The 70,586-nt window shown below is 52.2% G+C and overlaps 3 protein-coding genes, 1 long non-coding RNA gene and 1 pseudogene across 8 annotated transcripts in view; 1 reads left to right on the top strand and 4 right to left on the bottom strand.

The window, feature by feature from the left end:
- Positions 1–3,976, bottom strand: part of LOC116937978 (uncharacterized) — a 5,093-nt gene extending 1,117 nt beyond the window's left edge. The window contains exons 1-3 of the long non-coding RNA XR_012937256.1: positions 3,558–3,976; positions 2,490–2,733; positions 1,494–1,837 (exon numbers count right to left, since the gene is read on the bottom strand). This is a non-coding gene — a long non-coding RNA (uncharacterized LOC116937978). The remainder of the gene's footprint in view (positions 1–1,493; positions 1,838–2,489; positions 2,734–3,557) is intronic.
- A 568-nt stretch (positions 3,977–4,544) lies between these two features.
- Positions 4,545–16,815, top strand: LOC142917878 (uncharacterized). 2 transcript variants are annotated; one of them, XM_076062218.1, is made up of 5 exons: positions 4,545–4,662; positions 5,345–5,486; positions 9,645–9,820; positions 10,732–11,000; positions 12,443–16,815. In XM_076062218.1, exons 1-5 carry the CDS (start codon positions 4,569–4,571, stop codon positions 12,698–12,700), a joined length of 939 nt encoding a protein of 312 aa, XP_075918333.1. In that variant the 5' UTR covers positions 4,545–4,568; the 3' UTR covers positions 12,701–16,815. The 2 variants fall into 2 exon arrangements, with proteins under 2 accessions (XP_075918333.1, XP_075918332.1); XM_076062217.1 differs by having other exon boundaries at positions 5,294–5,486.
- A 7,121-nt stretch (positions 16,816–23,936) lies between these two features.
- Positions 23,937–33,781, bottom strand: LOC142917897 (lysophosphatidic acid receptor 1-A pseudogene; annotated as a pseudogene).
- A 6,611-nt stretch (positions 33,782–40,392) lies between these two features.
- LOC142917877 (uncharacterized) lies at positions 40,393–49,568 on the bottom strand. Of its 4 annotated transcripts, none has more exons than XM_076062214.1 (6): positions 49,388–49,568; positions 46,585–46,844; positions 45,584–45,734; positions 44,520–44,686; positions 43,389–43,634; positions 40,400–41,244 (listed from the first exon to the last, which is right to left on the bottom strand). In XM_076062214.1, exons 2-6 carry the CDS (start codon positions 46,673–46,675, stop codon positions 41,063–41,065), a joined length of 837 nt encoding a protein of 278 aa, XP_075918329.1. In that variant the 5' UTR covers positions 46,676–46,844; positions 49,388–49,568; the 3' UTR covers positions 40,400–41,062. The 4 variants fall into 4 exon arrangements, with proteins under 4 accessions (XP_075918331.1, XP_075918329.1, XP_075918327.1 ...); XM_076062212.1 differs by having other exon boundaries at positions 46,585–46,724; XM_076062215.1 differs by lacking the exon at positions 46,585–46,844.
- Positions 49,569–65,570: 16,002 nt separating this feature from the next.
- Positions 65,571–70,586, bottom strand: part of LOC142917876 (induced myeloid leukemia cell differentiation protein Mcl-1 homolog) — a 7,606-nt gene continuing 2,590 nt past the window's right edge. Inside the window, exon 2 of the mRNA XM_076062211.1 lies at positions 65,571–67,863. Coding sequence (XP_075918326.1) covers positions 67,726–67,863 — 138 coding nt within the window. The 3' untranslated portion in view covers positions 65,571–67,725. The remainder of the gene's footprint in view (positions 67,864–70,586) is intronic.

Genomic DNA, 70,586 nt, shown 5'->3' with positions numbered 1-70,586 from the left:
CGTTTGTGAATGCAGAAATAAACATCAGAATCTGGTGGTTTCATTCTGACCTCCGATCCTGGTCAGCAATTGAACGTCGGGAAACCCTCGCGCCGAGGGGCCCCACTAGTGGGCGTGGCCGTGCCCCACCAGTGGGCGTGGCCGTGCCCCACCAGTGGGCGTGGCCGTGCCCCACCAGTGGGCGTGGCAGTGCCCCCACCAGTGGGCGTGGCCGTGCCCCCATCACGTGGCGTGTGTAGTGACGGCAGCTACGCTCGGAGTGGCTGGATAATAAAGCTTGAAACGCACAGCAAACCACGTGGCCTCGGTGACACGCGATGCGAGGAGGACAGGCAGCCTATACAAAGACAAAGGCACCCCCAGTAGCCTCAGCACACTTTTGTGGCAAGTTCTGTTGGGAGTAGCAATTAAGGGCAGCACTGTAGGGCACTCCGGGGTGGGGAGATAGGGGGGTGGACAGCACCACAGGCCATCAGCCAGCTGCAGAAACATTCCCCTCCTCCACTCATCTCACTCACCCAGTCACCCCTCCACTCACCCCACCACTCATCTCACTCACCCCTCCATTCATCTCACTCACCCAGTCACCCCATTCACCCCCCCACTCACCCCTCCACTCACCCCTCCACTCACCGCTCCACTCATCTCACTCACCCCTCCACTCATCTCACTCACCCCTCCACTCACCCCTCCACTCACTCCTCCACTCATCTCACTCACCCATCCACTCACCCCTCCACTCACCCCTCCACTCATCTCACTCACCCAGTTACCCACTCACCCCTCCACTCACCCCTCCGCTCACCCCTCCGCTCACCCCTCCACTCATCTCACTCACCCCTCCACTCACCACTCCGCTCACCCCTCCGCTCACCCATCCACTCACCCCACTCACCCCTCCACTCATCTCACTCACCCAGTCACCCACTCACCCCTCCGCTCACCCTCCGCTCACCCCTCCACTCATCTCACTCACCCCTCCACTCACCCCTCCACTGATCTCACTCACCCCTCCACTTACCCCTCCGCTCACCCCTCCGCTCACCCCTCCACTCATCTCACTCACACCTCAACTCACCCCACTCACCCCTGCGCTCATCTCACTCACCCCTCCACTCACCCCACTCACCCCTCCACTCATCTCACTCACCCAGTCACCCACTCACCCCTCCACTTATCCCACTCAACCCCTCCACTCATCTCACTCACCCACTCACCCCTCCACTCACCCCACCACTCACCCCTCCACTTATCTCACTCACTCACCCCTCCACTCACCCCACTCACCCCTCCATTCATCTCACTCACCCAGTCACCCACTCACCCCTCCACTCACCCCACTCACCCCTCCACTCATCTCACTCACCCACTCACCCCTCCGCTCACCCCTCCGCTCACCCCTCCACTCATCTCACTCACCCCTCCGCTCACCCCTCCGCTCACCCCTCCACTCACCCCTCCGCTCACCCCACCACTCATCTCACTCCGCTCACCGCCCAGCCCCCCAGTAGCCCGAGCTGCTGCTGCTGCTGGGGGGCGTTGTCCCCCAGCGCCGCGTTGGCCCTCAGCAGGAACCTCGTGCGGTGACGCCGCCTCTCCCCCCCCCCTCCCTCCCCTGCCAGCAGCGCCCTCCTGCACCACCACCTCGTCCGCCTCCTCCTCCTCCGCATAGGCCGCTGCCAGCAGCAGCTCCGCAATGCCTCCCACCGTGTCGCCGTCCCTCAGGGCCCTCCCCGGGGGGGTCGCCCCCCCCCCACCGCCCCCCCCGCCGCGTGGATCCGCGCCGAGCGGCGCACCGGCGTCACGAGCCGCGGCCGCGAGGGGGGGGCTGCCGGCGCTGCGGTGGAAGGGGGGGCCGTGATGTTAGGGGGGGCAGCCAGGGTGGTGGTGGTGGTGCAGGAGATGTTGGCGGCTGGGGTGGTGGTGGTGCAGGAGATGTGGGCGACTGGGGTGGTGGTGCAGGAGATGTGGGCGGCTGGGGTGGTGGTGGTGCAGGAGGTGTGGGCGGCTGGGGTGGTGGTGGTGGTGCAGGAGATGTTGGCGGCTGGGGTGGTGGTGCAGGAGGTGTGGGCGGCTGGGGTGGTGGTGGTGCAGGAGATGTGGGCGGCTGGGGTGGTGGTGGTGCAGGAGGTGTGGGCAGCTGGGGTGGTGGTGGTGCAGGAGATGTGGGCGGCTGGGGTGGTGGTGCAGGAGATGTGGGCGGCTGGGGTGGTGGTGGTGGTGCAGGTGTGGGCAGCTGGGGTGGTGGTGCAGGAGGTGTGGGCGGCTGGGGTGGTGGTGGTGGTGCAGGAGGTGTGGGCGGCTGGGGTGGTGGTGGTGGTGGTGCAGGAGGTGTGGGCGGCTGCAGTCACGAAAGCTTTAAATAAAAAATGTTCGACTTTAAATTAAAAAAAAATTTCGACTAAATTAAATTAAAAACTTAAAACATTTTTCGACTTAAATAAATTAAAACAAATTTAAAAAAAATTCGCCCTCAAAATCACTCGAACCTTGGGCAGCTGAGGCGCGCGAGTTCACTTCGTCCATCGTAGACATCGCCGGAGAAGTTGTTGTTGTGCTGTTGTTTAGTCGTCGTTGTATAGCTGTTGTATAGTCGTTGTTTATTTGTAGTTTAATGTTTAAAGTTGTAAAGTTAAATGGTTAAAGTCGCAGCCTAAGTGGAGGCCTTCGAGGCGGCCATCGACAAATTCTGAAATTTCGCGACCCTTGCCCCCTGAACTTGCCTCCGATTGGCTGCAGGAGAGGACACACACACGAGTGTACACCATCACACCATCACACACACAGTGCACACCACCACACTATCACACATACAGAGTGCACACCACCACACTATCACACACACAGAGTGTACATCACCACACCATCACACACACCTCACGCTTTCTCTCTGTTTAAACGTGAAAACTCTTAAACTCTTAAAACACCAACCCTTAAACACTAACCCTTAAAAGCCAACTCTTAAACACCAACCCTTAAACGCCAACCCTTAAACACCAACCCTTAAACACCAACCCTTAAACACCAACCCTTAAACACCAACCCTTAAACACAAACCCTTAAACACCAACCCTTAAAGACCAAGCCTTAAACGCCAACCCTTAAACACCAACCCTTAAACACCAACCCTTAAACATCAACCCTTAATCACCTCCCGTTAAACACCAATCCTTAAACACCAACCTTTAAACACTACCCTTAAACACCAACCCTTAAACACCAACCCTTAAACACCAACCCTTAAACACAAACCCTTAAACACCAACCCTTAAACACCAACCCTTAAACACCAACCCTTAAACACCAATCCTTAAACGCCAAGCCTTAAACACCAAGCCTTAAACACAAACCCTTAAACGCAAACCCGTAAAAGCCAACCCATAAACGCCAACCCTTAAAAACAAACCCTTAAAACCAACCTTTAAACACCAACCCTTAAACACCAACCTTTAAACGCCATCCCTTAAACACCAAACCTTGAACAGCAGCCTTTAAACACCAACCCTTAAAGGCCAAACTTACACGCCACAACCTGGACGGTAGAGGGCATTCTTTACCTCACGCTTTCTCTCAAAAGTGGCGACCTCACACTCCTAGTGGGTCGTCGTCCTCCTCCTCCTCGTCGTTAATTGAGCAACAAAAATAAATTTTCCGGCGTCTGCACCCCCCTCACGGATTAAAAAAATGGCGGTGGGTGAGGTGGAGGAGCCAAAACAAATTGGCGGGAAAACAAAAAAAACTTCGCGTCACGTGGGAAGGGAGACGCCAAATCCGATTGGCTCCGAGGCGGGAGCGACTTTGAGGAAAACTTTTTTACAGTAAGAAATTACAAAACTCAACATCGACAATAAAACTCGCGTTGGCATTCGCGCGTTGTAAATAAATGTAAAAAAATAAAAGTTTTATTGTTGACGTACCATATTTAAATTAAATGTTTTTTACTCAAACGCGATTCCGTTGTTTCGTTTCCTTCTCGTCCTGAATCGTGTCGAGCTATGATTACGAAACGCGAATCGTGGTCGGCGTTGCTGAGCCAATAGGAACGCAACGCTGCTGAAGACAGCGTCCAATAGGAGAAGGCGATGGTGGGAGGTGGCTGGGTGCCGCTTGGACCAATCAGTGAGCAGGGTGTTCAATGTTTCCCGCTCTTTCCGGGTTTTTTTAAAATCACAAAAACAATATTTAAACCCCGGGGTAAAAGTTATCGAGAGCATTGTTTTAATAAGTGTGTAGTCGGAAAAGTTTACACGTAAATTATATTGAAACAGAGGAGCAATAACAATAATATAACTCCACCAATATCTTCTACAATGGATTCCAATGTTATCCCAACGGTAATCGATTCCAACAGCTATAATCACTACCACCAACTCGATTCCCACTTTATCCCCATTGAAAATCGATTCCATGAGCATCATTCACCAACAATCGATTCCCATGCTATCACAACGGGAATCGACTACATACCTTCAAAATTCTTCAACAATCGATTCCCATGTTATCCGCAAAGGAATCGACGCGAGTATTTTAATCGAACCGAGAATCGATTTTCCCTCCACGTGAGGTTCATGGAGATGGGGCAGTTCTACGGACCTGGTCGACTCCTCCACCTCCTCCTGCCTCTCCTCCTCCTCCTCCTCCACCTCGTCACTTGCAGCCACGGTGAGCCGAGCGGGACAGAGGTCGATACATCTGGTACCAAGCTGTGGTGTACGTGGGGAGCGGTGGTGCAGTGGTTAGCGCACTGTGTGAGTGTGTGGGGAGTGGTGGTGCAGTGGTTAGCGCACTGTGTGTGTGTGTGGGGAGTGGTGTTGCAGTGGTTAGCGCACTGTGTAATTGTGGGGAGCGGTGGTGCAGTGGTTAGCGCACTGTGTGTTTGTGGGCAGTGGTGGTGCAGTGGTTAGCGCACTGTGTGTGTGTGTGGGCAGTGGTGGTGCAGTGGTTAGCGCACTGTGTGTGTGTGTGGGGAGTGGTGGTGCAGTGGTTATCACATTGTGTGTGTGTGTGTGGGGAGTGGTGGTGCAGTGGTTAGCGCACTGTGTGAGTGGGGAGTGGTGGTGCAGTGGTTAGCGCACTGTGTGTGTGGGGAGTGGTGGTGCAGTGGTTAGCGCACTGTGTGTGTGTGGGGAGTGGTGGTGCAGTGGTTAGCGCACTGTGTGAGTGGGGAGTGGTGGTGCAGTGGTTAGCGCACTGTGTGTGTGTGGGGATCGGTGGTGCAGTGGTTAGCGCACTGTGTGAGTGGGGAGTGGTGGTGCAGTGGTTTGCTCACTGTGTTTTTCACTCATCTCCCCAGCTCCGCCTTCCCCACTGAATGTCCGTTTGGAATCTCGAGACCTCCTTACAGACCTCTGCTGGGACCCCGGTGAAGTTGACCCCAAAGGGGATAGACCCCCAATTGTTGAGCCTTCAACCATCGACTCCACCACCACCACCACCACGGCCAACTCAACTTTTCTGGACGTTACCTACACAGTTCAGAGCAAACTGTGAGATGCTCCCTCACTCGCCCACCCGCTTGATCACTTACCAACTCACTCACCCACTCACCAACCCACTCACTCAACCACCCACTCACTCAACTACCCACACACTTATCCACTCACTAACTCACTCACCCACTCACCTATTCACCCACTCACTCACCCACCCAGTCACTCACCCACCCACTCACCCACCTAATCACCCACCCACAAACCCACTCAACCTCCCATCCATTCACGGCTGAATTCACTCACCCACTCATTCACTCACCCACCCATCCGTCACTCACTCAACTCACTCACCCTTAAACCCACTCACCTAATCACTCACCAACCCACTCACCCATTAATTCACTCACCAACCCACTCACTCACTCAACAACAACCGCGATTTGCCACTAATTGGCTGTGACATCATCATGGCACTTGTGCCAGACTATATGCACGTTGAGGCCACGTCAAGTGTCGAACGCCCGCTGGCAGGAGCATGCTGGAGTAGCCCACCGATGGGACTTTGTCCAGATCTTTCAGGAATTTGTGAGCTCCTCACACAATCCTTCCTGGTTAAACCCAGGATGGATTAAATTTCGATTTAAAGCTTTCGTGACTGCAAGGATTCATCTTCTTTGGTTCTTTCGGTAAAGTCACGTAGAATGAGAATAAAATAATAAATTGATAAAATAAAATAACACAATAATCTCACGACGTTTCGGCCACAACACAAGCGCCCTTCATCAGGTGAAGGGACGAGACTGTCTGGAGGACAGCGCTGTGTTATTTTATTTTATCAATTTATTATTTTATTCTCATTCTACGTGACTTTACCGAAAGAACCAGGATAGATTGTAGGCAGGCCCGCCTAAATGTTTCGAACTGGCAAAGATGTTCCATTAGGGGGCTCCACGTTTTTCAAGCGTAGAGAAGGAAGGGAATGATTGTGGCCAAGAAGACTTGAAGCTTCGTGCAGAGCGACAGACCAGGTAGCTTCCACACAACGTTACCGATGAAAAGATATTGCCACGCGACTAATTCAGAGTGAGACCTCTACTGTCAAACCTTAGCCGGTCATGAGCACACTGCTCAGGTATGGGAAACTCTCAACTCTCTCCACAAATGCCCCATCACCAATTGGGAGTTGTGGGGGTGGAGTGTCTGATGGTACAAAATACCCAGGCAGGTGCTTAGTTTTGGTGGGGCTGATGGTAAGGCCCCACCTCTTGGTGGCAAGCTCCAGGTTCAGCAGCAGCACCTCCAACTCCTCCTCTGAGTGAGCAGCACTTACCAGACCATCAGCATATGTAACATGGTTGACCAATAGGGAGCCATCCCTTGACTGCACCTGGGCATCAATCATCCTCCCATTGTATCTGTACCAGACGTAAATTCCACCGGTACAGCCATCAAAGGCTTCACAAACTACTTGGTCGAAATAGGTGTTAAATAATGTGGGACCCAAGGTGAACAGGTAATGGCTCCAACTCCCAGTCACGTAGTTTTATCCGGGCCCGCTCACCATCATGAAGGTCCTTAATTATTGTAAGCAGAGGGTCAGGGACTCTGAAAGCATGAAGAGTAACCCAGAGCCCAGGCCTACTGATGGTATCATAGGCCTTGACCAGGTTAATAAAGCAGAGATGTAGGTCTTGTTGGAATTCCCTACACCTCTGCTGTAGCAGATGGACGGAAAATATGGCATCTGTGCAGGACCGCCCTATCCTGAAACTTGCATTGTGGCTCCGCAAAGCCTCTCCTCAGCATGCCTGGCAGGGCGATGTTGAATAATCCTTGCCAGGACGTTTCCCGGCACACTGAGGAGTGAGATGCCCCTGTTGTTGTTACAATCTGTGCGGTCTCCCTTCTTAAAGAGGGGGGACCACCAGGGCATCCTTCCAATCCTGCGGAACCCGTCCAGTGGACCAGACTATTGTTATGATGTCATGTGCACACCTCTGCTGTAGCAGATGGACGGAAAATATGGCATCTGTGCAGGACCGCCCTTTCCTGAAACTTGCATTGTGGCTCCGCAATGCCTCTCCTCAGCATGCCTGGCAGGGCGATGTTGAATAATCCTTGCCAGGACGTTTCCCGGCACACTGAGGAGTGAGATGCCCCTGTTGTTGTTACAATCTGTGCGGTCTCCCTTCTTAAAGAGGGGGGACCACCAGGGCATCCTTCCAATCCTGCGGAACCCGTCCAGTGGTCCAGACTATTGTTATGATGTCATGTGCACAAACGCCACCCTCCCTCAGCATTTTGCTCGGGGCCTTTCCTGGTCTCAGACTCTGGATTGCCTTCAGTACTCAACAGATAGCACCTCACCCAGCCACTTACAGGGGGTGACTTCCAATATTTGAGGCACCGCAGCCTCAGCAGGGTCATCCCCACTTTGTCCCACAATGTTTTCCAGGCTGAGGGATTTTCCCTCCCGCAGGACCTCACAGAAATGCTCAGCAAATCTGCAAACCTGTTCCTGGGGGTCGGAAATTGAATCACCGTTCTTTCCGATAAATATGGAAATAGGTGTGGTGCTGCAAGTTACTTTTTTGACGGAGTTAAAGAGTGATTTGTGATCGCGGGCCATTGAGGCAGATTCCATCTGCTCAGCAACCCGCGACCACCACCAATCCTTGGAACACCTCACGGCTCTCCGAACCTCCGAGCGAAGGCTGCAGTAAGCCTCCTCATTCTCTGACGTGGGATGCTGTAGACGATTAGAGTGGGCCTGTCACTTTTCTCAGCCAGCCTGAACACCTCTTCTGTCAGTGAGGGTCTCTGGCGAGGTCTGGACCGTATTCCCAAGCAGCCATTAAAGCTGCATGAGTCACAGTCCAAAACCTCGCCCATTTCCCCTCGACATCAGGAGTGGGGGACAATGCCAACCCCAGCTGCAAGCGATGATGAAATTCTCACTTGCAACTTTCATCAGCTGAGACCAGGCCACTATGGGTTTGAATGGGGTCCTGGGTATACACCCACCATTGGAGTAGAAGAATGGCAGGCGCATCTTCCAGATGGCAAGTCGATGGTCAGTGAGCAAATCAGCTCCATGGTAGGTCCTTGTGTCAAGGACATGGGCCAGCATCTGCTGTTCCATCACTATGTAGTCCAGCAGATGTTCTTTGCTTGGACCTGGCATGCATCCATGATGTTGCGTGGATGCGCCGATGCCAGAACAGCCTGTTGGTAATTACAAGCCTATGGGCTGCACAAAAATCGTGCAGCCTTCTACCGTTGTTATTGAGCTGATCTGGCCCATGCCTTCCAATCACTCCAGACCAGGTGCCAGCATCATGACCAACTCGGGCATTAAAGTTGACCGACAATGTGACTCTATCCCGAGGGGCCACTTTAGCTAGCACTTGTGACAGGAGGTCATAGAAGGCATCTGACTCATCGGCCTTGCCTGCGTCCCTCCACGGATGTTCGTCTTCGGTGGGGGCATAAGTAACGATGACCACCGCTCCTCACCTCTGGTTGATGGGAAGGCGAGCCCAAAGTAGCCTGGGGCTTACAGCTTCCCACACCTCACCGCCACACTCCCACGACCCCTTCATTATTTTGTTCATAAGAAGAGCCACTCCCTGTTGTTTGGCAGGCTCCTGCCCCGAGTAGAGGACTGTCCACCCCTCATGGTGGCAGGAGCCAGAGCTGGTCCACCGGACCTCCTGAATACCGCAGAGATCCAGGCGGTACCGGTCCAGCTCCCGACAGAGGAGTGGCAGCCTCTCCTTCGCAGTGAGCGTTCGAACATTCCACGTGGCCACCCACAGTGGTTTTTTGCTGTTTCCAAATGGGGTTTTGTAAGGAGACGTCATCGATGCCTGTCCCGCCGGGGCACTAAACAAAGCGCATAATTAGATATTTTTCGTGTTGTTTAGTGGTAATTAATTGAAGGTGGAGCGGTTAACAGCCCCTTGCACACGTCCAGAGCTCCCTTTGACCATTGTGGTGGCTACAAATGCCCACTCACTCACCAACCCACTCACCCACCCACTCACCCACCCACTCACTCAGCCACGCACTCGACAACCCACTCACCCACTCACTCACCAACCCACTCGCCCATTAGTTCACTCACTCATATACACACGTCTCTCTCAGTCACCTGCTCACTCGCTCCTCACCACTCCTCACCATTTCCTTTCCATGTTTCTGTCTGTGCAGCTTTGGACAAGTCCACTGGCAGATCGTCTGCTCTGCCACAACAGAGACGCGGTGCAATGTCTCCTCAGCGCTGGAAGACCTCACCGACCGCTACCACCTCCGCGTCAGATCCACCGCCTCATCATCACCACTGTCCTCACCCTGGGTCGTGGTTGAGGTCGTGCACTTGAAGACAAGTGAGTGGCGTAAGATCGGCCATGTGCCGCTGTCTCTGTCTCTGTGTGTGTCTGTGTGCTAAATGGCGGTTGTTGATGTTGTGTGCTCGCCAACAGCACTTACCCCAACGGTCTGTGCAAGCTATATGAGAGATCTTCTTTGGTTCTTTCGGTAAAGTCACGTAGAATGAGAATAAAATAATAAATTGATAAAATAAAATAACACAATAAAATATTTTTGTGTTATATTGATTTTTGATAAAATAAAATATTATTGTGTTATTTTATTTGATCAATTTATCTATTTTATCAATTTATTATTTTATTCTCATTCTACGTGACTTTACCGAAAGAACCAAAGAAGATGAATCATTGCAGTCACGAAAGCTTTAAATCGAAATATATGAGAGATCTTGTTTTTATGTGTCTGTGTGTGTTTCTGTCTCTCTATGTGTGTCTCTTTGTGTAACTGTTTGTGTCTCTGTGTGTGTGAGTGTCTGTGTTTAGGTCTCTGTGTGTGTGAGTGTCTGTGTTTGTGTCTCTGTGTGTGAGTGTGTTTGTGTCTGTCCATGTGTCTGTGTGCCTCTGTTTGTGTGAGTGTCTGTGTGTGTCTGTGTGTGTGTGAGTGTCTGTGTTTGTGTCTCTGTGTGTGTGAGTGTCTGTGTTTGTGTCTGTCCATGTGTCTGTGTGTCTCTGTGTGTCTCTGTCTGTGTCTGTTTGTGCCTCTTTCTGTCTGTGTCTGTCTGTAACTCTCCCACTCACTCTCACTCACTCTGTAGAACAGGGGGAGATCACACAAACTCCAAATATACAACAGCAGGCATCGTCAGGGTCTTGATTCGAACCAACGGCCTCCGGCTCACTAGGCGAGGGAGATAACACCTCACCCCCCCCCCCCCCACGCGTGACTCCCCCCCCCCCCGGTGTCTCAGCTGTCCTCAGTGCTCCGATATTCACCCTGAAGCTCACCAAGAAAAGGACGGTAGAGGAGGGTGATGGCGACGGCTGTGACGACAGCGGTGACGACGGCGATCGTGGGGTGGCTGGGAAGGTAGACGCGGTGGTTGACGCAGAGCCGGAGGTCTGGGAGCTGTCAATGTCGGCCTACGTTGAGCGTTTGTTGCTGAGAAGGATGGTGGGGCACCGACTGGATTTCTTTTTTCAAGCGGAGTACTCGGCAAAAGGGGGCGCTCCGAATGCGGTGAGCGGTTGCGGGGGTTGTGACGGGGGTTGGAAGGTTGTGGGGGGGACGTGAGTGGTGATTGAGAAGCCTTGGGTATCGGAGGGAGTAGCCAAACCTTGTGAGTGGGTGAGTTAGTGAAAGAGTTAATGAGTGGGTGAGTGAGTGATGCTACTCTACTACTGATGATACCTCTGTAGTGTACCACTTCTGAGACACTAATCGTAGGAGGCAACACGTCTATTCTACACATTTAACAATTGTTCACACACGGGATAACTACAGACTAGTCAGAGCAGCCGGCATGCTGCCTGACCCACGGCAACGGAGATGAAGACGTAGCACATTGGGTTCCACTCCACTGACAGACAGCCTTTATCCAGCCTCCGGACTTCCCTTTTATGCCTCCCCGGCGTGGCCTGGCTCCGCCCTTGGCCACGCCCCCTTCTGGAACCCACCAGAAGGCTCTGGGCCATACCTCACGTGTCCCCTCGGGCACCCTTGCCACACATCCCTTACCCCGGCTTATCACGTGCTCCACCAGCCGGCCGGTTTGCCACGTCCTCATATGCCCCCTACTGCCAGCAGCGCGCGTCACGCACCCGAGTAACCCACTCCGTGGCATTGCAATCTCTGCTGCCAGAACGGCAGCTGCACCCTGCTCTGCTGGCAGGTATGGCTGTGACGCCCACATCTCCTCTCTCTGTCGGTAACCAGCACCACGTGCCGTAGTGACCCATTCTGTGTCACTTCACTACGACTTTAGTGAGTCCAACTGAGTCGCAGACGTTATTCTTTAGAGGCAACACATTTGTTGTAACACGTGACATACAAAGGGGTAACTGCCCCTTTACCAGATATAGCCTAGGGGTGGTGACCACCCAGCTAACTAATCTATACGTCGGAGTTACAGCTACGAAGGGTCGGACCCTCACTCGGGTCCCCGGCCACATGTTGATGCCTTGTAGGACGTAGAGCTTCCAGCTTGTAGACGTAGAGCTTACAGCTTGTAGACGTGGAGCTTCCAGCTTGTAGACGTGGAGCTTCCAGCTTGTAGACGTGGAGCTTCCAGCTTGTAGACGTGGAGCTTCCAGCTTGTAGACGTGGAGCTTACAGCTTGTAGACGTGGAGCTTCCAGCTTGTAGACGTGGAGCTTCCAGCTTGTAGACGTAGAGCTTACAGCTTGTAGACGTGGAGCTTCCAGCTTGTAGACGTGGAGCTTCCAGCTTGTAGACGTGGAGCTTCCAGCTTGTAGACGTGGAGCTTCCAGCTTGTAGACGTGGAGCTTCCAGCTTGTAGACGTGGAGCTTACAGCTTGTAGACGTGGAGCTTCCAGCTTGTAGACGTGGAGCTTCCAGCTTGTAGACATGGAGCTGCCAGCTTGTAGACGTGGAGCTTACAGCTTGATGACACGACTATTGATGATGATACTACTACTACTGATGATGATGCTGCTACTCCAGGTGAACTTCGTCAGTTGCCACCACGCGGTGTCTCCGCCTGGAGACGCTGATGAGTACTGTGCCCGTGCGAGGGTCATCGCTGACTTCCTGCGGCGGAAGGCAGGGGAGTGGTCTCCGCTGTCCTGTGTGTCCGTCCCTCCACGACACAGCGCCGTGGGTGAGTGGGTGGGTGAGTGGCTGGGTGAGAGAGAGAGATGTTTGTGTGTGTGTGGTGATTGCAAATCCTTTGATATCGGAGTAAGTTGCCAAACCTTGTGAGTTGATGGGTGAGTGAGTGGGTGGGTGGATGTCTATGTATCTGTATGTATCTAAATTAGTCTCTATGTATCTTTATGAGTCTCTATGTGTCTCTGTATCTCTTTGCAGAGTATCTGTGTGTCTCTGTGGGTCTCTGTGTATCTCTATGTAGGGTCGCTATGTATCTCAACCAGCCTCCATGTGTGTCAATGAGTCTCTATGTATCTCTGTAAATCTCTGTGTGAGTAGTTTATGGGTCTCTGAGTAGTCAGTGAGTTTTCTGTGTGAGTAGTCTATGGGTCTCTATGAGTGTATTCATCGGACGACTAAAGTTATTAAACTGAGTAAAGTTATATTCTTGGTTCTTTCGGTAAAGTCACGTTGAAGGGAAACAATAAAATAATAAAATATATATAAAACAATAACATTATCACGACGTTTCGACTGTAACACAAACAGTCATCATCAGGTGTGAAAACCAACGGCAAAAAACATTTGAAAGAAGTGGCGGTTTGTATTTATTTATTTTTAAACGTTAACACCACGGACAGCGATTTGTCAGTTTGTTTATAAGGACGAGTCCATCTATGTTCGGAAAAGAGGAGGGGGAGACGAAAAATTAATGTATGCTGTCTGAAAGCCACCGTAAGCGTGAACAATCAATTAAGACCCGGAATGGTTTATCAAATCCTTCCAATGATTGCTAAGCCAGAATCCATCTTCTCGGTTGAAATTGTCTCTGTGTTTGTATATGTGGATAGCCTCATGAACGAATCTCTCGTGGTAGCCCGATGGCTTGCAAAGAACCTCTGTCTTGGAGAAGTCAATGTCATGTGAGCCTACTGAATTATAACAGTGATCTGCCACGGCCGAGGTGTTGGTCTTACCGTGTTTAAGGTCTGCTTTGTGTTCACGAATGCGGTCCGAGACATGTCGTTTGGTTTCTCCAATGTAACTACTACCACAGAGGCAACTTGGTTTGTAGACACCAGGGTACTGTATGTCCAGAATCACATCTTTTACAGACGAAACCAGATCACGGATGTTATGTAATGTGTTGAAACTGACCTGGATCTTGTGTTTATTCAAGATTTGGAGATCTTTTTTGTGATCCCCGCAATGTAGGGTAAAGTAATGGTTTTGAAAGGCTCCTCAAGAGGGTCATTCTTCATGGTTTGAGTGATAGCTTTGCGGATTGTATAGTCGGAGTAACCATTAGCCTTAAGAGCTTGGTGTACGTGCTTGAGTTCACTGCCTATGTGTTCCTGGTCGGATATGCATTGGGCTCTATGGTGCAGAGTCTTGATGAGATAATTCTTCTGTGATGGATGGTGGTGGGAATCCGGTTTCAGATATGCATCCGTATAGGTAGCTTTCCTATAGACAGAGTGGCTCATTGAACCATCAGGTCTCTTTTTTATTAAGACATCCAAAAAAGGTAGCTTGCCATCTTTTTCGACTTCCATGGTAAATCTGATGGCTGGGTATATGGAATTGATGTGGTCGAAGGATTGGTCTAGAGCAGGCCGGCCATGTGGCCAGATGACAAAAGTGTCATCCACGTACCTCTTCCATAAGGTTGGGCCGAGAGTGGCAGTCTGGATGTCGTCAGTCTCAAATTTCTCCTTGAAAATGTTGGCTATAACTGGAGATAGGGGGGAGCCCATTGGGGTTCCCTCAGTTTGTAGAAAGTTCCATTCCAAGTGAAGTATGTATTGGTTAAGCAGTGTCTCACCAGGGGGGGTACCTCAATGTTTAGTCCTTGATGAACCAAGTCTTCAATGATTGCGATGGTGTTAGGTACAGGAACTTTGGTGAATAAGGAAACTACATCAAAACTGACAAGCAGGTCGTCTGGGGACAGGGAAATACCCTTGATTGTCGATACCAGTGAGTAGAATTTTGTACCGCAGAGGTGGTTTTTCCAGTGAAAGGACGCAGGATTTCAGACAGAAAACGAGCCAGTTTGTAGGTGGGGGAGTTGATAGAGATGATGGGACGGAGGGGTGTATCTACTTTATGCATTTTTGGTAAGCCGTATAATCTTGGTGGCCTGGCAGCAGAAGGTTTCAACAAAAACTGTTTAGATTGATCAATTAATGCGGTTGAATCAGAAATAATTTTGTTGGTTTGTGTGACGAGGCTGTTGGTGGGATCTCTTTTTATTTTTGTATAGCTGCCATCGTCGAGTAATTCTTTCATTTTGTTGTTATATTCTATTTTATCCATGATGACAGTAGCATTGCCCTTGTCAGCTGAGAGGATTACAATGTCATCCCTCTTTTTTAATTTGTATAATTCAAAACGCTCATCTTTGCTGAGGTTGCTAGCTGGCATCTTAGCGTTTTTGAGGGTTGCAGCGATTTCAGATCTTGCTACGTCTGCAGCGATGTGACCCAGGCCCTTGAGAACAACGTCTACTTGGGCAATGATATCAGTAACTGGTATGTGTTTAGGGGTGACTGCAAAGTTTAGACCTTTAGCTAAAACGGATTTCAGACCATCGGAAATAGAACTGTTACTACGATTAATTACGACTTTGTTAACGTCTAACTTTTTGGTGTGTGGGTCCGGTCTTTTGTTGGAGAGGAGGTTAAATTTGGAAATCAGGTTGTCCTTACATTTGGTTGACATAGTAGCAGCTGAAGAGGCAGTCATATTGTCTACATGTTCCCAATCTGATGTGGACATTGTTGCCGTCAATGATAAGTGTGATTTGTAGAGTGTCTTGTCTAACTGATCTAGTTCGGTGCGTATAAGTCAGATTTTCTCTGAGATAAGAGCTAAGCTAGTTTTGAAAAGAATTCGTTTCGCATTAGAAGAAGTTACATCAGCAGAGGTCAGTGTAAATGCGATTGGTATTACCCCAGAGTCGCGACATCTCTTCAGAAAGGTGAGAGACTCGATCAGCTGAGCCTTCTTATCCCGGAGTTTGTTGAAGGATCTTAAAGTTATGTGGAAACCCTCCCCGTAGAGGTGGTTAAATTTTGATTTAAAGCTTTCGTGACTGCAATAATTCATATTCTTGGTTCTTTCGGTAAAGTCACGTTGAAGGGAAACAATAAAATAATAAAATATATAAAACAATGAAATTATCACGACGTTTCGACTGTAACACAAACAGTCATCATCAGGTGTGAAAACCAATGGCAAGAAACATTCGAAAGAAGTGGCGGTTTGTATTTATTTTTAAACGTTAGCACCACGGACAGCGATTTGTCAGTTTGTTTATAAGGACTAGTCCATCTATGTTCTGAAAAGAGGAGGGGGGAGACGAAAAATTAATGTATGCTGTCTGGAAGCCACCGTAAGCGTGAACAATCAATTAAGACCTGAAATGGTTTATCAAATCCTTCCAATGATTGCTAAGCCAGAATCCATCTTCTCGGTTGAAATTGTCTCTGTGCTTGTATATGTGGATAGCCTCATGAACGAATCTCTCATGGTAGCCAGATGGCTTACAAAGAACCTCTGTCTTGGAAAAGTCAATGTCATGTGAGCCTACTGAATTATAACAATGATCTGCCACGGCCGAGGTGTTGGTCCTACCATGTTTAAGGTCTGCTTTGTGTTCACGAATGCGGTCTGAGACATGGTGTTTGGTTTCTCCAATGTAACTAAGTTGCCTCTGTGGTAGTAGTTAGGTCTTATTTGATTGTTCACGCTTACGGTGGCTTCCAGACATTATACATTAATTTTTCGTCTCCCCCCTCCTCTTTTCAGAACATAGATGGACTTGTCCTTCTAAATAAACTGCCAAATCGCTGCACGTGGCGCTGACGTGTTTTATAAATAAATAAACCGTTGAAAAATAAATAAATTAATGCGAACCGGCACTTCTTTCAAATGTTTCTTGCCGTTGGTTTTTCACACCTGATGACGACAGTTTGTGTTATGGTCGAAACGTCGTGAGAATTTTTATTATATATATTTTATTATTTTATTGTTTCCCTTCAATGTGACTTTACCGAAAGAGCTAAGAATATATATAACATTTAATCTTTAGCCATCCTTGTTAATAAAATAATCACTGACGCGTTTATGTTTTATAAAATGTATTTGATGTTCGTGAACTTGTAACTCTTGAATTTTTGTAAATATTTTAACATCAATTAAAACATGAATAGTGAGTCCAACTGAGTGGCAGATGTTGTCTTTAGGAGCAACACTTTTATTAAACTATTAACACAACATACCCCAGGCGAGGTGTCCACCCGACTAACAACGCTACAGCGAACCACACCTATGGGTTTGCGATCCCGTTCCGTACCACAAGCTGGGTCCCATACCGCTTGGCTGGAGGCTTCTTTAGCTTGACGTGGATCTCCTGCCTCTCCAACAGTAAGAACCCCGAGCTCCTCTCAGGGGAACCCCCTTATATTGGGCAGGGCTGGGGCTGCCTCCGCCTCTCTCTCGCCCTTACCCGAAGGCTCTCGAAAGCTCTTCCCGGACCATGTGACCACCCACTGGCCCCCTCTACTGGTGGCCCCCCTCCAGTATCATCCGGTCACGTGTCCCCAAGTCAGCCAGAGTATCACGACCGATCGTAACCCTGGCTAACTCTCGCTCCCTCAACGGGAGCCCGCACCGCACGCCATGCGTGGTGTCCCCACGCTTAACCAGCGCTCGCCCAAGCCCCCACTAGGGCTGGTACTACACCCCGTATCCGTGGTGTCCACAACAACAATGTAACATCTGCCGTGGCCTCGCAGGCCCGGCACGACACAGCGATATTCTCAGTCACTACACAGGTAACATTCATGGTGTGAGACGTATTCCCTAAGGATTTTTAAGACGGGGAGATATTTATATGGGGGGGGGGGGGGCGGGGGGGGCAATCATGACGCTAGCACGTTGATGTTAGAGGTTTGATATATATTTGTGTGTACACTTATTTGTTAATGGTTTAATAATAATTAAATAGTTATTGGCAGTTTGCAGTGTTAATATTGTTAAACTCACCTTTTGCCCGTCCAAGGACAGGTGTATTGCTGTAAATCTGAAACATACAAGCGAAAGGCATATCGCGGCGGCTTATTAATTGCATCAATTCGTGTGCAATTTGTGAGGCCGCAGTGACACAGACCTGTTTCACGTCAAGGTTATAATCCCTTGTTTATCGTGACCACCTTTTTACTTTGATGTCTCAACAACAGCATTACGGAGATCGCGTGACGTGATGAGGGTTCTGCCTTTGTAGTGAGGGTTGTAAGTTGACGCTGAGGAGGGATGAGGTGTCTCCCCCCCCCCCCCCCCCCCCCATGTAGAGTGACGTCACCTGCTCGTGACTTTACCTATCCACTTGATTTTAACGAGAGACCCAACAATGTCGTCGATGCCATCGTCACCAAAGTTTTAAGTCGACATTTATCGTCGGTATGTTTGGCTGCCACAATTGAGGCCTATATGCTTATTGGTTGCTTACAGTTCGGGATGAACTTTCATCTTAAGGCCTCGATCTGCTCGGTAATGTATCGTCACATTCCCGAACACAGCACGAGGTTGAGTTTCCTTACTGGGCCAACTAATCGCTCGGATGTGGACAAAGCAGTCGCAGGTGGTGACTATGACGAAGTCGCGTGATTTTCGAGAGCATTTCAATTGCAAGATTGATCTCCGTTATGTGTGTGTGGGACCCGGGTTTATGTTTGAGTCTCTAAGGCAGGGGTGGGGAACGTTCGGCCCGTGGGCCGTATGAGGCCCGCGAAATTATTTGGGTCTGGCCCTGCCAAAGCAACCGCAGGCTGGACTCGAAATTAAATACATCTAGGAGCAAACCTGGAAAAGCAGTTGCGAGTAGCAGCAACATCAATACCAGCTAACATCACACGCCTCACCAAAGAGAAGCAGTTCCAGCCATCGCATTATGGGCAAGTTAATAAAATGTTTGACCAAATATAACGGGCACATTTTTAAGTGGATGATTTTGTATGGCCCGCGAATATTGTTATATAAATATCCAAATGGCCCTTGGCAGAAAAAAGGTTCCCCACCCCTGCTCTAAGGCTTCCAGTAATTTCTTTTCAACCGACATTGCTTCAAGGAAGGCAAGAGGGCAGCTTTACAAGAGGCACTTAGCATAACAAGCTGCAACAATAACCTGCTATACCAGCTGGGTTGTGATGAGTGTTGTCATGGTGTCATTGTGCATGGTACGATACCAGTTCTCGCTATTAGGTACGATTGTCGCGATATATGCACGTTCCGTCAAGGGAGACTATCAGAAACCACAGACTCGGTATTCATATCTGTTATTAACGTTTTAATGTTCGGTTTTGCATGACTGCAACAGACGTCAAAAAAACTTTACCATCAAAATATACGAAATGTATAAACACTTGAACACGTGGTAGTAGTAGGAAGCTTTTGCGACCAATTTTATCCATGAGGGGTTTTTTGGGGGGGTTAGATCACTTAAATATGTCGTTAAACCCGCCACCACCCGACAGCCAATGAGGAAGGTTTGTCACGTGAACAAGACGTGCCAATTCGTTACAAGTGCAGCACGACACCGGTTGTGTGTTGGGGAGCCAAATCTGGCTGTCGCCTGACGATGCCGGCTGTAATTACTGGTGAAACAGCATCCTCAAATAGTAAATGTTGTGGATTTACCCTCAAACACACCGGTGTGCTGTACTATTAAAGAATTGGCCACGTTCTAATTACCCTCAAACACACTGGTGTGCTGTACTAGTAAAGAATTGGCCACGTTCTATTTACCCTCAAACGCACCGGTGTGCTGTACTAGTAAAGAATTGGCTACGTTCTATTTACCCTCAAACACACCGGTGTGCTGTACTAGTAAAGAATTGGCTACGTTCTATTTACCCTCAAACACACCGGTGTGCTGTACTAGTTTTGAGGTGCAACTGACGACACGGACACGGTTTTTTAGTAGGGGCTGATGCCAAGGTTTATTAAGGGCTACTGCCGGTAACTTATTAAAGGCTTACGCCCAACAGGTGACAACCCTAATATCTCCCCAGGGGAAAGGGTACTGGGAGGTCCCCAGCTCCCCACAGGCTATACATGATCTCCCCCCCCCCAGCACCGACCGAGGGATCACCCAACTCGGTCGGCCGAGTGAAGTATCACACTCGCCTGGCGCTGATTCCCCCTACCCTGGATCCCGACCCCCCAACTCTCTCCGTTCCTGGCCCTTCACGACGACCCCCTCTACGTCACGGGTTCCCCCTTATATATCCCCCGTAACGTCTGACGTCATCCCTTTTCACCCCCCTGCGTGACATGACGTCCTCCACTACTCCTCTACATTACCCCCCCCCGTGAAAAAAACCCAGCTGACCCGTCTGCAACAATTATGCGAACCCCAAGGACGCATGCGTATAGAGACAACCCCGGCTGCTAGTAGAACACAACACTAGGGCAGCACGGGATCAGAAAAGTCTGGACAGTCACCACCTGGCAACGTAAGTGGCGACATGGCAGGGGATCAAAGTAGACGACTTCGCGGGCCGTCAGTGTATGCGCACGCCCCTTGAGTGCGTGCCCGCCGCCGGCCCGCTCCCCCGTGTGTTGTCGGCCGCCTGAGGCGACGGTGCGCCGGCCAAAGCCGAGCCAGCCGGCACGTAGCCGAGCTGAGGCATCGCCGGCGGCACCACTGGCAGGGGCTCAGCTGGCGCCTCTAACGGCGGCCCACTGCTCCCTGTGGCGTCGGTGTCCGGACCGGGCGGTGGCCTGGAGGCCGGGTCGCCGCCGGGACACCCCCCGGACGGCCCGCTGTTGGCGGCGTCACTGTCGGTGGCTCTGCGGGCATACACAAGGGCAGGACATCGCTCGCATTTCCACAACCCCCGCGGCCCGGCTCGTCGGACACAGCAATCGCCGACCGCTCCAAAAATGGGGATGAATCAGGGAGCCCCGGTGGCACCACCCGCTTGAGCGGCGACGGGTGCACGGTCCAGTGACGACGGCCCCACCGGATGCGGACACATTGCGGACAGCGGACCTCCACGACCTCGACAGGGCCCTGCCATGGGCGATGTAATTTAGGAGACGTACCCACCGGCACTTGGGGGCAGTGCAGCCACGCCAACTGGCCCTTTTCCCACGGGCGGCCGACAGCCTGGTGTTTGGGCAGACGCTCGGAGGCCGCCTATCGGCTGGCCGATTTATCTAACGCCGCCAACCGCGCCTCGCGCAGCCGATCGAGCGCAATCCTCATCTGGATGGGAACAGGCGAACCCTTTTTGGCAGGCCCGAGGTCCAGTTGGATGTGCATCAGGGGTTCGGGTTCTCTTCCATACATGAGGTAAAATGGTGAGAACCCCGTCGAGGCATGAGGATCTAACCTGTACGTGGCCAGCACCCCCGGGATGAACAGGTCCCAGTCCAATTGGGACGTGCTCACATGATGACACAGCATGGGCGTGAGCGTGCGGTTTAATCGCTCTACCATCCCGTCGGACTGGGGGTGGTAGGGCGAGGTGTGGACCTTCTTCGTCCCAAGGAGGTCACAGACCTCCTTGTTTGCTCAAGGAGGTCACAGACCTCCTTGAGCAAACGGGAAGAAAATTCCGCCCCTGATCCGCCAAGAGCTGTTCTGGCGCCCCTTTGTCAAGGACGTACCCCTGAACAACGCCTCAGTGATGGACGAGGCCGATTGGTCCACCAGAGGCCACGCCATAGGCCAACTTGTGAGATACTCCACGCCCACCAAGAGGTACCTATGGCCCCGTTGGGATGCAGGGAATGGCCCCAGAATGTCGAGTGCCACGAGCTCATTGACACGAGAAACCCGGATGGACTGCAGCGGCGCCCGATCCTGACCAACAGGGGCCTTCCTCCGCGCACAATCGTGGCAACCTTTCAAAATCAGAGCCACATCATCCTCCACACCCGGCCAATAGTAATCCCGTTTAAGGGTCAACAAGGTCGTATGGTAGCCGAAGTGCATAAGTTTCTCATGAATGACCCGGGTCAATTTTCCTCGTAAGCCAATGGGCACCACCACACAATAGCGTTCCAACTGGGCATCCCAACGCATGAGGAGGCCGTCATGTACGACGATCACCGGGGCCGCCGACGGAGCCGAGCTACGGGCCTTTGACCCAACCCGGCGTCGCAGCCTCAGCAGAGAGGAATCCTCCATCTGCAACTTGGACCATACCTCCCGGGGGAGTCCCAGGCCAAAATCAACAGGCAATGCAATGCCACACCCGGAGGGGGTGCCGCTTCGGCCGATGCGACCAACTGGGCCGCAGTGTTCACTGGGGCCTTACAGCGGCTGGAACCCAGGGCACAAGCACACCCGCTGTCCGGGGGCAGCCTGGAAAGGCCGTCCGCATTCCCATGCCGAGTCCCCTTCCTGTGGATGACATCGAAGGGGTACTCCTGGAGCGCCTCGAGCCAGCGGGACAGCTGACCCGAGGGCTGGTCAATTCACAGGGAATACTGCAGGGCTGCATGGTCAGTCCGGACGGTGAACCGGCGACCATACAAATACGGCTGGTACAGCTGGACAAAAAAAACAAAAGCCAGCAGCTCCCTCCTGGTGACGCAGTACCGCTGCTCAGTGGGAGACAATAGGCCACCACCTGTTCCACCCCATCGATCACCTGGGCCAAGACAGCTCCAATGCCCGTGTCACTGGCGTCGGTGTCAAGAAGTGTTTAGAGAAATCGGGATACCCCAAGGGCGGCGCATCTGCCAGGGCCGTGCGAAGCGCCACAAAGGCGTTTTCCTCCTCCATCCCCCAGCGAAATTTTGTACCTTTGGCCGAGAGTGCGTGCAGTGGCTTCGCAAGTCACAAAATCGCGAACGAAACCGACGATAGTATGATGCGAAGCCGGTTCCGGCGTCGCGCCAACAATGGCGGCGGGTTCCTGCATCGCAGCGACAATGGCGGCTGGATCCGGCGGCGCATAAAAAATGGCGCCCGATTGCCGCGGCGCACCCGGCGGCGCGTTGGCGGGAATTATGGTTTTGGCGGGATTCGCGATGTCGGCGATCCCGCGGTTTTGGCGAAAATCACCGCCCGCCGAGTCTACGCGGTCCCCCACCTCTGCCAAAGAGACGGCGAGCTGCACCATCGTGAGCTGCAGCGTCTCTAGCCTGGCCACGATGGCGCGCCACTCGTCCGACGGCGGCGCGGCAGCTCCCCCGACCGCCACCTCTTCTGGCCCCGACTGGACCATCTCCACGGGGAACATCACCGGGCCCCCGGTCTCCGGGATCGTCGCCAGCTCGCCGACGTCCTTGTCGCCCTGGTGCACCCTAGGTGTAGTCTTTCGTTTCGCGCCGGATCTAGGCATTGCGGCGCGGAACGAAACCACTTCTGGCACCAGTTGTTGAGGTGCAACTGACGACACGGACACGGTTCTTTAGTAGTGGCTGATACCAAGGTTTATTAAGGGCTACTGCCGGTAACTTATTAAAGGCTTACGCCCAACAGGTGACAACCCTAATATCTCCCCAGGGGAAAGGGTACTGGGAGGCCCCTAGCTCCACCCAGGCTATACGTGATCTCCCCCCCCCCCAGCACCAACCGAGGGATCACCCAACTCGGTCGCCCGGTCAAGGCACAACCCTGCAATGGCTTGCTCCACGACTGCTGCAAGGAGGGCCCCTCCACTAGAGGAGAACTGTGGAGAGGCCCTTTAGAGGCTTCTTTTCCCACCTGCTTTTCCACCGTTGGCCAGACGAGGAACCACACTTTACCTCGCTACACCCAGACCTGCCGATCGACAAACTGTGGCTAGACCCCTACGTACTGCCGGGTGGACAGAGGCGGTGGGGGGGGGAGATAAAAAAAAACAACTTTGCCCCGTTGTTTCAACCGCTGTGCTAGAATAGTCGTCGTACGAATGATAATTCGCAGGCCTTCGTCAATCCTCTGCGTACTTCAACCTAGCCGGTGCAGTTTGGTGAAACGACTTGGGAGGTGCCGCACCTAGTGCCGATAACGACTCGCCACCGTTAGCCGTGGTTCGAAATCGAACAGCAGTCGCTGGGTTCATAGCGCCAGTACGCTAACCACTGGGCCACTGTTTCCCCTAAAGCTGTTCGGCATGCGATATGAGCCATAAATGTTGCCCACAACCAAAATCACCCAGAGAACATTCACCAAATCCGATCAGAAGCTGAGCAGAGTGTTGAGCCAAGACGGTGCTTGGTTAGGCGACTGTCACGCACGTCAGATTGATGTAGCCTGCCCCGGAGGCTACATGGTGGCCAGTGCAACAATCTCCATTGTTGTACTACACTTTCTATGCTCCCATGTCTATTTACCCCACCTTTACACAACCCACACTACAAAATGACTCCCTACACATGCACCGGATCGACACAAGGGGCTGTACACACGCACACACGCTCGAAGACGAATCTGAATCGTGTTGTCGAATATGAGCACCTGCTGCCCAGACCCACAACACTTACCCAACATGATGGTGACCGTTATGAGCAAGCTCATGGTGGCCTTTTTCCTCTGGGTGGACCTGGAGGTATTCTGCGGCACGGGTATCGTGTTCCTCCACACGTGCACGAAGATGTGACCGTAGAGTCCCACCATGATCAGGAATGTGGAGAGATTGGAGCCGGCCCAGAAGATGAAGTAGCTGGTGCTGTACAGGGGCGCCATGGTGGAGCACGTGCTGATGTTGCAGATGCAGTTCCAGCCCATGCTGGGAATGGCACCGGTGATGATGGACACGAGCCAGATGATCGCAATGACGACCGCGACGCGCCGCTCGCTCATCCGCGAATGCATCTGCATCCGGAACACCGTGATGTGCCGCTCTATGGCTATGGCCAGGAGGCTGGCAACGGAGGCCGTGAGGCTCGTGTTGATCAGCCCCTGTCGTAGCATCCAGGTCGGCAGCGACAGCTTGTGAGTGTTGGGTCCCGTGTTGAACATCAGGTAGACGTACGCCGCTCCCGCAAAGAAATCCGCCACGGCCAGGTTGGCCATGAGGAAGTAGATGGGGTGGTGGCGTTTCTTGTTGATGTATACGGCGAGCATGACGAGGACGTTGGCCAGCATGATGAAGAGGCACATGGTGATGCCGAGCACCATGACCAGCACGCTGGTGACAGACCACTCGTCGTACAGCGGCCTTTTGATGTTGTTGTAGAAGAAGGTGATCGTCTCATTGTGGTGGCAGCTGCCGTCCATCTCGTTCTCGCGTTTTGTTTCCCACGCCGACACCCACCTGCAAAGCGAAGATTCATTAAAGTTAAGAGAAACGTTACACTCTTGTCCCGAACCAAATGTTTTTAAATGGACCGATTTATATTAAAAAAAGGCGAATTGAGTATTGTTTTTTGCCGTGTAGTCAAGTTACAAGGTAATTTATGAGGCGGCTATATTGTGCTATGATAGACGACTGTTGCCTGAAACATCGCCTGTTAGATGTTTTGTCCGTTTTTAAGGTCCACGGTGTTATTGTGACCCACTACAGCCTATACAGTATACAGTGTTTACACTACAGTATACACTACAGAATAATAGTATATATACATACTGTGTACACTACAGTATACACTACAGCCTATATATATACACGTGTACCAAGGCCGTGTGAGTCTGTGGGTCTCTGTGTGAGTGTGTGGGTCTCTTTGTGTGTGGGTCTCTGTACGAGTCTGTAGGTCTCTGTGTGAGTGTCTGGTGTTTTGTGTGAGTCTCCGGGTCTCTGTGTGAGTCTCTGTGTGAGTCTGTGGGTCTCTGTGTGAGTCTGTGGGTCTCTGTGTGAGTCTGTGGATCTCTGTGTGAGTCTGTGGGTCTCTGTGTGAGTTTGTGGGTTCGTGTGAGTCTCTTTGTGAGTGTGCAGGTCTCTGTGTGAGTCTGTGGGTCTCTGTGTGAGTCTGTGGGTCTCTGTGTGAGTCTTTGGGTCTCTGTGTGAGTCTGTGGGTCTCTGTGTGAGCCTGTGGGTCTCTGTGTGAGTCTTTGGGTCTCTCTGTGAGTCTGTGGGTTCGTGTAAGTCTCTGTGTGAGTGTGCGGGTCTCTGTGTGGGTCTTTGTGTGAGTCTGTGGATCCATGTGTGCGTCTGTGGGTCTCTGTGTGAGTCTGTGGGTCTCTGTGTGAATGTGTGGGTTTCTGTGTGTGTGGGTCTCTGTACGAGTGTGTAGGTCTCTGTGTGAGTGTGTGGTGTTTTTGTGTGAGTCTCCGGGTCTCTGTGTGAGTCTCTGTGTGAGTCTGTGGGTCTCTGTGTGAGTCTGTGGGTACTCTGTGTGAGTCTGTGGGTCTCTGTGTGAGGCTGTGGGTCTCTGTGTGAGTCTGTGGGTCTCTGTGTGAGTCTTTGGGTTATTGTGAGTCTGTGGGTCTCTGTGTGAGTCTGCTGGTCTCTGTGAGTCTGTGGGTCTCTGTGTGAGTCTGTAGATCCATGTATGAGTCTGTGGGTCTCTGTGTGAGTATGTGGGTATATGTGTGAGTCTGTGGGTCTCTGTGTGCATCTCTGTGTGAGTCTGTGGGTCTCTGTGTGAGTCTGTGGGTACTCTGTGTGAGTCTGTGGATCTCTATGTGAGTATGTGGGTCTCTGTGTGAGTTTGTGGGTTCGTGTGAGTCTCTGTGTGAGTGTGCAAGTCTCTGTGTGAGTCTGTGGGTCTCTGTGTGAGCCTGTGGGTCTCTGTGAGTCTGTGGGTCTCTGTGTGAGTCTGTAGATCCATGTATGAGTCTGTGGGTCTCTGTGTGAGTATGTGGGTATATGTGTGAGTCTGTGGGTCTCTGTGTGCGTCTCTGTGTGAGTCTGTGGGTCTCTGTGTGAGTCTGTGGGTACTCTGTGTGAGTCTGTGGATCTCTATGTGAGTCTGTGGGTCTCTGTGTGAGTTTGTGGGTTCGTGTGAGTCTCTGTGTGAGTGTGCAAGTCTCTGTGAATCTGTGGGTCTCTGTGTGAGCCTGTGGGTCTCTGTGAGTCTGTGGGTCTCTGTGTGAGTCTGTAGATCCATGTATGAGTCTGTGGGTCTCTGTGTGAGTATGTGGGTATATGTGTGAGTCTGTGGGTCTCTGTGTGCGTCTCTGTGTGAGTCTGTGGGTACTCTGTGTGAGTCTGTGGATCTCTATGTGAGTCTGTGGGTCTCTGTGTGAGTTTGTGGGTTCGTGTGAGTCTCTGTGTGAGTGTGCAAGTCTCTGTGTGAGTCTGTGGGTCTCTGTGTGAGCCTGTGGGTCTCTGTGAGTCTGTGGGTCTCTGTGTGAGTCTGTAGATCCATGTATGAGCCTGTGGGTCTCTGTGTGAGTGTGCGGGTCTCTGTGTGAGTCTGTGGATCCATGTGAGTCTGTGGGTCTCTGTGTGAGTCTGTAGATCCATGTATGAGCCTGTGGGTCTCTGTGTGAGTGTGCGGGTCTCTGTGTGGGTCTTTGTGTGAGCCTGTGGATCCATGTGTGCGTCTGTGGGTCTCTGTGTGAGTCTGTGGGTCTCTGTGTGAATGTGTGGGTTTCTGTGTGTGTGGGTCTCTGTACGAGTGTGTAGGTCTCTGTGTGAGTGTGTGGTGTTTTTGTGTGAGTCTCCGGGTCTCTGTGTGAGTCTGTGGATCTCTATGTGAGTCTGTGGGTCTCTGTGTGAGTTTGTGGGTTCGTGTGAGTCTCTGTGTGAGTGTGCAAGTCTCTGTGTGAGTCTGTGGGTCTCTGTGTGAGCCTGTGGGTCTCTGTGAGTCTGTGGGTCTCTGTGTGAGTCTGTAGATCCATGTATGAGCCTGTGGGTCTCTGTGTGAGTGTGCGGGTCTCTGTGTGAGTCTGTGGATCCATGTGTAAGTCTATGGGTATCTGTGTGAATGTGTGGGTCTCTCTGTGTGTGGGTCTCTGTACGAGTCTGTAGGTCTCTGTGTGAGTGCGTGGTGTTTTTGTGTGAGTCTCCGGGTCTCTGTGTGAGTCTTTGGGTCTCTGTGTGAGTCTGTGGGTCTCTGTGTGAGTTTGTGGGTTTCTCTGTGAGTCTGTGGGTCTCTGTGTGAGTCTGTGGGTCTCTGTGTGAGTCTTTGGGTTATTGTGAGTCTGTGGGTCTCTGTGTGAGTCTGCGGGTCTCTGTGAGTCTGTGGGTCTCTGTGTGAGTCTGTAGATCCATGTATGAGTCTGTGGGTCTCTGTGTGAGTATGTGGGTCTATGTGTGAGTCTGTGGGTCTCTGTGTGAGTATGTGGGTCTATGTGTGAGTCTGTGGGTCTCTATGTGAGTATCTGTGTGAGTCTGTGAATCCATGTTTGAGTCTGTGGGTGTCTGTGTGAGTCTGTGTGAGTGTGGGTCTCTGTGTGAGTCTGTGGGTCTCTGTGTGAGTCTGTGGGTCTCTGTGTGAGGCTGTGGGTCTCTGTGTGAGTCTGTGGGTCTCTGTGTGAGTCTGCGGGTTCTTGTGAGTCTGTGGGTCTCTGTGTGAGTCTGTGGGTTCGTGTGAGTCTCTGTGTGAGTGTGTGGGTCTCTGTGTGAGTCTGTGGGTCTCTGTGTGAGTCTGTGGGTTCGTGTGAGTCTCTATGTGAGTGTGTGGTTCTCTGTGTGCGTCTGTGGGTCTCTGTGTGAGTCTGTAGATTCATGTTTGAGGCTGTGGGTCTCTGTGGGAGTCTGTGGGTCTCTGTGTGAGTCGGTGGGTCTCTGTGTGAGTGTGTGGGTCTATTTGTGAGTCTGTGGGTTCGTGTGAGTCTCTATGTGAGTGTGTGGTTCTCTGTGTGCGTCTGCGGGTCTCTGTGTGAGTCTATAAATTCATGTTTGAGGCTGTGTGTCTCTGTGGAAGTCTGTGGGTCTCTGTGTGAGTCGGTGGGTCTCTGTGTGAGTGTGTGGGTCTATGTGTGAGTCTGTGGGTCACTGTGTGAGTATGTGGGTCTATGTGTGAGTCTGTGGGTCTCTATGTGAGTATCTGTGTGAGTCTGTGAATCCATGTTTGAGTCTGTGGGTGTCTGTGTGAGTCTGTGTGAGTGTGGGTCTCTGTGTGAGTCTGTGGGTCTCTGTGTGAGTCTGTGGGTCTCTGTGTGAGGCTGTGGGTCTCTGTGTGAGCCTGTGGGTCTCTGTGTGAGTCTGTGGGTCTCTGTGTGAGTCTGCGGGTTTTTGTGAGTCTGTGGGTCTCTGTGTGAGTCTGTGGGTTCGTGTGAGTCTCTGTGTGAGTGTGTGGGTCTCTGTGTGAGTCTGTGGGTCTCTGTGTGAGTCTGTGGGTTCGTGTGAGTCTCTATGTGAGTGTGTGGTTCTCTGTGTGCGTCTGTGGGTCTCTGTGTGAGTCTGTAGATTAATGTTTGAGGCTGTGGGTCTCTTTGGGAGTCTGTGGGTCTCTGTGTGAGTCGGTGGGTCTCTGTGTGAGTGTGTGGGTCTATTTGTGAGTCTGTGGGTTCGTGTGAGTCTCTATGTGAGTGTGTGGTTCTCTGTGTGCGTCTGCGGGTCTCTGTGTGAGTCTGTAGATTCATGTTTGAGGCTGTGTGTCTCTGTGGAAGTCTGTGGGTCTCTGTGTGAGTCAGTGGGTCTCTGTGTGAGTGTGTGGGTCTATTTGTGAGTCTGTGGGTCTCTGTGAGAGTCTCTGTGTGAGTCTGTGGATCCATGTGTGAGTCAGTGGGTGTCTGTGTGAGTCTGTGTGAGTCTGTGGGTCTCTGTGTGAGTCTCCGGGTCTCTGTGTGAGTCTGTGGGTCTCTGTGTGAGTCTGTGGGTTCGTGTGAGTCTCCGGGTCTCTGTGTGAGTCTGTGGGTCTCTGTGCATCTCTGTGTGAGTCTGTGGGTCTATGTGTGAGTCTATGGGTCTCTGTGTGAGTGAGTCTGTGGGTCTTTGTGTGAGTCCATGGGTCTCTGTGTGAGTATGTGGGTCTCTGTGTGAGTCTCCGGGTCTCTGTGTGAGTCTGTGGGTCTCTGTGCGTCTCTGTGTGAGTCTGTGGGTCTATGTGTGAGTCTGTGGGTCTCTGTGTGAGTGAGTCTGTGGGTCTCCGTGTGAGTCCATGGGTCTCTGTGTGAGTGTGTGGGTCTCTGTGTGAGTCTCCGGGTCTCTGTGTGAGTCTGTGGGTCTCTGTGCGTCTCTGTGTGAGTCCGTGGGTCTTTGTGTGAGTGTGTGGGTGCATACTCTTTGGTTCTATTGGGTAAAGTCACGTAGGTGAAAATAAAATAAAAAATCACGACGTTTCGGCCACAACACAAGCGGCCTTCATCAGGTGAAGGGACGAGACTGTCTGGAGGACAGCGCTGGAGTAAGAGAAGCCACGCTTAGATCACGACCTTTAAGCTGTGTGAGAAGAAACACAAAGTGCCTTGACAAAGGAATTAGCATAGAATTTAGCATTGAAATGGCTCATTGAATAGCTAAGTTAAAGTATACACATCCGCAGAGGTACCCCTTGACAAAGGAATTAGCATAGAATTTAGCATTGAAATAACTGAGTGATTAGCTTGTAACTGGTCACAGAAATAGCTATGTTAAAGTCAGAGCATATACATTCACCGAGGCACCTAGTACTCATCAAACAGGAGAATTTAGCGAAACACAACCACGCTCAGACAGCGGACCTTTAAACTGTGTGCGAGCAAACAAGGTGTTCTGACGAAGAAATTAGCATAAAAATTAGCATTTGATTGGCGGATTTTAGGAAAGAGGTGGTGTACGTGCTGGTGGACTTGCCGTTTGGCGCGGGGGGGGGGGGGAGTTTACCTATTGATGGTATACAAGCACGCACACACACACACGTGGGTCGGTGGTGGGGGTGGGTAGGTGGGTCGGTGGTGGGGGTGGGTAGGTGGGTGGGTGGTGGGGGTGGGTGGGGGGGCCACTCCGCCTACCTCGTACTTCATAGACGCCGCGCACTCACACACGCTGACCAACCCACCCACCCCCACCCACCACCACGACCACCTAGCCACAACCAACCCACCCCCACCACCTACCCATCTACCCACCCCCACCACCCACCCACCTACCCACCCCCACCACCTACCCACCCACCCTCACCACCGACCCACTACACAGCACCCACCCACCTACCCACCCCTACCACCGACGCACCCTCACCACCTACCCACCCACCCCCACCACCGACCCACTACACAGCACCCACCCACCTACCCACCCCCACCACCGACGCACCCCCACCACCTACTCACCCACCCCCACAACCGACCCACCTACCCCCACCACCCACCCACCTACCCACCCCACTACCGACCCACCTACCCACCACCTAACCACCCACCTAACCCACCCACACCACCTACCCACCCCCACCACCGACCCACCTACCCACCCCCACCACCGACCCACCTACCCACCCACCTACCCACCTACCTACCCACTCACCTACCCACCTACCCACCCCCACCACCGACCCACCTACCCATCAACCGACCCACCTACCCGCCCACCACCGGCCCACCTACCCACCCACCGACCCACCTACCCACCCACCACCGACCCATCTACCCACCCACCGACCCACCTACCACCCCCACCACCCACCCACCTACCCACCCATCTACCCACCCCCACCACCTACCCACCCCACCACCTACTCACCCCCACCACCCACCCACCTACTCACCTACCCACCCACCTACCCACCCCCACCACCCACCCACCACCTACCCACCCCACCACCCACCCACCTACCCACCCCCACCACCTACCCACCCACCTACCCACCCCCACCACCCACCCACCTACCCACCCCCACCACCTACCCACCCCCACCACCTACCCACCCCCACCAGGCTGACCCCCCCATAGTCTTCGCTGTTATAAACTGCTTCACCACACTGTCGCTAAACAACGCGCACTGCTACTTAAGAGGCTGTACAAAGCTACAACACCGTGCTGCTTTGTACACCATGCAGCCCCGAAACACCGCGCACTCAGAGAGGCTGACCACCCGAGTCCTCGCGATGCAGAGTCTCACGATCTGTATGTAGACTGCAGGAGGAGGAATCCGAGGAGCTATGAAGCTCTTTTCCACACACGTCCAGTAGGGGGGTCACAGGGCTCAGTAAGCGACCACAAACTTCAGCAAACTGATAACCGCGCTCTTACCAAAAGGCTCCACAAACGCCGCGCACTTGCTAATCGCGCTCTCCCGATTAAAAAAAAATGTTTATTGCCCAGAGCATCATCCTCTGCATAGACGAAGCACACCTCTCACCCCCTCCTCCAAACGCTCCCGAAGCAACACGAAAATTCCCACTTGCCGCCATCAGCTCTGGAATTCCCTCGCGTCCCCTCTTCTCCTCATCCCCACAAGTTCTTGATGACAACGACCTCGGCTCAATTCAAGACACATCGAACCCTAACTACATTCTAACTACATTTTGACATTTGCCGTTAGTTGCTGACCGCTCGTTTGACTTTTGTGCCTATGCTCAGCAACTGTTTAACAACAAAGTACCCGAAACTAACTCCTACGTATACACACACGTGTACACACACGTATACACACACACAGGTGTACACACGCGTGTACACACACACGCGTGTACACACACGTGTGTACACACACACACACGTGTACACACACGCACGCATGTACACACACACACGTGTACACACACGCGTGTACACACACGTGTACACACACAGGTGTACACACACGCGTGTACACACACACGTGTACACGCACACACGTAGACACACACACATAGACACACAACAACCGCCATTCGCCACTAAGTGGCGGTGACGTCACCACGACGCTTGTGCCAGGCCATGTGCACCTTGAGGCTGCAGTCACGGGAAGTGGGAAGGACGTCTTGGACGAGTGTGATCCTTCTACAGATGTCTCTGCATTTTTCGAAGCGATTTTTTTCTTCGGATATCTCGGGATTTTGTTTGACTCTCCAGATTTCTCAGGAGTTTCGCAGACTGTATCCAATACTTTTCAGATAGTCTCTAGATTTCCCAATATTTTTTTTTACCAAAGCTCTCCGATTTCCTGCAGATTTCTCTTTGCCGTACTATCTCCAGATTTCTCGATTAACAAACAAAAAAATATTCTCAAGAATTGCCAGTTACTTTTGCATCCAGATTTCACACATTTTCGAAAGTTAATCCACAGCTGAAAAAAACATGTAGCAGGAACGCTTAGTAAACGTCACAACGTTTATGCTCTCGTGGGGGCTGACGCCCCGCTCCCCGTGAGAGGGCGGGATGCCCCCCCCCCCCCCCAGCTGCTAAGCCCTTATGTCAACACGGCGACCGCCCTCGAGTGGTTATTTATTAACTCGCTGGCAGCTGCAGAAACTCCGCAGCTGTACGGATACTCATTAGTTTGCGCTCTCGGGATAACCACCCAGTTTCAGTTTCATTTATTTGGTGTATAGCCCTGTGAGCCATTCGGCTCTTGAATCGGGTGCAACCGCAACAAACAAAAACGCGAACAAGAAAACATCTTAAAGTGACTTTGTGACTTTGTGGAAACAGAAAATCCAGGAAAAAATCCTGAAAAAGCACCGTACCCCAACGCTGTGTGCAAAAATCCCATCAGTCTAACTCCGTACTACAACAAACATGGCCAAACCAAACCCACTAATTTATATCACCCACACACGGCAGTGTGCCAATCGCTGTTCCACCACTCTTCACACACACACGCACAACGCGTCGACCATCAATATTGTACCAAGGTTTTATTCCCGGCGTGAATAGTGAACCCCTGTTTATGCCCCCCCCCCCCCCAGCGAACACTCCACGGATCTCGCCTAGCCTCTTATTTCCCACCCTTCGCGATGTGCGACTATTCTCAGGCTAGGGCTAACGGCTAACAGGGCTGAATTGAAGCAATTGGCGGGACCCCGGGGGTCTCATCACTGCCCCGGGGTGGGAAAAACCGCGTAGCGACACGAGTCTTGCCTTACCGACAGCAAAACTAGTGGTCAATCTATTGGCCTCGTTGAGAGCTACTCGGGGAACTAAGTTTCGTAAAAAGTTGAAAAATTACATAAACACGTTAAATTCACTGCGGGCGCGGGCTCGCCTTGGCATAGAAGCTGAGGATCGATGGCTGACCGGAGGGCGGACTGAAAAATAATAATTATTGACCTGATTTTTTCGGGACCCCGGGGTCACGCCAAATGAAATTGACCAACTGAACGATCACTCACCTCGCACGGTGGAAGTTGGGGAGGACGCTGGGCAGCGAAGACTCTGCCTGGGCAATGGTTCGCAGCTGCACCCAACGGGCGTCAGGCGGACGCTGAGGGCGGCTGGGATTCAGCGCGGCTCCAGGTGAACTCTGAATTCAATTTGCTCTCTCCCTCCCCTCTTATCTTCTCAAAGCCTGTTAATCTCCGGGTGACATGATGTCATCTTGCACGTCCAATCGAGTTCTTTTTACGTGTCCCACCCATCACTACCTCTTCCTACCAACCCCCCAGCTGCTAAACCTCGATCCTCCACTCTGCTCAGAGACATACACACATTCTTTGTGCTTTCAAGACAAAATACCAAGATCCCCCGTGTAGCCTGCAACAGACTGCCGGGGCAAGTGCTGTTAGAGAGCACCTATGAAGGTCAGTACGGCACACGAGCCGGTTGGGTGGCCAACACCACGCCCGGCCGCCTTTGTCTCCCCAGTGGTGATGTTTACGACACACCGCACCAGGTACTCATTTGAGGCTGAGTCTATCTAAGGGAGGACCCAGGATCGGTGCAGATAATTCGTCACTGATGTTGGCGGAATCGAACTCCGGTTGCCTGGGATCGTGGCTAAGTGCGCTAACCACTGCGCCATCACTCCCCCACATGTAAATAGACAGAGGTCCCCCGTGTAACATGTAACAGACTTTTGATTTAAAGCTTTCGTGACTGCAGTAATTCATATTCTTAGTTTTTTCGGTAAAGTCACGTTGAAGAGAAACAACAAAATAATAAAATATATATAAAACAATAAAAAATTATCACGACGTTTCGACCATAACTCAAACGGTCATCTTCAGGTGTGTTGTGTGTTGGTTTGCATATTGTTTTATATATATTTTATAATTTTGTTGTTTCTCTTCAACGTGACTTTACCGAAAAAACTAAGAATATGTAACAGACTGTAGGGGCAAATGCTGTTAGCGAGTAGCAGCAGCAATGTCTATGAAGGAGACAAAGATCCCCCGTGTAGCCTGTAACAGACTGTAGGGGCAAGTGCTGTTAGCGAGAAGCACCTATGAAGGTCGGAACGGCACACGAGGAGGGGGGGGGGGTAGGTGGACAGCCTTTGTTTCACACGCACACACACACCACCACTCTGTAACATTTGCCGGTTTGAACATTTGGCTCCGCTTTTAATGCTCCTATTATTCTTCACAGAGTCTTTGAAGAAGAGCACACGCGTGTGTGGGTGTCTGTGCGTGTATCTGTGTGTGTCTGTGTGTGTGGGTGTCTGTGTGTGCCCTGTGTGTGTGTGTGTGTCTGTGTGTGGGGAGCGATAGTGTAGCGGTTAGCGCGCTGCGCTATGAACCTGGCGACCCGGGTTCAATTCCCGCTCACGGCCAACACCAGTGACGATTATCTGAACCGGTCCTGAGCCTCCCCTAGGTCGACTCAGCCTCAAATGAGTACCTGGTGTGGTGTGTAAACATCGCCACTAGGGAGACAAAGACGGTCGGGCGTGGTGCTGGCCACCCACCCCCTCGTGTACCGTTCCGGCCTTCATAGGTGCTCGCTAACAGCACTTGCCCCTACAGTCTGTTACAGGCTATATGGGGGATCTTTGTCTTTGTCTGTGTGTGTGTGTGGGGGGCCTTAGAAGAGCCACACCCTGTTGTTTGGCAGTCTGCTGCCCTGAGTAGAGAACTGTCCACCCCTCATGGTGGCAGGAGCCAGAACCGGTCCACCAGACCTCCTGAATGCAACAGAGATCCAGGCGGTACCGGTTCAGCTCCCGACAGAGGAATGGCAGCTCTTCTCCGCAGTGAGTGTTCGAACATTCCACGTGGCCATCCGTAGTGGCTTTTCCTTGTTTCTGGAGGAGCCCCGAGGATAGAGATTCAATCTCCTGGCTCCGCCAATTGGGGTTTGGCCAGGAGATGTCATAGACGCCTGTCCCCCCAGGGCCTCCGGCACAAGCTTATTAGTTACATATTTCAGTTTAACTCGTGGTTTAGTGGTAATTAATTGAAGGTGGAGGGGTTACCAGCCCCTCGCACCCGTCCAGAGCCCCCATTTAGCCACTGTGCTGGACACAGACGCCATGAGGGGAGGAGCCAATCGGAATTGGCCCTCCCCCCACAGCACTGTCCACGACAGAGTTGCCCGTCCGGCACCGCGAGGAGATAGGGGGCGTGGGAGCGTGGCGGTGAGGTGTGGGAAGCTGTAAGCCCAAGGCTACTTTGGGCTCGCCTTCCCATCAACCGGAGGTGAGGAGTGGTGGTCGTGGTTAATTATGCCCCCACCGAAGACGAACATCCGTGGAGGGATGCAGGCAAAGCCGATGAGTCAGATGCCTTCTATGACCTCCTGTCACAGGTGCTGGCTAAAGCGGCACCTCGGGATAGTGTCATTATGTTGGGTGACTTCAATGCCCGAGTTGGCCATGATGCTGGCACCTGGGCTGGAGTGATTGGAGGGCATGGGCCAGATAAGCTCAATAACAATGGTAGGAGGCTGCTAGATTTTTGTGCAGCCCATGGGCTTGTAATTACCAACACGCTGTTCCGGCACCGGCGCATCCACACAATGTCATGGATGCATGCCGGGTCCAAGCAAGAACATCTGCTGGACTACATAGTGACGGACCAGCGGATGCGAGCCCATGTCCTTGACACCAGGACCGACCGTGGAGCTGATCTGCCCTCTGACCATCGACTAGTCATCTGTCAGATGCGCCTACCATTCTTCCACTCCGGTGGTGGGTGTACACCCAGGACCCCATTCCAACCTAAAGTGGTCTGGTCTCAGTTATCTGATGAAAGTTGCAAGCGAGAATTTCATCATCGCGTGTGGCTGGGATTGGCATTGTCCCCGAGTCTTCCTGATGTCGAGGGTAAATGGGCGACGTTTAGGACTGTGACTCATGCAGCTGCAATGGCTGCTTTGGGTACGCGTTCCAGACCTCCCAGGAGACCCTGGCTGACAGAAGAGGTGTTCAGGATGGTTGAGAAACAGCGACAAGCCCACTGTTATTGGCAACAGAATTCCACGTCAGAGAATGAGGAGGCTTACCGCAGCCTTCCCTCGGAGGTTCGGAGAGCCGTGAGGCGCTGCAAGGATGGGTGGTGGTCGCGGGTTGCTGAGGAGATGAAGTCTGCCTCAGTGGCCCGCGATCACAAATCTCTATTTAACTCCATCAAAAAAGTAACCTGCAGGGCCACACCTATTACCATCATTAGGGGAAAAACGGTGATCCAATCTCCGACCCCCAGGAACAGGTTTGTAGATTTTCTGAGCATTTCTGTGAGGTCCTGGGGGAGGAAAAATGTGGGGGCTACTGTCCCCCGCCATCACTGAATTGTCGGGGCCGTTGCCCACCGACTCCCCCATTCCACTCATACCGCTACCCCCCGGCTGCTCTGTCAGGTCCAGACTACCGACCCCTAATGCCTCGCCCCCCTGTACCTCTGCCTGGGATGTCGACCGCGTTTGCGTAGCTTAATTAGCGGCTCATACGCTTTACGCTCGCGATGCGCTACCCGGTTCAACGGCGGCGTGTCGCGGTGAGCGCGCTCGCAAAGTAAAACCCTGTCCTGCACAGGAATAAACAAGCGCGGCGCGCCCCCGTGGGATTCCCTCCCACCCACGCTCCACGCACTTAAGCAAAAACAAACACGCCGCGATTACTTTGCTCCGATTTAACGGGCTGTTTACACAGCTGCGTATTCGCGCACACCAATCGCTTGATTCGCTATTAGACAATTGCGCGAGTGCGCGCCCGCCACCCCGCCACCCCGTCAGACAGGCGCGCGAGCACAAAGCGCTACTGTAGGCTATTGCGCAGGTACGCGAGCACTGGGCACCACCGAAAATATTCGTGTAGGTACGCGCACGCTGAACAATACTGTAAACGATCGTACAGGTACGGACACTAGGCACATTCTACTCCCTTATTCGCTGCAAACAGCCGCGTATGCGCGCGAACACAAAACACTCTGTACACACTCGTACCGGTATGCGAACACCAAACACTCCGTCTCCCTCCTCGCACTCACAGTGACCACGACACAGCTTTATCCTATGTGGTTTTATTCCCCGCGAGTATCGAACTAGACTGTGTGTCAGTACGGACCAGCAGGACAGGTCTAACCTATCTCGCTACTGCCTGATACTTAATGGACCTGTCTGCCCTCTATTTTCTCTCCGAATTTCATCCCTTTGTCTTACCTCTCTCCCTCGTACTTACGGTCCGACCTCGCAGCGATGGAGGTCGCGGATAGATGATGCTGTAACCAGCATCTGGCTGTTCTCTGCCCCGTCTCACGGACGTGCGAGTAACAGTCAGGTGACGGCTCCGCGATCCCTCCCTCCTGTTGATCTCCAAATAAAAAAATGGCCCCGTGCTTCCCCAAAGCATCCCTTTTTATCCTCCTTTCAAAGCCCTCGCACCGCCCATCCGCGGTGCATCACGGGTCCAGCCGGTAATCCGCGGTGCATCATGGGTAGAGACGCTAGCCCGCGGTGCACCATGGGTAGAGAAGCTTAACCCGCGCTGCCCCGCTCCCCACCTGTCTGCTGGTCCGCGTGTGTCTTGGGCATCTCCTCACTGCGGTTCTCAGCGAGTTCTCCGTGGTCATTTAATTCTAAGTTAAACCACGGCGCCGCAGTGCCATTTGGCCTGGGGGGGGGTGGGGGGGGGTGCCTGCCAATCCCCTGACCCTGAGAAACCGTGGAGCACCCCCACGAGGGGGCCTCTCGGGTAAAAACTCAGGGCAGGTGCCCCCCCCTCCCCATGAGGCCGTACTTGAGTGTGTGTGTTTAGGTGGGGGGGGGGACAGGGGAAGTGCTGTGATGGGAGCCGGGTGGCTTCTCGGTCGCAGCAGCACAGCGACGGCCCCGGTTTCGACGGAGCGGCTTCTCTGTTGTGGCACCACAATGGCAATTGTCAACCCGGCCGAGGGGCGCCTGACAGCGAGGGACATCCGTTGATTAATTACCGAGAACTTCCCCTTCTACCAGAACAATGACAAGAAGCGGGGAAACTCTGTCCGTCGCTGCCTCACGTTTGGAGACTGCTTCGTTAAAGTGCCCAGAAGGCCGGGCCGGCCGGGCAGAAGCAATCACTGGGTCGTGGACCCGGCGGCTGCGAACATCTTTGATGACGGCTCGTATCAGCGCAGGAGGAAGAGGTTCAAACGGTGCGGTGTGGTGTGGGGAGGGTGAGTGGGCGAATGACTGGATGGGTAGATGGGTGGGTGGGTAGGTGAGTGAGTGGGTAGGTGAGTGGGTGGGTAGGTGAGTGGGTGGGTAGGTGAGTGTGCGAATGACTGGATGGGTAGATGAGTGGGTGGGTAGGTGAGTGGGTGGGTAGGTGAGTGAGTGGGTAGGTGAGTGAGTGGGTAGGTAGATGAGTGGATGGGTGAGTGAGTGGGTAGGTGAGTGAGTGGGTAGGTGAGTGGGTGGGTAGGTGAGTGGATGGGTAGGTGAGTGGGCAAATGACTGGATGGGTAGATGAGTGGGTGGGTAGGTGAGTGAGTGGGCGAATGACTGGATGGGTAGATGAGTGGGTGGATAGGTGAGTAGATGGGTAGGTGAGTGGGTGGGTAGGTGAGTGGGTGGGTAGGTGAGTGAGTGGGTAGGTGAGTGGGTAGGTAGGTGAGTGGGTAGGTGGGTGGGCAGGTGAGTGGGCGAATGACTGGATGTGTAGATGAGTGGGTGGGTAGGTGAGTGGGTGGGTAGGTGAGTGGGCAAACGACTGGATGGGTAGATGAGTGGGTGGGTAATTGAGTGAAAGGGTGGGTGAATCGGTCGGCGGGTGAGTGGGAGGGTGGGTGTGGATGTGTACTGTGATGCATCTGCCAATTGTCTCAGTCAACCCATGGCATCTGGGTCTGTCCCGTGACCTGTCAGCGAACTTGGCCTAAGCTCCGTGGTGATCTCACGGGCGGTGTTTGAATGGCTTCTCAGGCTGTGGAGGTGGTCGGGGCATTTAAACTGGAGCATGTGTTTATTTTGTTCCCCATAGAATGTGGAGATTTTACGTGGTAACAACTTCTTTAAACACCGAGGCGTCGTTAAGCGTCTCTTTCAAACCGTGATAGTTGTGAACGCTAGTTTCCCTTATCTCCATATATATGAAAGGCACAGTTGTGATTATGTGTGTCTGTTCAAAATGTTTAGCGTACTTCCCGACATGCAACAAACTTGAAATTTGCCATGTGGGTACTTTCCAGACTGTACACCGTGCAAACATTATAAAAATACACTTTTAGTTTCTATTTTAGGGGGGGGGGGGAGCTCAATAATGCATTTATTTTTTGCACGGCAAGTGAGCTGTGACGTCAAATCTGTCACATGACCCGTGCATGTGGAAGCGTAACGCATTGCAGTGTAGCGATTAGCGTTGTCTGTGTGTGTGTGGAAGCGTAACGCATTGTAGTGTAGCGATTAGCGTTGTCTGTGTGTGTGTCTGTGTGTGTGTCTGTGTGTGTGTGGAAGAGTAACGTATTGTAGTGTAGCGGTTAGCGTTGTCTGTGTGTGTGTCTGTGTGTGTGTGTCTGTGTGTCTGTCTGTGTTTGTGTCTGTGTGTGTCTGTGTGTCTGTGTGTGTGTGTGGAAGCGAAACTCATTGTAGTGTAGTGGTTAGCGCTACGCCGCGCTACGAACCCGGCGACCCGAGTTCGATTCCCGCTCATGGCCACCACCGGTGACGATTATTTCAACCGGTCCTGGGCCTCCCCTAGGTCGACTCAGCCTCAAACGAGTAAATGTTGTGGTGTGAACATCGGGAGACAAAGGCGGCCGGACATGGTGAATCCAAGTCCCGGGCGAAGCCGGGTAGTTAAAGCTCGTGCTGTTATATTCATAATCAGATGTTTTTTATTTCGACTCGAGGAAATCGGTGAAATCGGAAGCCAACGATAGGCCCCAGTTGTGGGCCCTTCTTCACCTGCTAACAAAATATTATTCTTCGTCAGTGATGTCCTCACCTAAGCGTGTGAGACGAGACGGACGCACAAGACTCTAGTCTCCCTTTGCTGTACATCACTCACACAGCACTACAGCGCCCCCCCCCCACCCCAGATCCACAACAGCGTTCGCCCCGCAAGACTCTGGCACCTTCTCCCAGCCTCAGCTGGACCATCAACAACGGCAACATTTGTGTCAACAACAGCAGCAACAGCTAACTTGCCATGTTCCGTAGCACGGAACAACTTCAGGGCGGAACAACTTCGCAACTCGTGTTTAAAATCGTCACGCAAGACGGCTCTCCGCGAGACGTCGCGGGCACACGGCGCGTTACTTTTCTCCCCCAATAAAACTCAGACAACGTGAATGCGTGGAAACGAGAAACGATGTCGGAACACAACGGGGCATCGCAAATCGTGAAGCTTTTTGCGAGAGCGGGAAAGAAAAGCTTCCTTCTAGACGTCGCCGCCGCAGCGCCACGACGGCACCAGCGTGAGCAGAAGCGCCGTGGGCCAAGCGGCACCGGGACAGCAAGACGCCTTGCTGGTGGCGGACGCCCGCCCCGCTGACGTCGTCGCCGCTGACGTCGTCACCGCTGATGTCACCGCCGCTGACGTCGTCGCTGATGATGTCGTCGCTGCAAAGGGGCAAGCGGAGAAACGAGACGTCAGTCGCCATCGCTACGATGAGAGCGATGTACGAGTACCGGGGGGACTCTTACCCCCTCCGGCTCCTCCTCCATCTCCACCACCAACAACACCAACACCACCACCACCAACACCACCAACACCACCACCAACACCACCACCAACACCACCAACATCACCACCAACACCACCAAGACCACCAACATCACCAACATCACCAACATCACCACCAACACCACCACCAACACCACCAACACCACTAACACCACCACCACCAACACCACCAACACCAACACCACCAACACCACCAACACCACCACCAACACCACCAACACAACCAACACCACTAACACCACCAACACCACCACCATCAACACCACCAACACCGCCACCACCTCCTAAGGGATGGAAGATTTGTTGGAGGTTGTTGGTAGTTGAGACTGAAACCTCTTCCTCACTTGTTCACTCAGCCACTCACCCACCCACCCAATCACTCATTCAGAGAGACGATCCATCACACTACGTTTAAAACTATTTGGTAAATTAAAACGCCGACTGTCACATCATCGACGTCGGGTGCCCGATTGTAACTCCTCTGCGGTGTGCGGTGCACCACCACCACCACCCCCCGCATGTCAACAACGCTCTTTGCCAAAACAGCAAACCCCTGCCCAGAGTTGCGATGCTGAGATTATTTTTATTGTCAAATCGTTCTTTTATCTCCGTTTGACCGCAACTTTGTTGACTGCCCTCGATGTGCACCTCCGTGAGTCTATGGGAGCCTTTAACATTGAAGTCTATGGGAGCCTTTAACATTGAAGTATATGGGAGCCTTTTACATTGGAGTCTATGGGAGCCTTTAACATTGAAGTCTATGGGAGCCATCTTCTTTGGTTCTTTCAGTAAAGTCACGTAGAATGAGAATAAAATAATAAATTGAAAAAATAAAATAACACAATAATATTCTCACGACGTTTCGGCCACAACACAAGCGGCCTTCATCAGGTGAAGGGGACGAGACTGGAGGACAGCGCTGGAGTGACTTTACCGAAAGAACCAAAGAAGATGAATCCTTGCAGTCACGAAAGCTTTAAATCGAAATCTATGGGAGCCTTTAACATTGAAGTCTATGGGAGCCTTTAACATTGAAGTCTATGGGAGCCTTTAACATTGAAGTCTATGGGAGCCTTTGACATTGAAGTCTATGGGAGCCTGTAACATTTAAGTCTATGGGAGCCTGTAACATTGAAGTCTATGGGAGCCTTTAACATTGAAGACTAGGAGCCTTTAACATTGAAGTCTATGGGAGCCTTTAACATTGAAGTCTATGGGAGCCTTTAACATTGAAGTATATGGGAGCCTTTTATATTGAAGTCTATGGGAGCCTTTTACATTGAAGTCTATGGGAGCCTTTAAAATTGAAGTCTATGGGAGACTTTAACATTGAAGTCTATGGGAGACTTTAACATTGAAGTCTATGGGAGCCTTTAACATTGAAGTCTATGGGAGCCTTTAACATTGAAGTCTATGGGAACCATCTTCTTTGGTTCTTTCGGTAAAGTCACGTAGAATGAGAATAAAAGAATAAATAGAAAAAATAAAATAACACAATAATATTCTCACGACGTTTCGGCCACAACACAAGCGGCCTTCATCAGGTGAAGGGGACGAGACTGGAGGACAGCGCTGGAGTGACTTTACCGAAAGAACCAAAGAAGATGAATCCTTGCAGTCACGAAAGCTTTAAATCGAAATCTATGGGAGCCTTTAACATTGAAGTCTATGGGAGCCTTTAACATTGAAGTCTATGGGAGCCTTTAACATTGACGTCTATGGGAGCCTGTAACATTGAAGTCTATGGGAGCCTGTAACATTGAAGTCTATGGGAGCCTTTAACATTTAAGTCTATGGGAGCCTTTAACATCGAAGCCTATGGGAGCCTTTAACATTGAATCCAAGCATAAATGGAGCAAGCACTTGGGAACCCGAGCAGCCAATGGAGATTCACGGGGTGGCCGAAACCCAGGTTTTTTTAAACCCAGGACTTTCCGCGCCGCCGACCTCATTGGGCTGACCACGGCCATTTGCATCGTCAGGGTGGTCAGACGATCCAAGCCGCCGCCCTCCCGCGTACCTCGCGAGGTAGCTAACAGCTCGTCGTCGTCATCCTCGCCCTCGTCAGCACCGCCGTCACGGCCGCTACCGGCGTTGGGGGCCGATGGCGAGGACGTAGAGGCCTCCTTGCCATCGTCCTGGCCCTCCTCCTCGTCCTCCTCGTCCTCCTCCTCGTCCTCCTTGTCCTCGTCCTCCTCCTTGTCCTCCTCCTCGTCCTCCCCGTCCTCGTCCTCCTCCTCGTCCTCCTCCTCACCGCCCGGCGCCACTGTGGGGGTGGTTGTGGGGGTGATGGTGGTGGTAGTTAATGGTGGCGGTGGTGGCGGCGGCGGGTGTAGCGGTCTACGCCGCGCTACGCCGCGCTACGAACCCGGCCGAACCCGAGTTCGATTCCCGCTCACGGCCACCAACACGCGGTGACGATTATCTGAACCGGTCTTGGGCCTCCCCTAGGTCGACTCGGCCTCAACCGAGCACCCGGCGCGGTGTGTGGCGAACATCGCCAGCACCGGGGAGACAAAGGCGGTCGGGCGTGGCGCTGGCCACCCACCCCCTCGTGCGCCGTGCCGGCCTTCACAGGTGCTACTTGCTAACAGCGCTTGCCCCCGCGGCCTGTTGAGGCTACACCAGACGTGGGCAAAGTACGGCCCCCGGGCAGTATACGGCCCGTTGGGCTTTTTAATCTGGCCCGCCGAACTTGTCCAAATATTATTATTATTAAATTAAATTTTACCTTTCTCCTGTAATTGCCCCCATTTCCCCATTAGATGGCGCTGTTTTCACGATGTTTGATCAGTCACGTTACGACATGTTTTTGTATTGTTCATGTTCGTGCAATTTGTTAAATTGCCTTGCAAATGAATGCTTTGCTACCTGTTAAAGGCCAAATCCTTTCACGTCATGATTTTTAACACGTCATTTATATTTAGTTCACACAAACACTCCATCCATCTGTTCCTGGCCCGGCCCCTCTGTCAAATTTTAGAATCCACTGTGGCTCGCGAGTAAAACATTTGCCCACCCCTGGGCTACACGGTGGGGGATCTTCGTCTTCGATGGCGGCGGTTGCGGAACGGCGGCGGTTAACGGCTCGGCGCCGGATCGGAGAGGGATTCCGGCCGACGGGTTTGTTGCCGGCGGCGACTTTGCTCACCTTCGACGGAGAGGTGCGCCCGCAGCTGGCCGGTGTTCAGGTTGTTGGTGGCGAAGCAGGTGTAAGTGTCCGAGTCCTCGCGCCGCAAGTCCACGATGTGAAGGGTGCCGTTCTCGAAGATCTGGAAGCGCTCGCCCTCAACATTCAAGCTCCGGTAGTTCCTGAACCTGGCGGTGCACGGGAAAGCGTGGGGGGGGAGCAGGCGGGGGGCGTGAACCGTTGAGGTTTGACGGCGATGCCGTCGGGGGATTTGAGATCCGGGGTCGGCGGCTTCGGGAGACGCAGAGGCGAACGTCCCGGGGGACGTTGGAGCGGCGAGGTTTACGCGGCCCTCCGCCGCGTTGAGTGCCCCTCTCTCGCTCTCTCGCTCTGAGCCACGTCCGCGTGGCGGCCATCGACAGTCGCCGTACCCCGCCCCCGCGCGCGCGAAATTATAAATGTTAGCCTATGGGAGCCTTTAACATTGAAGCCTATGGGAGCCTTTAACATTGAAGTCTATGGGAGCCTTTAACATTGAAATCTATGGGAGCCTTTAATATTGAAGTCTATGGGAGCCTTTAACATTGAAGTCTATGGGAGCCTTTAACATTGAAGTCTATGGGAGTGTTCTATGTTGAACTTCTTTCGCTCCGCACGTGGCCAGCCATGCAAACCCGCTGGCGGCATTCACAAAACAGACTCAGCTCCCGTGCCTCTGATTAGCACGGTTGGCCACGTAGGGTGCGAAAGAAGTTCAGGGCACGTACACATATAGAGAGACCCACGGAAACCCAGGTCCACGGAGGCACAGATTAGCACGGTTGGCCACGTAGGGTGCGAAAGAAGTTCAGGGCACGTACAGCCCTCGCGACAGGGAGCTTCGAGGCGCGATGACGGCGTGCCGAACGAGGAGCCTCTTCGTCGTCAGGGTTGTCGTTTGCGACATGGCCGGGTAGCTTCTGAAAAACAGCTGCACGGCTCGGTGGGCATCAGGCGGTGAAATAAACAAAAAGAGTCTCCAGCGAGCGGAGAGCGAGAGGAGAGGCGGAGAGGGACGGACGCTCTGGCGCGGCGTTCGGTCTCACCACAGGATGGTGGCGGGCGGCCACGCCAACACCGAGCACTCCATGTACACCGCCTCTCCCTCTCTCGCCCTGTATATCCTGTCTGGCTCCGACAGCATCTGCGGGGCGCTGGCTGTGTGAGGCGGTCGTCGGGGGGCTGCCGCGTCCCCCCCTACGAGTCGTGGAGGGGGGGGGGGGTCGTAGAAGGCGATTCGCACAAAGTGGGTTTTTAAAAAATATAAAAAAAATCGATTTTCAGAACCCTCTCTCTCCCTCTCGCCTGCGAGGTTCTGCGGCTCGGAGTGGTTGTTTCTCGCGTTGGCCTCTCGTCACCGTGGCGGTCGCGTGGATTTCTCCCTCCGGGTCCTTCCGGGCGTCTCTCCCCCCGCGCCGCGCTCAGAATCGACTACTCACAGAGAGACCCACAGACTACTCACACAGAGACCCACACACTGCTCACAGAGAGACCTACACACTACTCACAGAGAGACCCATACACTACTAACAGAGAGACCCACACACTACTCACACAGAGACCCACAGACTGCTCACAGAGAGACCCACACACTACTCACACAGAGACCCACAGACTACTCACAGAGAGACCCATACACTACTAACAGAGAGACCCACACACTACTCACACAGAGACCCACACACTACTCACACAGAGACCCACACACTACTCACACAGAGACCCACACACTACTCACACAGAGACCCATACACTACTCACACAGAGACCCACAGACTACTCACACAGAGAGACCCACACACTACTCACACAGAGACCCACACACTACTCACACAGAGACCCACACACTACTCACACAGATACCCACACACTACTCACACAGATACCCACAAGTGTTTCGAGTACTCGGCCCCGCTTGAACGTCGAAGCTCAGTGGGCATTGCCTAGTGAAGTCAAAAGAGTCGAGTTTAGTCGATGGCCTTTAGTGGGAGTAGCGTTGAGAGGGGGCATCGTCTCAAGTGGGGTAGCGGCGCTGTTTGCTACTCACGGTCAAGGGGCAGGGCGAAGGGGTTGTGACGGTCGCCCAGCACAACGACCAGCAAGGCCACTAAACGGGTGGTGGTGTGGAAAGTCTCCATTGGGGGGGGGGGGTGGCAGATGGTCGGCCTGGCGGCTTCCTTCACTTGGCTAGGAGGGGTGAAGGGGAGGGAGTAGGAGGAGCAGTGGGAATGATATTTATTTAGACTGCAAGAGGAGGAATCCAAAGCGCTACGAAGCTCTTTTTTTCACAGATGTCCAGTTGTGGCGCTGAGTCAGAACATGACAACAAACACAAAACAAAAACACGGCGTGAGTGCAGAGTTACAGGAAGAGTAAAACAAATCACTTAAAAAATATATATACTAATAAAACTAACCAATGTTTAATCTTGCCACGCGAAGCACACCACCGTGCTACATAGCTCTTTTTAAGAAGAGACATTGGCCCATAAACGGTGGGCTGATATCAAGTGGACATTCAGGGCAAAATACTCTAAACGCGTGGCGTTTCTGAATGTGCAGGGGAAAAAACCGGAGGACTCTGGGAGAGAAATCCACGCGGCTGCGGGGCGCGAGAAACGTCAACTCCAAAGATAGAGCAGGGAGTGTCAGAGTCGGTATCAAACCCCACGACCTCCTGTACACCAGGTGACAACCATGCCGGGTTAAAGACCTCCTCCTTCACAACGGGACAATTGGATGCATGCCTAAGGCTCCCTCACTGATGGACACGTTCCTCCTGCGTTGAGCAAAATGTTTAGGTTCTCATCGTTTCGCAGAGGCTGCATTTTTTGCCACCGCAGAAAACGAACGTTGGGGGAAATGCCTCCTCGCATTGGACTCTTTGTTTTTTTTTGCTAAAGTCACGTAGGTAAAAAAATCTATAAAATAAATAAGTGGAAAAAAAACTCAATTAAAATCACGACGTTTCGGAGGCAGCAGCACAAGCTTCCGTCTTGAGGTGGAAACCGTCACGGCAAAATTGCTGCATCAGGTGAAGAGAACTCTAAGACACCCGAGATTGTATACAGGTTAAGGGGGGGGGGAGATAAGAAGGGCCGTGGGGGGCTAATGTTAAGCCGCCTTCTGTTATGCTGCAGGGGGTTGGGGACGGAGAGATGGCCGTGTGCAGGTTGAAGAGCGTTACACACGTGAACCAGAGGCAGGAGGCAGTAGTTAAGCTGACAAACTGGTTGCCTTGCAGAGTATACTGCTGTAAACTATAAGGCTGCTAAAGTTTAACTTGGGTTTAACTTGATTTTTTTTTACCTCTGCGGCTTTACCGAAAAAAATCCAAAGAGTATGAATCCTTGCACATCGCGGGAGCTTCAAATCTAGCGCCTCACATCGTGTTAGTTTGGCACCGATGTTCGTGCTGATGTTTTAAACTAGATCAATAAAACAACATTGATTACAGCCCCAGCTCAGGTTTTTTTCCCATCAATGAAACAGCCCCTGAAGTGAGAGCACCTCCCAGGGTATAAACCAACACTGCCGCACGTCTGTCCAAGAGCTGCGTAAAAAAAACAATTGAGTTGAAAAAAATGTCAAGCCGACAGGGAAAGGGGCTCCTGGCAAGTGTGACCGCCAGCCAGGTCGATGTATTGGTAATGAGAACGCGCAATTGTTTTTGTCCTTGGAAACACAGACTATGAATAAAACGAGATATTCTGAGCTCTTTCGGTAAAGTCACGTTGAAGGGAAACAATAATATATATAAAACAAAAATTCTCACGACGTTTCGACCATAACACAAACGGTCGTCATCAGGTCGAAACGTCGTGAGAATTTTTTTTGTTTTATATATATTTTATTGTTTTATTGTTTCCCTTCAACTCTGACTTTACCGAAAGAGTTAAGAATATGAATTACCGCAGTCACGAAAGCTTCAAATCAAAATTTAAAACGAGATACTCGCAGAGTTTACGCTTCTGAATGTGCACTTGTTCAAGCGATTCACTCGGCCTAAGAGGCAGACGCACGGTAAATTATTGGGCGGCACTTTGTAAGCTCCTAAGGTAGACAAAGCGAGCTTGAACGCGACGCGCTCGAGTCAAGTCTTTGAGCGACGCATAGTTCATAGTTCATTTATTTGGTATAGCCCTGTGAGCCATTCGGCTCTTGAATCGGGTGCAACCGGAACAAACAAAAAACATGAACAAGAAAACATCTTAAAGTGATTATGTGACTGTGCAAACAGAAAATACAGGAAAAAATATCAAAATATTCTTGAAATAGCACCGTACACCAACGCTGTGTGCAAAAATCCCAGTGGGATGCAAGTCAAATAACAATAACAACCACAAGACAACTAAGATTAAAGCCATCAGTCTAACTCCGTACTACAATAAACAAAAACATGGCCAAAACCAAAAAAAACTTTTCGAAATCACCAAAATAAAAGCCATAAATCCAATGTAACAGTGATCATAGGGACTGTGACAGAATTTTTAACAATAAACTACATAAATAAATTATAACACAAATCTAGAGCCATAATTTAGGCCACTGAATAGCAGTGGCAGCTAGGGTTGTACAACTCCTCTAGAGCACATTGACACGCGTGCATTGCAAATAATTCAAGTTTAAAACACGCAGCAAAGATTCGTTACAAAAGCCGAGCGGCAGCCTTCAGGCATCCTTTGGAAGCTTGCCAACCCACAACATAACCTAGAGACCATCTTTCAGGTCTCTATGGAGACCATCGCATGACAGCGGCATCTGTAGCCGGCCAAAGTGCCGCCTCGGTCGGCTGGGCAATCTAGCCGAGACCGGTGACACTCCCGGAATAGGCCTCAACACGGCACTCACCAGCGCAACGCTGTGTAGGTGTCTGGGGGGAGGTCTTGAGCTATATCCTCCTTCGTGGTGAGGTTACAAACAAAAAATGTCCTCGTGTGTTCGTGGTGGAGGAGGAGATTCGACGTTCCGTGCCTCGAATCACGGGCAGGTGACTCGGCGGGGCTGCTATCACGTGAGGCCTTAGCAGGGCGCTTTTATAAATCGTAGTGCGGATAGGCGAACACGCAGTGCGAGCGAGGCTCAGATTCTGTAGAACTGATAAACACTGCCCATAGACTCAGCACTGCCCATAGACTCAACACTGCCCATAGACTCAGCACTGCCCAGAGACTCAACACTGCCCATAGACTCAACACTGCCCATAGACTCAACACTGCCCCATAGACTCACCACTGTGATCTCTACATTGGGTCAAACTTAACATCTCTTAATGTTCGACGGCTTGTGCACCAGATCTTATTTATTCACGATGTACTTACAAAAAATTCCGCAGACTACCTACTGGATCTCCTCTCTGTTTCAAAGAACAAATTTGACCTCAGGTCTTCGCTCATTTACCAGCTTCACATTCCCTATTGCCGTACAAAAACTGGAGGAAGGGCCTTTGCTATTCATGACCCCAGGGTCTGGAATGCTATTGCCAATAAACTGCAACTTGAATCACTACCTATGAGATCTTCACTCAAAACTGCTCTAGAGGAGTTGTACACCCCTAGCTGCCACTACTATTCAGTGGCCTAAAATATGGCTCTAGATTTTGGTGTTATAATTTATTTATGCAGTTTATTCTAAAAAATTCGGTCACACTCCCTATGATCACTGTTACATTGCATTTATGGCTTTTATTTTGGTGATTTCGAAAAGTTTTTTTGGTTTTGGCCATGTTAATGTTTATTGTAGTACGGAGTTAGACTGATGGCCTTAATCTTAGTTGTATTGTGGTTGTTGTTGTTATTTGACTTGCATCCCACTGGGATTTTTGCACACAGAGTTGGTGTACGGTGCTATTTCAGGAATATTTTGATATTTTTTTTTCCTGTATTTTCTGTTTGCACAGTCACATAATCACTTTAAGATGTTTTCTTGTTCATGTTTTTTGTTTGTTGCAGTTGCACCCGATTCAAGAGCCGAATGGCTCACAGGGATATACCAAATAAGTGAACTAATGAACTAAAATGAACTAATATCGAAAGGTACATTAACATCATTTATTCATACTCTAATTTATTTATTTACGGAGAAGCTCATTGTGGGAGGAGCGTGTCCCGTTCCCCGGAAGTGACGTCATGTCACCTGCTGCCGCGTGACATCCGCTTCCTGCACTAAAATCCGAGGTGAGAAATTCTCATTGCGATTGTGGTTGTTGTGGTGGTTGTTGTTGTTTACCAAGGTAGAGCCTCTCTCTCTCGTAGGGATGTCAGTTGAGTAGCAGCGAGCATGGGAATCGATGTCCAGGTTGGAACTTTACAACGCGGGGCCTAGCCACGCGGGGCCTTGCGTCCTGCCCTCGCCTGATTGCATTCACTTTAATTATCTCGCTTAAGTTTAATTTGTCTTCACCCGGCTCGCCACTTTGTACCTTTTGTTTTATTGTCAATATTCACGAATTTTTTTATTTTTTTCACCAGGCCAAGCCTGCTTGAGCTGCTATACTGCTCTTGTTATCAGAAGCGACCTGCCCACAACAACACAAGGTGAGGCTTTGTCAACGTGTGTGAATGTTTTGACTTAAAACTTTGGTGACTGCAGGAATTCATATTCTTGGTTCTTTCGGTAAAGTCACGTAGATAGAAAATAAAATAAAAGATTATAAATTAAATGAAAAATAAAAATAAAGCAATAAACCCACGACGTTTCGATCGCAACACAAGTGGTCTTTATCTTATTGAATTTAATCTGTTATTTTTATTTTCTATCTACGTGACTTTACTGAAAGAACCAACAATACGTGCGTCATTGTATCTATCGGTCAAAGACGCTAAGCTCGTGCCGCTGTTGACTCTGAATGTGTGGAGGGGAACACCTTCACCACGGGGAGAGAGAGACAGAGACACGGATAGCCTCGGCTATGTTGATTGATCCTCGATTCATTACTTGGTGGAGTGAGGAAGAATTAATGCTGAGCAGATGAAGGTGGCCAGGCATGGTTCTGGTCACACCACCACCTGTTTACCCATGGCAGTGTGTGACAGTGTCAAGTTTGTGTTTGAAGTAAAGTCTATTAACTCTGTTGAACACGGAGGATATATAAAAACAATAGTTTATTTTTGTTTTCCTCTGGAACTCTTTATAAGAATGGAAACAGGAGGTGAACACAGCACACACATGCAGCTTCCTTTTGTAGTCAGCGGAAATTGTGTGCTCGGAGTTTTGGGTTAACATTCATTTTGCAGATATGAGGGCTTCCAGGCATATTCATGACATTTGCCCTCTCATTGTGTGCCATAACAGCCCGTGGAGAGAAACCCTTCAGGTGCACTCTGTGCGGGAAGGCATTTGCACGTTCATCAAATCTGATGAATTTGGGAAACTTTTTCACTACATCATGAATATATGAATAAGTATAGACGTGTAAGTCACGTGTGCATTCCTCTGTGCCTGACGTGTAGATGGTGTGGATATTTTTTTATGTCTGCAGCTGACGCTTCCTCTGCAGAATTGGTCTGATGGAGCAAAGGCAGTCAGCGCAGCTCGGTACGACAAGTCAACAATGCGACCAGCGTGCATACAGCACGGACCGGACTGGAAATTTGACACGGCACCAGAGAACTCGCACAGGAGAGAAACCCTTCAAATGTACTGTGTGTAACAAGGCATTTGCATGGCCATCAGTTTTTCAGAACCACCAGAGAACACACACGGGAGAGAAACCCTTCAAGTGCAGTGTGTGTGGGAAGGCATTTTCAGATTCATCTACTCTTAAAAAACACCAGAGAACACACACAGAGAAACCCTTCAGGTGCAGTGTGTGCGTGAAGGCATTTGCACAGTCATCTGATCTTGTAAAACACCAGAGAACACACACGGGAGAGAAACCCTTCAGGTGCACGATGTGCGGAATGGCGTTTACACAGTCATGTAATCTTGTAACACACCGGAGAACACACACGGGAGAGAAACCCTTCAAGTGCAGTGTGTGTGGGAAGGCATTTTCAGATGCATCTACTCTTAAAAAACACCAGGGAACACACACGGGAGAGAAACCCTTCAGGTGCACGATGTGTGGGATGGCGTTTACACGGTCATATCATCTCGTAATACACCAGAGAACACACACGGGAGAGAAACCCTTCAAGTGCAGTGTTTGCGGGAAGGCATTTGCACATTCATCAAATTTTTAAGTACACCAGAGAACACAGAAGCATCAGAAGATCCACAAGGAGTGGCGTCTGAAATCAGCTTGTGAAAGTCAAAGTGCCGCAATGAGCCCATCCCTCATGAAACACGAACCGGAAGAAAATCCCAGCTTGGACACTTTTGAAGGTATCAAGGTGAAATATGAAGAGGTGAAGGTGAAATATGAAGAGGTGATGGTGAAATGTGAAGAAGTGATGGTGAAGAGCGAAGAAGTGAAGGTGAAATGTGAAGAGGTGATGGTGAAGAGCGAAGACGTGAAGGTAAAATGTGAAGGTGAAGATTCAACTCCAAAATGGGACCTTCACATCGTGAAGCAGGAGGAGAATTCTGACTGTGAGGCAGAGTGAGGCAACTCCTAGCAGTTTGTGGAAGTGGAGGTGTGGGTGGACTTTCTCCGAGACAATACAAAGTCAAGTGGAGACCCAGTAGATGTGTAAGCCAGAGACGATGTCGCTCAAATAGATGCACCTTTGTCACAGGCCTTTAATGACAAGAATGTGAAGTTGAACACTTTGTGGGCCCATGGGTTGGGTAGATCTGTAACCAGGAGCAAGAGACAATAAGCCCCCAAGCATTCACTATGTTATCATAATAATTGCATTTACACGGTGCTTGCTTAACCGCCTCAGCAACTCGGAGTTTTGTGTCGTACCTCGTCTGAAACACTCGAAGAGCATCCCCAAGTAGCAGCTGCCCCTGTGTGGCACAAGGTGGTGGCCCTGCACCGGCCTGCATGTGGACAAGAGCCTGTCAGTAGGGGGCGATGATTGATGCGTCATCTCAGTTGTTTAGTTTGTAGGCAATCTTGATTTGAAGCTTTCGTGACTGCAGGAATCCACACTCTTGAGTTCTTTCGGTAAAGTCACCACGTGGGTAGAAACATAACAGATCACGGCGTTTAGATCGCAACACGAACAATCGTCATCAGGTGGGACAACCACAGCAAGAGAAACTGCTGAAGTAGTAGGCGCCTACTCCTGCAGTTTCTACTTATTGCTGCTGTGCTTGTCCCACCTGATGACGATTGCTTGTGTTGCCATCGAAGCGCCCTCATCTATTATTTGTAGCGTAATGTTTAGAATTTGCTTCATTTTGACCCAGGCGCCAGCATGCAACGGCCTACTCGTTTTGAATGACGCAACAATAGTACGTTGTACATTCACTGTTAAGCAGACGGTGCATGTTTGTAAAATAACTGCTTGTTAATACGATGTAACGTGATGCAGTCAATTTTGCTGCAGTAATTCAATGTTGTTAATATGCCCGTCAATGATTTAGAATGAATACTTGTCTGATTGTGTGCGTGCATGTAACATTTTTGTCTGAGGGTCACACATTGAATAAGTGATGTTAGGACAAAGTGTGTGTGTTTTGGAAGTAACCTGTACAGATAACTCGGGTGAGACCCGTTGTTCTTGTGATACAGGTCAAAGGGTACTTTTGTGTTTCACGAAGCGTCTGCCTCTGGAGCAACTCATCGTCTTTGAAATAGGGAGCACGCTCGGATCATTCATCAGTTACAAGGCATACCACTTGAAAGTTACACGTATAGGAGGAGGTACATTCTCTACAACACAAATTGTAGTTTTGTCTTACGCAAACCCCACTGCTGTTGTTGAGATGCTGTGCACCTTTGGTTCTATTGGGTAAAGTCACGTAGGTGAAAATAAAATAACAAAAAATCACGACGTTTCGGCCACAACACAAGCGGCCTTCATCAGGTGAAGGGACGAGCCTGTCTGGAGGACAGCGCTGGAGTGGAAGAAGCCACGCTTAGATCACGACATTTAAGCTGTGTGAGAAGGAAGAAGACCACGGGCTTTGACAAAGGAATTAGCATTTAATTTAGCATTGAAATGGCTCATTGAAATAGCTAAGTTAAAGTATACACATCCGCAGAGGTGCCCCTTGACAAAGGAATTAGCACCTTTGTCAAGGGGCACCTCTGCGGATGTGTATACTTTAACTTAGCTATTTCAATGAGCCATTTCAATGCTAAATTATATGCTAATTCCTTTGTCAAGGCGCTTTGTTTCTTCTCACACAGCTTGAAGGTCGTGATCTGAGCGTGGCTTTTTTCACTCCAGCGCTGTCCTCCAGACAGTCTCGTCCCTTCACCTGATGAAGGCCGCTTGTGTTGTGCCCGAAACGTCGTGATTTTTTGTTATTTTATTTTCACCTACGTGACTTTACCCAATAGAACCAAAGAGTATGGATCCTAGCAGTCACGAAAGCTTTAAATCTAGAGCTTTTGTTTGGCCCGATAGAGGGGCGTCATGGTTGGGATCGAACCCACGACCTCCTGTAGACCAGGCGAGGCAGTAACATCTACCAAGGCACCGTGACGCCCCGGATTCTGATTAAATTATCTCTATATTCTTGGTTCTTTCGGTAAAGTCACCACGTAGAAGGGAAACAATAAAATAATAAAAAAATATAAAACAATAAAATTCTCACGACGTTTCGACTGCAACACAAGCAATCATCATCAGGTGTGGAAACCACAGCAAGAACATTTGAAAACCAAGAATATGAATCCCTGCAGTCTTTAAGATCAAGTTTTCAAGTTTCATGTATTAGGTGTATAGCCCTGTGAGCCACGTGGCTCTTGAGTTCGGGTGCAACCGCAACAAACAAAATATGAACAGAGAAACATCTTAAAGCGACGATGCGCAACAGAAGCAACCTGGATAAACCAGCAAATCTTACAGAAAAAAAACCCCACCGTATTACAACCCTGTGTGCAAAAATCCCAGTGTGATGCAAGTCAAACAATAACAACCATAAGACAATTTAGATTCAAGTTATCAGGCCCAACTCTGCACTTCCGCAAGAAACATGGCTTAACCATGTTTTCAAAATAACCAAAATAAAGCTGTAAAATACAATCTAACAACAGTAATCAAAGGAACTGCGATTCAAATGTAACAATAAACGATATACATAACATGTACGTAACGGTCAACCTAGCGAATTGAGTCCTTGACATTTGCAGAGGTATCAAGATATGAAATTTATTAGAACTATGGCCATGGTAATAACTATCCATTATTTGTAGGGGTGCTATGGGGAATAAACACATGGCACGGGAAGGTGTGGTTCACCCACACCTTGGTGGCTACAACAACGTCCGCTAAGGCTCCAGTGGGTATAAAGTGCGGGGAGCCAGGGAGCTCGGGGCAGAGTGTGGGGCCCGAGGCTGAAGCAACCAGTGAAGAAAGAAGGCCAGCTAGGTGAGACCCTGGAACTCCTGTGACCGCTGCCCTTTTCAGGGCCGGCACAGCAAGCCAGCGGTGCGGCCCCAGAGCCCCAGAGTCAGAGTCCTTCTAAGGGCCGGTCTGGTCGGCGGGGTGCCGAGATCTGTGCCTAACCAGGGCCGGATCTGATAGCCTCCCTTAGAGCCCTACCAGGAGGAACTGGGAGCCTAGAGCTTAGGCTAGAGAGCCTGGGGTGTGCTCCTGAGTTATACGGGTGGAGGGGCCGCTACCCCTTCTAGTGTAACCCTTGTTAAGGTTTAAATAAATAGTGCTGCTTCTATTCTGCCGTCTCCGTGTCCTGGAACCCACTACAACTGGTGTCAGAAGTGGTCTTAAAATGGACACAAGGAGTACAAACCGATCACAGGAACCCCAGGAGGAGGACGGCTCGCCTGGGATTGCGCCAGAGGCCGCGGCCGACGATCCTGGGATGTCCCAGACGCCCCAACAGCAGCCGCCGCTGGAGGAGTGGCCGCCGATGGAGGACGGGTTGCAGGCGGCTCACTCTCGACTGGCTGAGCTGCTGTATGCCGCGGCTTCCACGCTGGAGGAAATCAACCGCGCGGGGCTGTGGGCGCAAAGGCGGCAGAGAGACGAACGCCGTTCAACGGCCATTCCCGCCGAAACACAGCCACCAGATTTCGGATTTGCCGCCATGACAGTGTCCGCCACGGCGATTGGAGGGTCGCAGCTCCACGTGGACGCTGTGGGCCAATCAGCGGTGGTGACATCATCACCAACGGACGCCCGCTGTCAGGACCAATCGGCGGGCGCATCGTCATCACCTGCGCGACCGCCGATGGGTGTCCCCAGCCCCTCAAACACCGGTGGAGAGGCCGGAAATGGCGCGCGGCACCTCTCAGAGACGAAGCCATCGTTTCAACAACGCCTGCCGGTGTTGAAGGAGTTTGTTTCAGACGGCGGCGACTGGGCGGCTTTTCAACGCCGCTTTCTCGCTCATCAAGAGATGGCCGGCTGGACGGACAACGAGGCGTTGAGTGCGCTACCGGCCATGCTGGACGATGACGCCCTTGCTACGCTCATCACAGCTCCCAGATCAACGCGATCTACGCCACAGTCGGCGCTCCAGGTCCTCACCATAGTCTACGGGCCATCATCGGACTGCCGCAAACTCTTCCACGAGCGGTGCAGGGGCCAGAAGGAGCCACCGCTGGCGTATCGCACGGCTCTCCTGGCCCTCGCAAAAGCGGCTTTCCCGCGGATGGACGGCGAAGGGGTGGACGCGATGGTGACGGAGAAGCTCCTGGCGTTGGCCCAGGAGCTACAGATCGTCATCATCGCAGAGGACGACGTGGACATGTGCTCCTTGCGGGCAGCAAGACACATCCACGCGCACCTGATAGCGCAGCGTCGATCACCTCTCGTCCCCAAGGGCGCAGCTGCGGTGTGCGCTGGGACGCCGACCATCCCCCCCTCCGAGGAGGCCTTCGCGGCGGGTCGCCCGGTGGAGTGGAGATCCGGAGGGAGGCCGGCTCGGACCACACCGGATCGCCAGGAGCACCCCAAGGCGCTCATCACGTGCTACAACTGTGGCCGCAAGGGCCACGTGGCTGCGGAATGCCGGGCGCCTCGTCAACGACAGCCGGGACGGTCGGACGGCGCTCCAGCCTACAGGCCTCCGCATCGCAACCCGGCAAGTCGCGGCACCCCACATGCTCGGCCTGTGCACACACCTGTCCCCACCTCGCGCGTTTCGGTGTACAGGCCTCGGGGTACGCCCATTGGTTTGTTGGGTGGCGGCGGGGTCGAGAGGGTGCTCGGGCCGGGGCAGTGGACGGAATTGGCCCACCGCATTGTTGCTGCGTCGGCAGGCTCGTCCGTGGTCGCGGGTCGCATTGACGGGGTCGAGGTGCGTATCCTCGTCGATACGGGAGCTTCGGCGACCATTGTGTCAGACTTGATTTATAATATTCTTCCCGTTCAAAGCCGCCCCTTGCTCCCAGTCACCGTTCCGTGTTACGCAGCGAACGGGGGTTCGCTGGGTATCATAGGCCAAATTCGAGCACAAATTTGCATTGGTGATATCAAACTCTCCGGGCCGATATTAGTCTCGTCCTCGCTGGCGGTTCCGTGCTTGTTGGGGACGGACTTTTTGGGAAAAATGCCGATTAAAATTCTAATTGATCAGGGTTGCATCGAGCTTCCCTCGGGCCGACGGGTAACATTCCTGCCTTCCCCTGTCACCTCAAGGGCAGCGTGCGCGTCGATACAAGCGTTCGTCACTCGGACGGTGCGTGTACCTCCCGGGGCGCAAATGCTCGTGCCCCTTCGCTTGCGTCGGCCTTTCGTGCCCGGTGTTCTGGACCAGGGAATTCTGTTAGGGCCCTCGAGGGCTGGGGAAAACGGGCTGGATCTGGTGGCCGCTCAAACGCTCGTTAAGGGGAGCGATGACCCGTTTATCCTCGTCCTTAACGTTGGCGTACAGACGGCCGTCGTTCCTCAGGGAACTGTGCTCGCGCACGCGACACCGGTCCCCGTGGTAGACACGGTTATGGGTAATGTGGGGACCGATCCTCTGGCTCAACCGCATTCTGAGGGGGACGATAGTTGGATGGACACACTATGTTCGGGCACGAGTGATCTGTCCGACTCCCAGCGTGCCGGCCTACGCACCCTTCTGACGGAATTTTCCGATGTTTTTAGTAAACACAAATATGACATTGGGTGCACGAAATTGTTGCGTCACCACATTGACACGGGTGACAATGCCCCGGTACGCCAGAATCCTTTTCGGTTAAGTCCGGCCGAAAAAGATCATGTCAAATTGGCAGTGGATGACATGCTGGCTGCAGACATTATAGCCCCTTCCACCAGTCCATGGGGAGCACCCATAGTGCTTGTCAAAAAGCACGATGGGTCCTTGCGATTCTGTGTGGATTTTCGCCGCCTTAATAAGATCTCCGTGGCCGACGCGTATCCACTTCCCCGGATGGACGAATCTCTGGATGCTCTGGCTGGCGCACGTTTTTTTTCTACGTTGGACTTGTTATCCGTATTCTGGCAACTCCCATTGGATGATGAGTCCAAGCCAAAGACTGCGTTTCGCACACCACACGGCCTATTCCAATTTAACCGGTTACCTATGGGATTACACTCCGCTCCGGCGACATTTCAGCGCCTTATGGAACTGGTTTTGGCTGGCTTACAGTGGAACGTCTGTTTGATCTATCTGGATGACGTCATCGTGTTCAGCAAGACATTTGACGAACACCTTTTGCGCTTGCGCGCCGTGTTCCTCAAAATGCGTGCTGCGAATTTGAAATTTAAGCCGCAAAAGTGCCACCTGCTACGGGAATCCGTACGCTATTTGGGGCACATCGTCAGCCGCTCGGGCATATCCACCGATCCTGCAAAGACGCAGTGTGTCAACTCCTGGCCAACCCCCACCTCGGTGGCTGAGGTCAGGAGTTTCATTGGATTTGCGTCTTATTACCGGCGGTTCGTCGCAGATTTCGCGACCATTGCTAAGCCCTTACACGCTCTGACGGCGAAGGGAGTGAAATTTCACTGGGGCCAGGAGGAGGAGGTCGCTTTTTGTTCCCTTCGCGACGCTCTCGTGCGGGCCCCTCCATTGAGCTACCCCGATACAGACGCCAGCAATACGGGCATTGGGGGTGTGCTCTCACAGGTGATCTGTGGTGTGGAACGCGTCGTGGCTTATGGCAGTAGGGTTTTGTCTCCGGCGGAACAGAGATACTGCGTCACGCGTCGGGAACTCTTGGCTATTGTATTTTTTATGCAACAGTATCGCCCATACCTGTACGGTCGGCATTTCACTGTCCGTACGGACCATGCGGCATTACAATATGCCTTGCGGGTGACGCAGCCATCGGGGCAATTGTCCCGATGGCTCGAAATCCTTCAGGATTATGATTTCACGACCACATATCGGAAGGGTGCTCGGCACACTAATGCGGATGCGCTGTCTCGCCTGCCGCCCGCCTCAGGTTGCGCTTGTCTCAGGGGATCGGGGCGTTGTAAGCCGCCAGAGGATAGCCCCCCCTTAGATATCCCGGTTCTCGCTGCTGCCACTGAGGACCCCTTGCCTGAGGGTCCTGTCGGGGAGGGAGGTGCGGACTCCTTGCTGGGTTTGTCCGTTGCGGAATGGGGGCGCCTCCAGATGGAGGACGCATCCCTCCTCGCGTTGCGTCGTCGCGCAGGGGGTTCCGTACGGGGGGTCGCGGGGATTGATTCGTACGGGCTGCTCCATGGGCTCCTAATGCATTGGGATGGGAGGGCCTGCCGTCACAGGCTTGTGGTGCCATCCGCTTTGCGGGGTAAGGCTGTTTGGGCTGCACACGAGCGGCTTTTGCACCTGGGGACCCACAAGACCCTTGCCGTGCTCCAGCTGGATTTCTTTTGGCCGGGTATGGCAAGGGATGTGGATGACCTCCTGGGTGTATGCACTCAGTGCGCCCAACGAAAACCACCAGCGAAAGGCGCCTGCCCACCGCTACAATCTATCACGGTCTCTCGGGTTAACGAACTCGTCGCACTCTATATTGGGGCCCTTCCCTGCGACCCCTAGGGGTAACAAGTACCTGCTGGTTGGCGTGGAATATTTCACCCGATGGCCTATGGCATGGCCTCTCGCTAACCAGTCAGCAGCAGCCGTTGCCGAGGCCTTTGTCCAGGGCTATGTCCTCGACAAGGGTGCTCCCGAACGGCTGCTGACTGACCAAGGGAAGAACTTCTCTGGCGTACTTCTGCACGAGGTGTGTGCGTTTCTTGGTACAAAAAAGATTCGCACTTCCCCCTATCACCCACAAACCGATGGCATGGTGGAGTGGCTGCATAGGACGCTCACATCTATGTTGTGTCACCAGGTGTGTGACTCCCAGATCGATTGGGACCTTCACATTCCAGGGGTTTTGGCCGCCTATAGAATGGCTCCTCACGCGGCAACCGGCTTCTCGCCGTTCTTTTTGATGTACGGTCACGACGTTGACCCACCAATTGCGACTCAGCTTCACGTCTCGGAAACCAGCAGAAAATCGAAATTGGCCGACCACGTTAAATTTAATATCCTGAGGTTGACCGAGGCACGGGAGGCAGCGGCCCAAAACTCTTCCTCTCGGCAGAAGGCCAACGAGAGGTTGCGATCGCGCCAGTCACGCACACATGCGTGGAAGCCAGGCGATCAAGCCTGGCTGCACTGCCCTCAGGTGCCGTTGGCGACCTCGGCGAAATTGTTGCGGCCTTGAAGGGGCCCTGTGGTTATTGTGAAGGTTATGCGGCCGCAGTGCGTTCGTATCCAGTGGGGGAAACGCCGCTGGTACGTACACCCCTCGTGTCTGAAGCCGTTTGTGGCGCCGCGCGTCCCTCCACCACATTACACGGGCCGAGCATGTGATGTGTCCGCTGACTCCCGGACGGCGTCTTCGTCACCTGCCCCTGATGCTTCGCTAACTGTTCCACCTTCAGGCGCCTCAAGAGTGACGGCTTCCAGCTCGCCTGCGCCACCCGGTGGGGACGGAGTTTGCCCTTCCGAGGTGACGGAAGACGGTGCACCTGCACAGCCGGTGCCCACTGCCGGGCCGACCGGACCCTCCCCCTACGATGGACCCGCAAAACGGACCCGCGCCAAAACGCGTCGCTTGTTGTAATAATGGTTCTTGTTACTCTTGTTGTTCACTGTTAAGTTTTCTTGCTGCGTTGATGGGGGGGGGGGGGGGGGGGGGGGAGTACAATGTATATGTGTATATAGTGTAATTTTGTATAGGTGGGTTGGGTTATTTATTGGGGTGTTCGTTCTTATGAGGCACGCACGGGTGGGGGTTTGTTGTGTTTATTGTTCGAGTATTGTTGCAGCCGGGGATGGCTGCGGGTTACACGGGAGGGGGTGATGTAGGGGTGCTATGGGGAATAAATACATGGCACGGGAAGGTGTGGTTCACCCACACCTTGGTCGCTACAACAACGTCCGCTAAGGCTCCAGTGGGTATAAAGTGCGGGGAGCCAGGGAGCTCGGGGCAGAGTGTGGGGCCCGAGGCTGAAGCAACCAGTGAAGAAAGAAGGCCAGCTAGGTGAGACCCTGGAACTCCTGTGACCGCTGCCCTTTTCAGGGCCGGCACAGCAAGCCAGTGGTGCGGCCCCAGAGCCCCAGAGTCAGAGTCCTTCTAAGGGCCGGTCTGGTCGGCGGGGTGCCGAGATCTGTGCCTAACCAGGTCCGGATCTGATAGCCTCCCTTAGAGCCCTTCCAGGAGTAACTGGGAGCCTAGAGCTTAGGCTAGAGAGCCTGGGGTGTGTTCCTGAGTTATACGGGTGGAGGGGCCGCTATCCCTTCTAGTGTAACCCTTGTTAAGGTTTAAATAAATAGTGCTGCTTCTATTCTGCCGTCTCCATGTCCTGGAACCCACTACATATGTAACAGCACTTGCCCCTACAGCCCTGCCAAATGCAACCTGGGGTAGCTTTGTCAGTCTGTGGAACAGCACTTGCCCCTACAGCCCTGCTAGAGGCTACCTGGGTTAGCTTTGTCTGTGTCTCTGTAACAGCACTTGCCCCTACAACCAGCTAGAGGCTACCTGGGGTAGCTTTGTCTGGATGAATGGGTGGGTGGGTGAGTGAATGGGTGAGTTGGTGAGTGAGATTCTAGTTTTTTACCACAAGAGGGCAGCATTGAGTCACGAAATAATTTGTGTGGGGGGAGTGGTGGTGCAGTGGTTAGCGCACTTTGTGTGTGTGGGGAGTGGTGGTGCAGTGGTTAGCGCACTGTGTGTGAGTGGGGAGTGGTGGTGCAGTGGATAGCGCACTGTGTGAGTGGGGAGTGGTGGTGCAGTGGTTAGCGCACTGTGTGTGTGTGTGGGAAGTGGTGGTGATGGTGGTGGTGTTGTAAACATCGCTAGAACTGGGAGAGAGACAAAGGCGGTCGGGCGTAGTGGTGCTGGCCACCCACCCTCTCTGTGTAGCCACAGTGCTGGTAGCCTTCATAGGCGCTATTGCTCACAGCACTTGCCCCTACAGTCCTGCTAGAGGCTACCTAGGGTAGCTTGGTCTGTGTCTGTGTGACAGCACTTGCCCCTACAGCCCTGCTAGAGGCAACCTGGGGATAACTTTGTCTGTGTGACAGCACTTGCCCCTACAACCAGAAAGCGTCTACCTGGGGTAGCTTTGTCTATGTCTGTGTGACAACATTTGCCCCGACAACCAGCTAGAGGCTACCTGGGGTAGCTTTGTCTATGTATGTTTTGACAGCACTTGCCCCTACAGCCCTGCTAGAATTTATCTGGGTTAGCTTTGTTTGTATCTGTGTGATAGCACTTGCCCCTACAGCCCTGCGAGAGGCTACCTAAGGTAGCTTTGTGTTTGTGTAACAGCATTTGCCCCTACAGCCCTGCTAGAGGCTACCTGGGGTAGCTTTGTCTGTGTTTGTGTAACAGCACTTGTCCCTACAGTCCTGCTAGAGGCTACCTGGGGTAGCTTTCTCTGTGTGTAACAGCACTTGCCCCTACATCCGCGCTAGAGGCTACCTGGGGTAGCTTTGTCTGTGTCTATGTAACAGCACTTGCCCCTACAGCCCTGCTAGAGGCTACCTGGGGTAGCTTTGTCTGTGTTTGTGTAACAGCACTTGCCCCTACAGTCCTGCTAGAGGCTACCTGGGGTAGCTTTCTCTGTGTGTAACAGCACTTGCCCCTACAGCCGCGCTAGAGGCTACCTGGGGTAGCTTTGTCTGTGTCTATGTAACAGCACTTGCCCCTACAGCCCTGCCAAAGGCTATTTGGGGTAGCTTTGTCAGTGTCTGTGGAACACCACTTGCCCCTACAGCCCTGCTAGAGGCTACCTGGGATAGATTTGTCTGGATGAATGGGTGGGTGAGTGGGTGAGTTGGTGAGTGAGATTCTAGTTTATTACCACAAGAGGGCAGCATTGAGTCGCGAAATAATTTGTGTGGGGGGAGTGGTGGTGCAGTGGTTAGCGCACGTTGTGTGTGTGTGTGGGGAGTGGTGGTGCAGTGTTTAGCGCACTGTGTGTGGAGTGGTGGTGCAGTGGTTAGCGCACTGTGTGTGTGTGTGGGGAGTGGTGGTGCAGTGGTTAGCGCACTGTGTGTGAGTGTGGAGTGGTGGTGCAGTGGTTAGCTCACTGTGTGTGTGTGTGTGGAGTGGTGGTGCATTGGTTAGCACACTGTGTGTGTGTGGGGAGTGGTGGTGCAGTGGTTAGCGCACTGTGTGTGAGTGGGGAGTGGTGGTGCAGTGGTTAGCGCACTGTGTGTGAGTGGGGAGTGGTGGTGATGGTGGTGGTGTTGTAAACATCGCTAGAACTGGGAGAGTGACAAAGGCGGTCGGGCGTGGTGGTGCTGGCCACCCACACCCTCTGTGTGTGTAGCCACAGTGCCGGTAGCCTTCATAGGCGCTATTGCTCACAGCACTTGCCCCTACAGTCCTGCTAGAGGCTACCTGGGGTAGATGGTCTGTCTGTGTGACAGAACTTGCCCCTACAGCCCTGATAAAGGCTACATGGGGTAGCTTTGTCTGTGTCTGTGTGACAGCACTTGCCCCTACAGCCCCAAGTGTCAGAACCGAGTGGGCGGGGCACAAGAATCGCAGGAGGAGCACGAGGGGCTCGGGGTTCTTCGTGTTGCTGGTGAAGAAGATCCACGTCTTGTGAAGGAAGCCTCGTGGGGGCCGGGGACCCCAGGAGGACCGGGGGGGGGGGGGGGGGGGGGTCGCGTGGCCAGGGGCTGAGCCTTCTCGAGGATTCCAGAAGGTGGGCGTGGCCTGGGCGTGTCCCGGGCCACGCCCACGCCACGCCCACCTTCTCGAGGATTCGAGAAGGTGGGCGTGGCCTGTGCGTGTCCCGGGCCACGCCACGCCCACCTTCTCGAGGATTTGAGAAGGTGGGCATGGCCTGGGCGTGTCCCGGGCCACGCCGAGGCGGATATAAGCGGCCTCCGCATCTGGGATGAAGACGCCTCGTGAAGACGCCTCGTGAAGAAGTCAAGGCTCAAGTCAGCGTGGCCAACCAGTAGCCCCCCCCCCCCCTGGCTTGGCCACGCCAGTCGTATCAGAGCGCCAGTGTTAGCGAGCATTTGCGAGTGATGGTGTGCGTTAGCGAGGATAGGTCGGTGGTCACACCCACCCCATGTTAATAGTTACCTGTTGTGTTAATAATAAAGAGCTTTGCCCTCCCAAAGTTCCAGTGTGCGCTACCGAGGCGCTCCAACCTACCACGACCTGTAGCACGGGGATGTCCTCATTCAGCAGCGGACTGAACAGCAAACAACTAGGTACGCCGAAGGCGATGTTGTGCGTTGCCAAGCCTTTTAAGTGTGGCAGCAGCCAAAAGAGGGACACCCCCCCCCCCCGGGATGACGTCCACCGCAGAGATGGAGCGATGAAATCGGCTTCCGGATGGATCGTTACCATCGCAGGGCCGTAAGGTGGCGATGGGTTGGGGAGGCCTTCATCCAGCAGTGGATTGACCGTGGCCGGCGATTACGATAAACAAGACACACAATCTAAAAAAAACGCACACGTAAACTGAACGCCTTTCTTGGCCCCAATTCCACTTCAGCTACGATCGAATCAGCACTGGCAGAGTAAAACATAAAACACGTGTCGGGCAAATAAACAAGACACTCTTTAATTGTTGTATTGAGAGAGACGGCGCGGGAACTGAAAGCACCAATAAGGTCTGAAGATTGTCGAGCATCATGCGTGGTGATGGTAGCATCGTGCGTAGTGATGGTAGCATCATGCGTAGTGATGGTAGCATCGTGCGTAGTGATGGAAGCATCATACGCAGTGATGGTAGCATCATGCGTAGTGATGATAGCGTCGTGCGTAGTGATGGTAGCATCGTGCGTAGTGATGGTAGCGTCGTGCGTAGTGATGGGTAGCGTCATGCGCAGTGATGGTAGCATCGTGTGTAGTGATGGTAGCATCGTGTGTAGTGATGGTAGCGTCGTGCGTAATGATGGTAGCATTGTGCGTAGTGATGGTAGCGTCGTGTGTAGTGATGGTAGCGTCGTGCGTAGTGATGGTAGCGTCGTGCTTAGTGATGCTAGCATCGTGCGTAGTGATGGTAGCGTCGTGCGTAGTGATGGTAGCGTCATGCGTAGTGATGGTAGCATCACTACACATGCAAAAGCAGTGTCACCCGAATGCCTCTTGTTTCCCACTCGCAGGAACTGAGCCGTGCCCAGGGCTGAACAAGCCGTGGCCGCGTTGTTTTTTTTTCCTCACCGCAGAACTCTCAAGTGCTGTGCCGCCGCCGGCAAACTGCAGCGACCGCCTTGGGCTGCACGCCGGTGACGGCGGTGCGTTGCCACGATGGCGCCTGTGTCCCGCTGTGTCACCCAAGTAGAACTGCCACCGTTGATTTACCTTAGGAAAATATCAAAGATCTATCCTGAACCAAGTAATTATTGCATGGTAAGGGTACACTGAAATATAATCCAGGACAGGGCAATGGGTAAAGGTTACCCAGAGTTCCATTTTAAACAGGGGGGAGGGGGGGTGGTGGGTTCTCTGTTTTCAATAATCTAAGTTTAGAAAAACTCCTGACAGGAATCCACAAACCCCCCCCCCCCCCCACCGGCCCGGCCACCTCACAACTCCAAAGTTTGGTTTGTAGTGGCACACCCGTTGCAAGGCGACTTTATGGGGTAGCCCACTTCCGATTAACCAGACACCAGATACCAGACTTGTCGTTTCTAAACGCGGCTTTAAACTTAGACTGCCGCGCACCATAGGGCCCATCCAAGCTGCCTATCGTGTTCACCTGGCCACGCACAGGGAGGAGGATCCTGATGGGTCGGGAGCCGTCTCCTCGGTGTACCTTCTAGGCCCGCACTAATAAAAGGGTACTATCGGTGTAACCACACAGTCCTGATATTACATCATACGAGCAGAAAAAAAGTTAAACCTTTTGTGTTGCAAGTTGAGGCTTTGCTACCCTGCAAATTTCACGCAAGGCGCTGCAGCGGCTGTTGCTGCCCGCTGCCAAATTCAACTCCCGCTTGCTCGAGTTGCGTGAAGAGCAAAACAACGAGAACAGATTGCTCTGTTTATGGCCAAAACGCTGCCGTGATGGCAAGCGTCATTCAATTCCTCGCCGTGTTCGAGGTAGCAACTATATAACACGTTTCTAATCTTTCACCTTGTCCTGAAATTGTATTTAAATAAAATAATAATAAAAATTATAAGTGCTTCCGAAATGCTCAATTTTACCAACACTTACAATGCTGCCTCATCGAGCCAGACTAACGTGAATTTAACGACTCTATTAAAGTAAAATAATTGCCGTCCAACAAGAGCAACGTGCGTCAATTTCCATTCAGCCGTCGGGTTTTTCTCGCTGGGAAGACGCAAAAACCTCGCTCGCACGGAGGTTCAAAATATTAACAAAGCATTGACAGGCCCCACGGAATGCAACCAACGATTTGGCACCACGCACCCCAGCGGCAATCGCTCCCATGCGGCAGGTTTAACGAAATGGAAACTAACGAACAGCGAAGATCGGCACGTGAAACAAAAAAGCGCATTTGCAGCTGCATCTTTGCAAAAACTCTACCGCCACGGAAACGTTGAGCACCACAATTTAACTTTGCAGGGGTGGGGGGGGGGCGTGCCGCGTCTGTTCAGAGTCTCGATGTTTTTCCCGCGGTCGCGGTAGCGGTGCTCCGTTTAGCTCGGCCGGAGGCGACGACGCCGTGGGGCACACCGTGCGCGGGAGCCGGACACGATCGGGGCCTCGTCCCGCTTGGAAGGTTCAGCGGAAACCGCCGAGGATCTTGCGAACGCCCAACGCGGCCAGACCCGCCATGGCCTCGAACCCCGCGATGGCCACCAGCGTGTTTCTGAGCGTTCTGCCGGGCGTCTCCCGCGCATACTCCCGCACGAACCCGTCCTGCGTCCGGGGGAACACGAGCGCAATCCGCCGTCAGTACGGTCGTGCGTGTGCGTGTGCACGCGCGCGCGGTGTCGGTCCCGAAAACGGCAGTGGCACGGCTAGCGATTGTACAGGCGGTGCAACTGGGCGCTCAAGAGGCAGATGGGGCCCAGCTGCCGAGTTCGAAAAGAGGAGAGCGGGACATTTGCTCTGCAACGGCGTTTTCACAAACTTAATATGCAGGTCTTGGATTGACGAATTGGGTTTTTTTACACATTTGACCGCTTTAAACAAATGCTTCTCCTAAAACATGGACCCGCTGAAGACCCCACAGGCAATGGCGAGAAACACATACAGATGGTATGAACGACAGGGCGATTTCTGCCGTCCGAGAGAGGGGATTAGGCGTCTCTCACAATTTAACCAACACACAAGCCGCTCCACTGCCAGTCGCTCACTACTCTACACAGAAGCGCCAAGCTGTCTAAGCTGACGACACGTCGCAGCAACTTGGCAAAACTCAAATAAAAAAACAAGTTAAATTTCTCTTCAGTCTCGCCTGGTAACAAAAAACAACAACCCCCACCCCCAATTCTCAATAATCCTCATGCTGTCTGAACCCATCACCACCGTCATAATCACCACCAAAATCACAGTTCCCACCATCTCCACTCACCACCACGAATCAATCACAACCAGGTCGCACATCTCCACTCACCACCAATAATCAATCACAACCAGGTCGCACATCTCCACTCACCACCACCACTAATCAATGACAACCACGTCACACATCTCCACTCACCACCACCACTAATCAATGACAACCACCAGGTCACACATCTCCACTCATCACCACCACCACTAATCAATGACAACCACGTCACACATCTCCACTCACCACCACCACCACTAATCAATGACAACCACATCACACATCTCCACTCACCACCACCACTACCACCACTAATCAATGACCACCACGTGGCACATCTCCACTCACCACCACCACCACCACTAATCAATGACAACCATGTCACACATCTCCACTCACCACCACCACCACTAATCAATGACAACCACCAGGTCACACATCTCCACTCACCACCACCACCACTAATCAATGACAACCACCAGGTCACACATCTCCACTCACCACCACCACCACTAATCAATGACAACCACCAGGTCACACATCTCCACTCACCACCACCACCACTAATCAATGACAACCACCAGGTCACACATCTCCACTCACCACCACCACCACTAATCAATGACAACCACCAGGTCACACATCTCCACTCACCACCACCACTAATCAATGACAACCACGTCACACATCTCCACTCACCACCACCACCACTAATCAATGACAACCACGTCACACATCTCCACTCACCACCACCACTAATTAATCACAACCACGTCACACATCTCCACTCACCACCACCACTAATCAATCACAACCACGTCACACATCTCCGCTCACCACCACCACCACCACTAAACAATCACAACCACGTGGTACATCTCCACTCACCACCACCACCACTAATCAATGACAACCACGTCACACATCTCCACTCACCACCACCAGTAATCAATGACAACCACCAGGTCACACATCTCCACTCATCACCACCACCACTAATCAATGACAACCACGTCACACATCTCCACTCACCACCACCACCACTAATCAATGACAACCACATCACACATCTCCACTCACCACCACCACTACCACCACTAATCAATGACCACCACGTGGCACATCTCCACTCACCACCACCACCACTAATCAATGACAACCACGTCACACATCTCCACTCACCACCACCACTAATCAATGACAACCACCAGGTCACACATCTCCACTCACCACCACCACCACTAATCAATGACAACCACCAGGTCACACATCTCCACTCACCACCACTAATCAATGACAACCACCAGGTCACACATCTCCACTCACCACCACCACTAATCAATGACAACCACGTCACACATCTCCACTCACCACCACCACTAATCAATGACAACCACGTCACACATCTCCACTCACCACCACCACTAATCAATGACAACCACGTCACACATCTCCACTCACCACCACCACTAATCAATCACAACCACGTCACACATCTCCGCTCACCACCACCACTAAACAATCACAACCACGTGGTACATCTCCACTCACCACCACCACCACTAATCAATGACAACCACGTCACACATCTCCACTCACCACCACCACTAATCAATCACAACCACATCACACATCTCCACTCACCACCACCACTAATCAATGACAACCACGTCACACATCTCCACTCACCACCACCACTAATCAATGACAACCACGTCACACATCTCCACTCACCACCACCACCACTAATCAATGACAACCACCAGGTCACACATCTCCACTCACCACCACCACTAATCAATGACAACCACCAGGTCACACATCTCCACTCACCACCACCACTAATCAATGATAACCACATCACACATCTCCACTCACCACCACTAATCAATGACAACCACATCACACATCTCCACTCACCACCACCACCACTAATCAATTACAACCACCAGGTCACACATCTCCACTCACCACCACCACTAATCAATGACAACCACCAGGTCACACATCTCCACTCACCACCACCACTAATCAATGACAACCACGTCACACATCTCCACTCACCACCACCACCACTAATCAATGA

Source organism: Petromyzon marinus, unplaced genomic scaffold (genome assembly GCF_048934315.1).
Source record: "Petromyzon marinus isolate PM22_M1 ecotype Great Lakes invasive population unplaced genomic scaffold, UKy_Petmar_22M1.pri1.0 PM_G_Scaffold_54, whole genome shotgun sequence".
Taxonomy (NCBI): domain Eukaryota; kingdom Metazoa; phylum Chordata; class Hyperoartia; order Petromyzontiformes; family Petromyzontidae; genus Petromyzon; species Petromyzon marinus.
Note: the sequence above shows the minus strand (reverse complement) of the source record. Positions and strands in the feature narration are given on the sequence as shown.

What these genes read in the sequence shown, in the direction of transcription:
- LOC142917878 (XM_076062217.1), top strand. Translation starts at nt 4,569, where the DNA reads ATGGAGATGGGGCAGTTCTACGGACCTGGTCGACTCCTCCACCTCCTC. An exon ending in TACACAGTTCAGAGCAAACT is followed by an intron (nt 5,487 to 9,644) that starts GTGAGATGCTCC and finishes CTGTCTGTGCAG; the next exon opens with CTTTGGACAAGTCCACTGGC. An exon ending in AAGGGGGCGCTCCGAATGCG is followed by an intron (nt 11,001 to 12,442) that starts GTGAGCGGTTGC and finishes CTGCTACTCCAG; the next exon opens with GTGAACTTCGTCAGTTGCCA.
- LOC142917877 (XM_076062214.1), bottom strand. Translation starts at nt 46,675, where the DNA reads ATGGAGACTTTCCACACCACCACCCGTTTAGTGGCCTTGCTGGTCGTT. An exon ending in CTTCGCCCTGCCCCTTGACC is followed by an intron (nt 45,735 to 46,584) that starts GTGAGTAGCAAA and finishes CACGACTCGTAG; the next exon opens with GGGGGGACGCGGCAGCCCCC. An exon ending in GCTGTTAGCTACCTCGCGAG is followed by an intron (nt 41,245 to 43,388) that starts GTACGCGGGAGG and finishes GCCCCTTTGCAG; the next exon opens with CGACGACATCATCAGCGACG.